Source organism: Enoplosus armatus, chromosome 17 (assembly GCF_043641665.1).
Source record: "Enoplosus armatus isolate fEnoArm2 chromosome 17, fEnoArm2.hap1, whole genome shotgun sequence".
Taxonomy (NCBI): domain Eukaryota; kingdom Metazoa; phylum Chordata; class Actinopteri; order Centrarchiformes; family Enoplosidae; genus Enoplosus; species Enoplosus armatus.
In genome coordinates this window covers 3075854-3146987 of record NC_092196.1, presented here as the reverse complement: position 1 = coordinate 3146987, position 71134 = coordinate 3075854, and the positions used below count along the sequence as shown (strand labels likewise).

At 44.7% G+C, this 71134-nt stretch overlaps 4 protein-coding genes across 4 annotated transcripts; 1 reads left to right on the top strand and 3 right to left on the bottom strand.

The window, feature by feature from the left end:
* Positions 1–1298: 1298 nt before the first annotated feature.
* Positions 1299–2980, bottom strand: LOC139299888 (piggyBac transposable element-derived protein 3-like). The gene is made up of 2 exons (XM_070922834.1): positions 1452–2980; positions 1299–1311 (listed from the first exon to the last, which is right to left on the bottom strand). The coding sequence occupies exons 1-2, from the start codon at positions 2978–2980 to the stop codon at positions 1299–1301; spliced, it is 1542 nt and encodes a 513-aa protein (XP_070778935.1).
* Positions 2981–21153: 18173 nt separating this feature from the next.
* LOC139299884 (leucine-rich repeat-containing protein 4) lies at positions 21154–29668 on the bottom strand. The gene is made up of 7 exons (XM_070922825.1): positions 29634–29668; positions 26379–26394; positions 25695–25922; positions 24730–24875; positions 23598–23766; positions 23341–23503; positions 21154–21446 (listed from the first exon to the last, which is right to left on the bottom strand). The coding sequence occupies exons 1-7, from the start codon at positions 29666–29668 to the stop codon at positions 21154–21156; spliced, it is 1050 nt and encodes a 349-aa protein (XP_070778926.1).
* pex12 (peroxisomal biogenesis factor 12) lies at positions 29105–31526 on the top strand. Its single transcript, XM_070923296.1, has 4 exons — positions 29105–29325; positions 29818–29945; positions 30186–30721; positions 30808–31526. The coding sequence occupies exons 2-4, from the start codon at positions 29823–29825 to the stop codon at positions 31244–31246; spliced, it is 1098 nt and encodes a 365-aa protein (XP_070779397.1). The 5' UTR covers positions 29105–29325; positions 29818–29822; the 3' UTR covers positions 31247–31526.
* A 5915-nt stretch (positions 31527–37441) lies between these two features.
* Positions 37442–64322, bottom strand: hdac5 (histone deacetylase 5). The gene is made up of 28 exons (XM_070923294.1): positions 64166–64322; positions 55589–55666; positions 54760–55019; positions 54438–54582; positions 54223–54328; positions 53105–53238; positions 50730–50861; positions 50422–50531; positions 49311–49426; positions 49061–49173; positions 48748–48861; positions 48456–48649; positions 48255–48373; positions 47929–48124; positions 44548–44659; positions 43165–43298; positions 42619–42739; positions 41686–41735; positions 41453–41560; positions 41299–41354; positions 41072–41159; positions 40323–40442; positions 39877–39974; positions 39342–39460; positions 39088–39221; positions 38385–38466; positions 38085–38262; positions 37442–37540 (listed from the first exon to the last, which is right to left on the bottom strand). The coding sequence occupies exons 1-28, from the start codon at positions 64320–64322 to the stop codon at positions 37501–37503; spliced, it is 3414 nt and encodes a 1137-aa protein (XP_070779395.1). The 3' UTR covers positions 37442–37500.
* Positions 64323–71134: the final 6812 nt, after the last annotated feature.

The following is a 71134-nucleotide window of genomic DNA, read 5'->3' as shown; positions in this document are numbered from 1 at the left end:
ATCCTGCCGGATTTCACCCAGACCGTGAGTAAACAGCGGGCGGCCTTCACCGAGGTGAGAGGGCTGCTTCGGAGCTGTGAGGCAGTCCGTTACGGCCTGAGATACCCTGCGACATTAAGAATAACCACAGCGGATGGTCAAGAGGCAAGTTTCAAGGATCCGAAGCAGGCTAAGGAGTTTGTTGTAAAGAGGGTGATGCACGAGGCTTCATAATGTGCGTGCTTCGGTAAGTGGCCACTGACTGAAGTACCAGTCTAATTAAGCTGGGAGACGAAGACCAGACACATCAAGGACAGTTTTCTTCCCCTTTGAAAAACTCTGGTGTTCTTTTTTCCCACCTGAAGTGATCTTGGTGTCCCTGTTGTCAACAATTGAATATGTACACACTAGTGGAGGAGAGCTAAGGCTTCTATTCTGCTGTAGTTTCACGTTCAGGACTGCTTAATTCCACTACTTGAAAGACTCTGATTTCCTTGCTGTCTACGCACGCTCAAAGAGGAGTGAAACTATGGAGGCAAGTTTGAGTCTCTTATTATGGGGATCCAATTATGTGGGACATCTTTTGTTTTTATTTTACTTCATGGTACTTATTTTTACGACTGTTTAACCTCCTATTTGGAATATTTCGACTTCTGTTTAGGTCTGTTAACATACTATACTATCAGCATACTCAGCTCTAATAGATACACTGTATAAGAATTAACCCTTTAAGGTCCGCACCAAGAAAAAAGCAAAGGCATTTGCATTTTTTATTCACTGAGGATAATATTAACAACAATCAATTGTTTTTTTTTAAATCAGACCCCACAGTTTTTGAGATATAGGCCTCTACCAAACGGTTGAGAAATGCGTTTATAATAAACGTATCATATACTTTAATGTATACAACAAACATTGAGAAAAAGTACATTGTTTTTCAAGAAATGAACAGAATTTGCTTTTGTCATTAGTGTCAACAGCACAAATATTTTTTGCTGGTCGTGCAACAGCACAAATGTTTTTTGCTGGTCGTGCAACAGCACAAATGTTTTTTGGTGGTCATGCAACAGCACATGGTTTTCGACCTGTGGAGAAACTGCACTAATGATTTTGGTCAGGGGTGCAACAGCACTTATTTTGTCTTTTGTTGTTGACCATTGTACGCATTCTATTTCTGGTGGTATGCTGCGAAGCATTCCTGCTTTGCATTCAAACACAGGAATACATGACATTTCTGGCATTTCCATCTCGACACTCCCTTTGTACAGAGGTTGCATCGCCCCCGCTTGTCAGAGTGATGTGGCCAATGTCCAAAGTTGTCATATCGCACATCTGGTTGTGGTTGGGAGGGTCTTGGGGTATTGGATTTTTTCTGAGATGACATCTGTGGTGGAGAGGATGATAATGGTCGGCCAACTTTGGATGCTGGTTTGTTGACTTGTGCCAAAGTGTGTGCAACTGCCAGACGGAACCTTTTGAGAGGCAGTGGGGTTTCGTTCAGGAGGCTGCAGTCCCTCTTGTAGACGAGCCAGGCATTTGAGATGCACAGGTCAAGAATGTATCCAAACAGGGGAAGGTACCATCGCCTGGATTTGGCTGGGGTCTTATACATGTGTACCAGCATGTCAGAGAGATCAGTGCCTCCCATATGCTGATTGTAGGCAGGGATGAGTGATGGGCACGGGACGGCGATCTTTGTGTTGGCATCTTTGCTCCACCGTTTGACAGAGGAAAGAGGTGTGATCCCAGCGGCACTGCTAAGAAGGCTCACACATTTGTTGTCAAACCATTTCACTGCGAGCAGCCCTTCAGCAGACCTGTAGTCAAAAGCTCCACGTCCTTCCTTCATCAGCTCTTTGTCCGTCTTTAAGGTTGCTCCACCCATGCGGTTTGATCGGACAGTGCCAATGCACCTGATGCCCAGGTTCTCGTGCAGGTTTTGGACCAAGTCGAAACTGATAAAGTAGTTGTCACAGAAAACAACTGAAAGTCGTGGCAGTGTTATAGTTTTGCAGAGCGTTGTCACCAGTTTGGCCCCTAGAAGCAGTGCCTCCTCCTGCTCAGTTAGGGCAACATTGAAGAACGTGGACGCCCCCTGATAGAGCAGAAAGTCATGAATGATGCCAGATGAACTGGCCCGGCCCCACTTGTCTGGCTTGTTGGCAATATACTGGCGAAGAGAACCAGCCCTTGTGCCTTTATACGCCACCATGACCTCATCCACACTGTGCTGGTAAGTGGATGGGATCAGAAGACACTGCTGACGAAGCATGTCAAAAAGGGGGCGGATTTTGTAGAACCGGTCTGGAGTGCCATCGCACTGCTGAGTATCATTAAAGTGAATGAATCGGCGTAACAGCTTGAGTCTCCTCCTTGGCATAATATCAGCTATCACGCTGAACCGCAACTCATGGTGCCAGTAGTCATCGATGGCTGGGAAGCTGACAACACCCATGAAGAGTAGCATTGCCAGGAATTTTTCAATCTCTTCAGGACTGGTACTGATTGGATCTCCCAGTTCCTGGGCAGAGTAGAGATTGGTTTGCTCAGTGATATATTTAATCATCTCAACGGTGAAGAGCGTTTGAAAATACTGAAAGGGTGTCTTTACAGCATCAGGGGGGTTAAAACTTGAGTCTAGAACCTGGAATGTCTCAATGTCTTCACGTAGCCACAATCTTCTTCTGCCGTTCTTTGCACCTGGAAGTGATGGGTCAGGTGTGTCCTGTAGCTCATCCAAAGAAACTGTTTTAAGGGAGTTTTTCCCCTTTCTCCTCTTCTTTTTGGATGGTGGTTGTGAGGATGAACTTGTTGAGGCAACCTCCTCCTCATCCATAGACTCAAAAGATGTTTCCCCACTCTCTTCTGCTGGTGAGGGCAGATAATCTGGATCCTCTACAGGGTCATCATCACTCAGATCTGCATCTGAGTCCTGAGGATTTTCTGGCACAAGGGCCAGAAAGGTGCGTGGTCCTGCACCGTAAAATCTTTTGGCCTCCATCTATCATGTGTAAAACAGAAAGAAAACAATTTGTATTACAAACCATGTACTATTACAGTGCTAGTCATATGATAATACACAAACATAGTCAATTTGTTACTATGACATAATAGTAACACCAGAACTGATATTAATTCTACCAATTTATTCTTGATATTTACCATATACAGTACATAATACACATGAAATGTCTCACAAATGGTGAAACATGATATTGATAAAATATTTTTCATCAAGGTTCAATTAAATAACATTAAATTAATCATTTTAACAACAATGAATGGTCAGAACATTTTTATTTCATTGTAAATAGCAAATTTTACCAACATGAGCTAGCTTCTCTACCTTTACCATAAAATGACAATTCAACCGTTTGGTAGAGCATGTTTTTAAAAAATTATTTGACCCTTATAAGACTTATTTTGTTGCATAAAGTTACATAACTCTGTTAAAGAACACTTCTGAGATGATAATATGTCAAAAAAAAACAGTCTTACCTTTGAAAATTCCGCCGAAATCTGTCATCAAAGGAGGAGTGAATTTTCTCTGTGTCACTTCCGATTTGAAGGGACACTGAAAAGGCATACTGCTCAAAGACACAGTGCCATCTAGGGGATTTTTTGAGCATTTTGCAACTACACCAAACGGCAGAGATGGCTCATTCAGGTTGAGTTAAGATCAATGCATTTTTCAATGAGGTATAGTGACTTAAAGTGTGGTCTACCAAATAGTCAAGCAGGACCTTAAAGAGTTAAGAGTTCTACATTTGCTCCCGTGGGGAGCTCACATGGTAAGCAGTTTAGGAGAAGAGGGTGACTGGAAGAGCAGACAGTCTCCATGCGAGAGACAAGCCATGCTGTGTTCATGTTTTTGTTTATAATGTTTAAGATTGTTAGGGTTACATGTTGCCTGATGTTCTTTGAATGTGTGTTTTTTGAACGTGTGTGCACGTACCACCCCCCCCCCCTTTTTTTTTTTTTTCTTCTTCCCTTTTCCTTTGGCTATCACTCTATCAGGGAACCTCCATTGCAGTTTTTTCAGAACCACCAACAACAGGTCACAGAGATGAGGCAGTGGCACTATGTGAAAGGTCAACTTGATGGCGTGTGATAAAGGTACAGGCAGGGCCGACACCATGCTGGTGAGTTGAAATGTAAGGGGATTGAATCAACCGGTTAAGCGAAGCAGGGTATTTTCTCGATTAAACAAATTAAAAGCTGAAGTAGTGTATTTGCAGGAAACTAACCTGTTGAATAAGGACCAAGCAAAACTCCGCAGAGGAGGATTCACACAAGTTTTCCACTCTGATTTCGGTCACAAAAGTAGGGGGGTGGCTATTCTCCTGCATCAAAATGTACTGTTTGAAGAGTCTAACATCATAAAGGACAAAAATGGTCGCTATGTTATCATTCAAGGGAAACTGTTCAATAGGCCGCTGGTGCTGGCAAATATTTATGCCCCCAATTGGGATAATGTTGACTTCTTTAGAAATCTCTTTTCACTTTTACCAGGTCTGGATTCATATGATTTAATATTGGGGGGAGATTTCAACTGTGTTTTGGATCCGAAGCAGGACCGCTCCAGTACAAAGGTCACTTCACTTAGCAAATCGGCAAGATGCATTAATACTTTTCTTCAAGCCTATGGAGTCATTGACCCATGGAGATTCAAGCATCCAACTTCCAAACAGTTCTCTTTCTTCTCCCCAGTACATCAAACCTACTCTAGAATTGATTATTTTTTAATAGACCAAAAATTACTACCTATGATTACTCAAGTAGAATATGACAGTATAGTCATTTCGGACCATTGCCCGGTACTTTTGAAGCTTCGGTTTCCAGAAAACATACTTCCTAAACGTACATGGCGCCTTAACTCAAGATTGCTTGCTGATAAAAAATTTGTCGATTTCAAAAATACACAAATAGACTTATTCCTAGAGACTAGTAAGTCTCCTGAGATAAGCTATTGCACGCTGTGGGAAACCATGAAAGCGTATGTAAGGGGACAAGTGACATCCTACACTGCTGGTGAAAATAAAAAGAAATCCAAAAGTGTGGATTAAAGTGGTGGATCAACTACACTCAGAGAGTGTAGAGAACCTCTACAGAGAGAGAATTTTGCTTCAGACGGAATTCGATTCTCTGACAAATGATAATGCTATAGATCTTTATTTAAAAGCTCATCATAATCTCTATGAATACGGGGAACGCGCCAGTAAACTCTTGAGCCATCAACTTAAACAGTCGGCAACGGCTGGTCTTATATCTGCGATAAAGGATGGGGCAGGTAACATAGTTACAGATCAAAGGGACATTAATGCTCAATTTAAGTCTTTTTACGAAAATTTGTATACCTCAGAAGCAGGTGAAGGGGAGTTGGTAAACAATTTCTTCAGTAAACTGGAAATGCCTTCCTTAGACGAATCAGATAAATCAGAATTGGAAAGGTGTATAACCCAAATGGAGATCAATAGCGCAATTAAAAAAATGAAACCCGGAAAGGCACCCGGCCCTGACGGGTTTCCAATAGAATTCTTTAAAACATTTGGTCCTAAATTAATACCATTACTATCGAAGGTATTCAAAGAGGTCCTGGTTAAAAAAAGTCTTCCCCCAACTATGACACAGGCTTCTATCTCTTTATTGTTAAAGAAGAATAAAGATCCGCTAATCTGTGAGTCCTACCGCCCGGTCAGCCTATTATGTTGCGACTATAAAATTCTAACCAAGGTACTGGCTGGTAGGCTTGAGAAAATTATACCTAAGCTGATTCATCCGGATCAGACGGGTTTTATTGTAGGCAGACAACTATCAAGCAATCTTTGCCGAGTATTCAACATTATATATCAACCTAACAATGCTGAGCCAGAGCTAATACTGTCCTTGGATGCACAAAAAGCGTTTGACAGGATTGAATATAACTATCTGTTTGCCACGCTAGAGAGGTTTGGCTTTGGTCCTACTTTTTGCTCATGGATTAAAATCCTTTATACTGCGCCTCAAGCCTCCGTAAGAACGAACAAGATAATATCGGACTATTTCCCTCTCTCCCGGGGGACAAGACAAGGGTGTCCCTTGAGCCCCCAGATATTTGATATTGCCATCGAGCCCTTGGCAATAATGTTAAGGAAGACCACTAATCTAGTTGGAGTGCGAAGGGCAGGACATTTGCATAAAGTATCACTTAATGCAGACGACCTCATTCTCTTTCTCTCAGACCCATGTACTACTATATCAATTGCTCTTGAGATCATCACCAAGTTTGGGCAAATTTCAGGATATAAGTTAAATTTAACTAAAAGTGTTTTATTCCCCATAAATGACAAGGCACGCCAGATGTCATTCCAGGACTTTCCTTTCTCTGTTAGTAAGGATAGTTTTACCTACCTGGGTGTTTGTGTCACTTACAAGTATAAGGATCTGTTTGACAGCAATTTCAAAACGGTGTTTAACAAGGCCAAACAGGAAATGGAGCGTTGCTCAACCCTCCCACTGTCACTTGCCGGAAGGATCAACTCAGTAAAAATGACTATCATGCCCAGGTTTTTATTTCTGTTCCAAGCAATACCAGTCTTTATCCCTAAATCCTTTTTTAAGGACTTAAATAAACTCATATCTACTTTCATTTGGAATAAAAAAGTACCACGAATACGGAAGGAATATTTGGAAAGACAAAAAGGAGATGGTGGGCTGTCTCTACCCAATTTTTTGTATTATTACTGGGCTGCTAATATCCACAAATTGATGTTCTGGGTCTCTAATGTATCAGATGATGACTCCCCAGTCTGGTGTCGAATGGTACAGTATTCGAGTAATCCGGTTTCGCTTCGCTCTTTAATTTGTTCTCCACTACCCCTTAGTAAACGTTGTTGGACGAACGACCCAATAATTTCTGGCTGCCTGAAGATATGGTCGCAGTTTAGGATTCACTTTAAGCATAAACAAGCTCTTGTCACTTCCCCTATTCTTGCGAACATCAATTTTGCCCCATCTCTCACAGACCCATCTTTTCAAGTGTGGCATAGGAGAGGGATTAAATGTGTGATGGACCTTTTTAAGGAAGGGCACTTCATTTCCTTTGAACAGCTAAAGAAAGACTTCAGCATCCCTCAGTCACATTTCTTTAGATACCTACAGGTGCGGAGTTATGTTAAAACACACTTCTCTTTAACAACCCCTCAGAGTGCATGGATAGATGAGTGTTTGAACATGGACCCAGTTGACAGAGGTCTGGTGTCTGTGTTATATGATAATATCCAGAGGGTTGCCATCATATCACTTAACCGTTTGGCAAGGCTGTGGGAGGAAGAATTAAGAACCACCATTTCAGATGTGGATTGGCAGGCAGCAATTACATTGGTATACTCCTCCTCAATATGTATTCAACATGGGTTGCTGCAATTTAAGGTTCTGCACAGGTTACATTTATCTGCAAGTAAACTAGCCAAACTCTACCCTGGTTTAGACCCAACTTGCATCAGATGCAGGCAGGACCCAGCTAGCCTCAGTCACATGTTTTGGCTTTGCCCGAAACTGTCTCTATTTTGGACAGGTATATTTGATACATTTTCATATATGTGTAATAAAGTTATCAGTCCCAACCCATTGACTGCATTATTTGGGGTTGTCCCTCAGGAGACACCAATAACTAGGCACCAGGCTGAGGCTATAGCATTCTCCACTCTTTTGGCTCGACGTCTAATACTCCTTAGTTGGAAGAAGGTTACACCCCCCTCTCATAGGCGTTGGGTGGAGGAGGTGATGTCCCATCTCAAACTTGAACAACTTAAATACACTGCCAGGGGCACTACTCATAGATATTATAAAGTTTGGCAACCATTTCTATTGTATTTTGAGGATGAACTCCCTTCCCTTAATATAGTGTAGTCTAAGTCCCCCCCCACCCCTCTCTTTTTGATTTGATTTGATTTTATTTGTGTTTATATGTAACTCTGTATATGCAGTCATGTGTGTATGTGCATATATGTGTATGTATAACTTCTTTGTGTATACCGAGTGATTTATCTGTTTTATTCTCCTGATCTTGTATTTATTTATTATTATTATTATTTATTTTTATTTCTTTCCCCTCTGGTATGGGGTATTGAGTACTAGTGTGAGTGGATAATGTGAAAATCAATAAAAATATTTGAATAATAATAATAATAATTGTTTTGTTTAATCAGCATGGCTCTGTTTACTATTTCCACATGCGTGTGCAATGAAGAACTGCTTGCTGCAAGTAAATGCAGAACAGCTTACACGTACTGGCATACATATAGGCTGCTCAACGCAATGAAGACATGCTTACATATCCACTATACGATTATGAGATTTTTCTTTGTGTTGATATAATAGGATTATTGTGTTGCAACTCATGGCGGTTAGTCACTCACAGTGTGGGGGCCTGTTGAGCTGGCTGCTGCACGGAGTTGGGATACAATACAGAAATAACGTTCCCACCTGTATTTTATTGACATGATAAAATCATGTCAAAAGGGGGAATGTTATAATTGGCTATGTTTCGAGCTATCATGTATTCTGATTGTATGTATTCTGTATTTCTCCACTGAACCTATGATCTTGTTTTGTACTTTTCTATTGAGCACAATGTATGTACTTGAAGATAACATGACTGGTTAGAACTGGTTTTCATACCAGGAGATGGCTGAAACTCCTCTATTTTATCAGTTAGATTTACGCCGTACCACCAACATCCACACTGATTTATTTCAGTAAGTCCAACCTCTGTACAGGGCAGGCCCAGCCCCAGAAGATAAATGTGAATCATTTTGGTACATCGGGGCTCCTTCTGACTGAGATCCTGCAAGAGCTATGTCACTCCGAGCCCAGCGCTGCATTTACTTTACCTGTGACCCAAATAAAGTTTACATCTGTGAACTGAACATTGCTCCAGGTTGTTCTTGGGCTTCCAACTAAAGAATCGGGTTAACAGGGGCAATTGCTGTTTTTGTCCTTTGTTTAATTTCCTTTGGATATTCTTGGTTACCTCACTTTGTTTTCTTTGTTTTCTTAATATGAATTTGGTGATCTGTGGTTTTCTTTACTTTGCTTCCTGGGTTGACTGATTTTCCCCCATATTTAAGTTAAGCAGGGGTTGTATGGTGCGAGGATGTATTTGTTTTCTGTTTCTTTCTTTATGAAAACCAAGATCTGTGAGTAGTTTTTTTGGTTGGGAATTTGTAACATTTTGGGGTTTGTTAGTTTCCAGTACAGGTTGGCTGTTTGGTGCCTACAGGTGGTGAGTCACTAGGTGGAGGGTTTCCCCTCTCTGGTTTCTTTTGGTTGCATGCTCTCTCAAATCTCTGTGCCCTGTTTTTGTAATACATTGTTTGGGTATTTATTGCACGATTTAATTTGCGGTGTATTCTAATACGTTCTTTTTTTCTTGCTTTGCAGTGTGTGTGTGTGTGTGACCCTCTCCCCTCCTTGGTGGTGGTGACTCCCCTTCCCCTCACTCCTGTAGGTTTCCCTGACACCCCTGCCTGTACTGGTACTGACCCTTAGTATGGTGGTATGTTTTAGAGGATTTTAACGTATCTTTTCTTTTTGTAATAAACTGTCTTTTTAACTGACCACCCTTTTTGCCTGATTATTAACACCCCAACTAAATTTTGTTGAAATAAAGTCAAAAAATCAATTTTAAACTAGAAACTCATGTCTCTGCTTATCTTATTATAAGAATCTGTACAGTAAATGGTTATTCTCTGGGTGAAATTCCCAGGGTGGCGTTGTCACACTTAAAAATATAAATCAGAGTAAAATAAGGTGTTGCAGGGATGACGTGTTTTTGTAGGCCAACCAGGAAGTTAGCATCACCCAGGTGAGATTGAGCCTGTGTGACATCATTCTGTGCACCGCTACAAGTGCTGTTACACCACTGACTTTTATTCCCATCCGCTGGTGCACAGCTGGACACCGAACTCCCCACTAAAAGTCAACACCGGCGGTGTTCCAAAAGGCCAAAAACTAATTCTGTTTTATGTAACCCAGGATTTCAATGACATCGGCAACACATGCATCAATACAGTGAACTGAAATATGAACTTGAAATAAGAAACCAAAAGCTGTAAAGCTGTGTCAATCACTATTTTTACATCACTATTGAATCAAATGACGCTCCATTGTGTGTAAGGGGGTTGTGAACAACACCTGTGCAAGAACCTTTGACAGACACAATACTCTCACTATGAACAACAGTAAGACGACAGTATGGCGAATACTTAACAATGCTCTACACAAATACAATTATACAGGAAGTATGTATATTTCAAGAATTTATTATTTATTATCATTTTTCCAATTATTATTATTGTTCAAATTGTAATATATATTATATATACAGTGCTTAACAAATGTATGAGACCACCACCCAGTGTAAGGTGTTTGCTGCCCTAAATGGACAGTATTGCTGATGACCAAAATATTCTTTGATGTTTCTGTAATGGTTAATCCACCAGTATGTGCAAGCTCTTGAATCAAAATGATATCTCGAATTTGTTTTAGTGGTTGTATGTTATTCTTGATTAATTTCTGACTTCTCAGAGAATTCCAGTGTGCTGGCTCACATTTGAATTCAGTTTGAATTTCTTCACTCCCGTTCAAAATGGGGAAGCGCAGGGAACTCACTGAGAAAGAAAGAGTCCGAATTAAAGCACTTCATGATGCTGGATGGTCTTTGAGACAAATAGGGCGAGACATTAAGTGTTCTCTCAGCGTGGTCGAGTGTGCCTCGGACTCGATTGCAGAGACCGGTACTTACAAAATGCGTCAAGGAGGAGGCCGAAAACGAAAGCTAACTGAAGCAGATGTCCGGCCCCTCAACATTTGAAGCACTACAGGCAGAAGGGAGACCACTGCTGATCTTCAGTCGGAGATTAATGCTTCTAGATCAGAATCTGAGAAAAGTCTCCAAAATGACCAGAAGCAGACGACTGAAGGAACAAGGCTTAAAGGGAAGAATAGCTGCTAAGAAGCCGTTATTGAGGCCTGCAAACATCCAAAAACGCCTCACAGTAGCCAGGGAGCACAAACACTGGAAGAAGGTACTCTGGACGGACGAGTCCAAGTTCGAACTCTCCGGTCAGCATCGTCGTGTTTATGTCCGCAGAAAAGCTGGAGAAGGTTTTGATGCTGGATGCGTTGCAGCCACAGTGAAACACGGTGGAGATTCCATTATGGTACGGGGTTCCATTTGTGGACACGGCATTGGGAAAATTAGTTCAAATGTTATTTGCCTAATAGATAACAATACAAGTTTTAGTTTGAAACAGGTTTTTGACAGATTTCTAAAATGTTTGTGTTTTGTCGTTTTTCTGACAGGTGGTCTAATACATTAGTTAAGCACTGTATATATATTTGTTGTAGTGTGTGGGAGGAAACCGGAGGACCCGGGGTAAACCCACGCAGACACGGAGAGGATGTGCCAAATACTGAACCTCCGCGCTGCCCTGTGGCCTGTTACGGCCTGTGTGTGTGTGTGTGTGGGGGGGGGGGGGGGGTGTTGTGTGTTTGTGTGTGTGTGTGTGTGTGTGTGTGTGTGTTTCTGTCTCACTCCTGCTGCTGCGTCTTGTATTTGCGGCGGTGTTTGGGAGTGACACACTTCTTGAATCGCCTCCACACAGAAGGCTTCTTCGGCGTCTCCTGGACCGTCTCCTGGAGAGTCTCCTGGAGCGTCTCCTGGACCGTCTCCTGGAGCGTCTCCTGGAGTGTCTCCTGGATTGTCTCCTGGACCGTCTCCTGGACCCTCTCTGGAGCGTCGGCCTGTTCGGGGACCTCAGCGGTCTCCTTCAGGGGGAGGGCCTCCTGGATGAGCGTGCACATTTGCGTCTTCATCTGCTTGGTGAGCGCCTCCACCTTGTCCTCCAGCGCCTCACTGGCCTCTTCCTGGGCCTTCAGCTTGGACGCCAGCTGGAGGCTGGAGCTGGTCGTCTCCTGCAGCTGCCTCTTTAGGTCCTCCAGCTGCTCGGAGGTCGCCTCTTCTCTGCAGGCCTCTTTCTGCTTCATCGCCTCCATCTCCTGCTGAAGGGCTTCTTTTTCTGCTTCCAGCCTCTTAACCAGCTTCAGGTCCATGGAGACTCTCTCCATAAACTGGCGACTGACTATCTCCAGTTCTGTCTTGGGGGCGCAAGACTGAGGTGGACTGTTTTTAGCTGCGCTTTCCAGCTCTTTATAGTCCTTCAGGAGCTCCTCTTTGAGGTGGTCAGTGGTAGTTGACTCATTCAGGGGCTCAGCTGGAAGCGATCCGGAGGACAGACTCATTTTTTTGATGTCTTCTTTGAGCCTCTGTACCTCCTTTTCACGCTCGACTCTCAGGCTAATCTCCTCCCTCAGTTTTCCCTCTATTGCCTGGAGGCTGCTCCTGTCGGCGGTTCTGTTGCGCTCCGCCATCATCCTCATGGCTTTCTCCTGCTTTAGGTAATAGTTGGATACCTGCAGGCGCCTTTTCAGATCTTCCACCTGCATCAGGTGGTTTTGTGGCTGATATCTTGCCCGCTCTGGATTAGTTGGGGCCTGGGGCCGGGACCTCTCTCTTCGGCGGAGAGTCTCGGCTTGCGGCCGGTAAGGGAGGTCCAGCATAGTATGGTTATTTATGTACTCCATCAGTGTCAGGTTCGTGGGACTTGAGGATTCTTCCTGTCTGTTCAATAAAGACTTGCTAGAACCAAGCTCTTGTTTGAAGAGAAGTGTTTTCAGTACTTGTCGAAGTGTCTTTCAAACTGTTTTTGTCACTCGGGTTGTGTCTCCTAAGTGCTTCAAGTGTTTGCGATCAACGGTAGCGACTTCTGACTGGCGCCCCCCTTGTACACAAGCGAGAATTCCGGAACACATCAAAGGCTTGAGTGTCCAACATTCTATTGACAGACGATCTTTTTTCGTACTTTGACATCATAGACTCATCAAAGCCACAGTCTGTGATCCAAATGGGAACAAAATGGCCGCCCCACCCTTCAACATTCAATTGAATGAAAATACTTTTTACTCCATTACATTCATTTTAAATCTTGTTATTTTTCAAATTGTACATTTTTTTTTAAAAATGGTCAGTTCATGGAACATGATTTATTGTTGTATATTATATTGTAAGTTCAACTGAGCTCCACCTTGACAGTTAAATGAACATGACCGTTAACATGCTGCATACATGTAAATGCATCAGTAATAATATAAAACTATATGTGATAAATATAACAATTAAAGTTTTTTTCTGCATATAAGTATGTTTACTTCAGATACTTTAAGTACTGTACTTTTACTTCAGTAAGATGTTGACTTTTACTGAGGAGAGTACTTTTACTGTGATACTTTTACTTCTTCCACAACTAGTTTTCTGATGCTGTTAAACAAGAAAATAGTCTTACATTTTCTCTCATGATCAGTTGGACAACACGCCAACTTTAGCTCTAACTGCAAATAAATCTCAAAACAAAAAGCGATTGGCCCTTTTTCTGTGACACCTCAATTTAAAAGAACAGTTTGAAATTTGAGATATGTGTGTATCTGCTTTCTTTTCAACAGTTAGATGAAAAGTCAATCAATGTCAGTCTCACGTTTGTGTTTGAAATCCGGAGCTGGAGAACACGTCTATAGCTACACTAACACGCTGTGGCTCTTTTGTTTAATCTGCACACGAAAAGAAATGTAAAAACAAGTTGTGGTTTCAGTGCGTGAGTTACATGCGGCAAGAATTTCATCTCACTCGCAGTCAAATCATAAGAAACACTATAATGTAGCTGTACGTTTGATGGTATCCGGCAAGTCAAGCTAGAACCCTTAGAAATATAAATCAGAGTAAAATAAGGTGTTGCAGGGATGACGTGTTTTTGTAGGCCAACCGGGAAGTTAGCATCACCCTGGTTCCCTCAACAAAAAGCCAAGGGGATTTTTCTATTAGATTTTGGATCATCACAGAAAATAAGCTCTGTGGCAAACAAAGGTTTATGATACTTCAGCAAGATAATCTTCACTAATGAACACCACTTCTTCGCCATAAACGAACTACACCATGGTCGCGTTACTTCAACGTCACCGCCGCTGAGCTTCCAATTTGTAAGATAATATAGGTAGATATAGATATATAGAGAGAGTATAAACATAACGAGGCTGTAAAGGCGGACTGTTCAGTGTCCGCGACAACCTCTGTAGTCTCATTTAGCCACTTGTTAGTGTAAGCACTACTTATTGTGTATGTACAAGTACTTATCTTAGGTTCTTTTCAAGGAGGAGTAGAGGAATAAAAATTACCAGGACGCCTGCTTATAATACTCAGAACATACAGCCAGCATTTATTTAACGCAAACAGTACACAAGAATATAACAAATCCTTAAGTCTCTCTTAGCCCTATTAGTTTAACCTCAGTTTGTCAGTCAGTTCAGTCCTCCACTGTCCTTTAAGGTTGAGGAGAAAACAACCAAAAAAACTACTCAGAGCTCTGATAAAATAACAAACTAAATTAAATGAAATCAATGTTCATCTGCCTGGGTAGTGTGTTGCTACTTCACTGCAGTGTAGTGAAATCTCAAGGCTTATCTGTGCGATGATGAAGCGACGTGAAGTGAAACAGTCCTCTCAAGTCCTCTGCAAGTCTGTTGCAAATCCATCGGATGTTGCAGCCATTCCCAAATCTGTAACTAATGTCACTAAAAACTCCAAATTAATGAACCTTTGAGGCTACTTTACATTCACATACTTTACATTACCTGTAAAACTCAGGGACTAACATACCACACAGTAACATGACTCGTCAATTCCTTCTTAGTTTGTCCAAGTTTTAGGCCAAATGTTTTTTTTCCCCCCATTCAACTCATTCAAAGAACCCATTGATTTGAGACGAGGGGAACCGGAAGTGTAAAAATGCTAATTAACGTCCAGGTTTTAGGACTCATTCCTGCAGCACTGTTGTCTCACTGTTGCCATGATTCATCTCAGAGGAGACCGCAGAGCAGCAGAGCCATGGCCACACTAGACGAAGCGGCGGCACTCCGGCCAGCAGAGCTGGACACCATGTTGCGGCCCAAGCTGGGCAGTGGACAGGAGCTGCCAGAGCCATACTGCCCTCCCAGCATGGACACACCCTCACTTGCCAGCAGGACCCCGGAGAAGGTGATGGTATTGGAGGTAGTGCTTGCCCAGGCGCAACTCCCCACATTCTGCCTCACCCACACCTGGTCACCTTTCTTCAGTTCCTCCATTAAGTAGCAGGTGTTAAGGGTTGTGTCACCACCAGACATCTGGGAGGGGGGGGGGGGTTGGGGGGCAGGAGTAGAGGATGGCATTTTTAGGCTAATTTACTCTTTAATTTGTTTTGAGAAAGAACCACCACTCTTTTCACCGCGATTGTCCGATGGTTACATTTGGTCTAATTTATTTGACCTGAGTTTACTTCAGCTTAGTGTGTGTTTAGTTTAGTCTAATGTTTAGCACACTTCAAATTAATTCAGTTTAGTCTTGTGTAGCCCTGTTAAAAATGAGATTGAGACCATAATTATTTAGGAAAATGGCTACTGAGGTAATAAATCAAGTGAGAAGTAGGGCCATTTTCTCATAGACTTCTATACAATTGGACTTCTTTTTCAAACCAGTAGTTTCAAACCCTGCTGGCCATTAGAAAGAATGCGTGTACCTGAGCATGGCAGGCCATCTTCCGGACCCCGTTGACCATGAAGTACCATACGTTGTTGTGGTCTCCGCGGCAGAGCTGGGCAGCAAACACGAACTGGTAGATGCCAGCGACCGGCGCGATGAACACGCCCGTGTCATTGTTGTAGGCGGAGCCCTGGTTCACCAGCACGTGGTTGAAGACGATTGGCTCAAACTGTATGTCTCTCAGCTGGCCCTGGTAGGAGACGTAAAAAAGAACAGCGGCCCCTGGGACGCAGATCCATGTCTCAGTCAAATGTTAAGAGACACTTTGCGAGTAAAATGTTAATTTGAATGGTTCCTATATGCACACACGTGCATACATTCATACATCACACAAATATAGACAGTTACATACACACACACACTACCTACCCTGTTTCTGCCTGGCTGCTGTCTGTGGAGAGAGTCAGGACAGAGTTATGTTGAGTCAGTATAAAGAGCCGAGTTTAAGGTGAAGGGTCAAAGGGACAGTTCACTCACCAATTCCACTGGGCCTGCCACCACCACACTGGTTACACACAACACCCACACTTTAACGAAGACAGAACATATCTGTAACAAAAAGAAAGCAAACACTGTAACCAAAAGACATCCGGACATTAAGGACCAGACGCTACAGACAGACAGACAGACAGACAGGTACCTTGGTGGAGGTCATCTTCCTGCTGAGAGCTGTGCAGCGCTGACACATTCTCACACTCCTGTTGAAGTGTCTCTGTGCCCAGCAGGCAAAGTCCACCTGCGGCTGCTTTGTTACAAAATCTGTTTGAATAACTCATGCCCACCATACACACACACACACACACACACACACACACCTAAAACTGGACATTAGTTGGAGTCTTCGACTGGTTTTGAGACGGTCCTCCCGAGATGACCACCAGCATCGGGCCATTTCAGCAAGTGGGCCAAAATTAAACAAAATGTGTGTACGTTCAAGTGACAAAGCCATTTTTTTAGCAGTGATTTGTAACAGTTTTGGACTAATTATGTTGTCCTGCCAATGGGGGGGGGGGGGGTACATCAGATCAGAAAACACTTAAATGTGTCACCATTTCTTTGTCATATAATTTGGAGGACTTCTTGACAATTATAAAAATGTTTCACAGCACCAAAAGTGAGGCGATATTATATATTATAAATATTATTTTCTATATTATATAAAAGTATATTTTTATGTAACATTTTCCAAAACCGCTGTTAAATACGCAGTGATGCCCCAGCTAAGACTGGTGACGAGAGCTCACGGTTGCTGGTTGTCATAGCAACACAACGTGCTTTCTGGCTCCTGAGTTTCCCCACACGAAATGAGATGATCAGAAAGATTTGTGTCACTGTAATAGAGCTAAAAGAAATGCTGATGCATCTCATCCCTCAACACAGTCGAGACGGCCGACAGAAGGTCTCTGAAAGCTACTTGGCTTACTATTTTCACGAAAAACGGTCAAATGTGGCAGCTATACCAAATAATTTCAAGGGGCGGGGGGGAAAAATGGACTGGGATGCTAAAAAAAACAAAAAAAACATTATGAATGTGTGCCTTGGTTTAAAAAAGCAAACCAGGGAACCTCTGTGTTAAGAGTTCTAAGTAGTTTTCATTGTCACTGGTGGAGTCCGCCTTTCCCGCACAGAGCTCAAATTACGCACCCAAACACACACACACACAAGCAGTTTCAAATATAAAAAAACACTGTTTACAGTACATGAGGAGCACAAGCACAAGCCGCTCCTGTACATTCAGAAACAACGCACCGCAGCCAGTTGTGTGTGGTGCTGTGCTGAGCGGGAGTGCATTGACACTGTTAGGGCCAGTTTCAGGAAGGAAGGCTGGAATTTGACCTCTGATGAAATAAAAACCAGTCTGTGCGCAGACCCGTGACCCAGCACCGGCATTGCTCTCCCATCACACTGTCACAGTTTTTAAAAATAAGGAATGAAATTTGATGCAGCAGAACCGGAGATCATCTCTTGTTTTGCTCCACACATTCGTCTTCCTTGTCAAAACGTAGCCGCTTTACGTTTGCCATTCATCAAATGGGACATTTGCACTGCAACTCTCATCCACCAGGAGAGATCCATCCTCCTCAGCCCCCACCATTTACTTTGTGTCTGAAATATCCTTGCTGTCGGTCAGTGTAAATCTCCATCTAATCCCTGCTGTTCCTGGCTGTTCGGTTCTGTTAGCTGAAAGAGAGACAGCGAGGCAGAATGTGTCTCCCGTTCACGACGAGATCCGTCCTTCCCTTCAGCTTTTGACCGATGCACAGTCAGTGGGGTCGCCACTTTCTGTTTGGATACAGGCTTTCAACATGTCATTTACGGTCCACTTTTGGCGTAATCCTGTTGTGTCCCTGGTCAGATGGCGCGTTAATATCGGTTTGTTTCTCCGTGTCCGGGGGAGGGACTGCTCCGAGACGTGCTAATGTTAGCTTAGCTGTACGGCGAGGCGGTTAGCCACTACCAAAAGAGGAGAAACTTCTGGTAGTCCCAAAGTTTTATTCACATGCTGCGTGTTCTGAGCTGGCCTGCTAATGTTAGCCACCAGCGCTTGAGCTTAATGCTTCCCTCATTGCCCACACGGATGGTGCCGCATGCCGTTCAGTTGATTTAACAGGTTTTTATATCTAATAAACAATATTAAGCAACATTAAAACTTTACCTTGCTAATTAAGCACAATATACTCAAAAAACATTGGGGGGCCGTCTGTCTTCCATAGAACTACAAATAGAGGTCCGTTTTCCAACTCTCTACGCCCACATTCAGGAGTGTTGTTGAGAGTCGGAGGTGTGTGAACCCCGGAGCTGAGGTCGGAACTTCTGGAAAGCTGCGTGCAGTCACGGAGGCTAACGCTGAGCTGGTAGGATAGGCTAGGACGGACAGTAAATCCCTCCAAATTGTAGGTCTGTTAAACCCCAGCGCCTCGTTTGCTATTCCTACACGTGTTGAATACAGAAGACGTGACTTGTGGAGGACTTGGAGTTGTTTAAAAGCACCTTTGACGAAGCTGGGCTGAGTGACGAACGCTAAGCAAAGCTAGCAATGTAGCACGTGACGTTTGCTGCTGTGTAATTAGTAAAGTAATGCAATTACTTGTCAACGACTAGTGTGATGAGAAACTGATTACGGTAACTTGCCCAACACTGGTCTCAGTGGTTCTTTGAAGTTTTTTGTTGGGCTGTGTCCAAAATCGCTCCCTTGGGCTGGACACTCGACAGGAGGCAGCAAATTGAGATTTCGGGACACGTGCGTATCATTTTGCATCATCGCCGACGGGTGTAGAGCCACGCCAACTGTAATTTTTGGCACCCCGTAAAATGTGGTGCATCACGTTGTGGGCGTTGCGGAATCTTCAGAGAGCACACTTCGAGACATTCAAATGAAACGGCGGCAGTAGAGGTGGTGCACTACGCAGTAAACAGGAAGCGGTTTGGGACACAGCCTTGGTTTTTCTCTGATGGGATTCTGACATTTCAAAAAGAATCTTAATCAATATGAGAAGGTGCCAATGAAGGCACACAGCGAGGACAACAGAATGGCAGTCTGGCCTCTGTCTCGGCCTCTTTAATAGCCCCCGACACACACACACACACACACACACACACATTTAATAAATGTATTCCAGTCCAGCAGTAATCATCTTGACATCTGGCCTACGACCTCAATAGGACTGTTTTTCTCTTTCCCTCGATCAGTCCAGCAGTAATCCGGAGACATATGGTCCTCTGACAGTGGACATCAGACAGTCACAGGCGGCTAATAGGACGCTCAGTGAAATTACAAGTTTGCAATCTTATGTTATCAGTGAAGTATTAATACTGGCTGAAAAGACTAGTTTGATAGACTAGTTTCTTAAAATGGGCCAGCGGCTACACAAACCAAAGGCTACGCGCGCGCTGCGTGAAGCGGTCTACGCGCCAGTTACCGCAAGCGTTAGCAGCTAACGCTACTTCTTAACTGGGCCCCACCTCCTCCTGATTAAAAAAAACAAAACAAAACAAAAACACACTGTGCAGGGGATGACAGGCTTTTCCCCACCACCACAAATAGTTAACAGGACGAACGTGTCAATGTTGACAAACACAGAGCATCCATGGATTTGTGTTAGTGAGTGAATGTCCCCTCGCCAAAAGCAACTTAAAGCCTTTTTTCATTATTAAGTTGTACCAATGTAACACTGTTACATTATTTTAAGATACTGGGAAGGTCAAATATTTAATTAAAAAAATACTAAGAACTTTATGACCCCTATGCTTACTTAAAAATAATTTTTGTACAGTCCCTAAAAATGGGCAGACTACACCACATACAGTATCAATCTGTTTATTACAGTTTACCCAGGTAACCATTACAGGTGGATGTATTTAGATGAACTGGAATGGATGGATTAAAACGGGAGGGGGTGGGGGGGGGGTGAAACAGCATACACTGCATTTTATGGATGTGAAGAAAAAAACAACCAAGCTGAGGCCGAATACTGTCACTCCCCTGCTGATTCAATTACACGGGCTCCTACACGGATTAACTAATCGTATTATTAACATTTGAAGCGCTTCATAATCCATCCCCCGCTTATCTCACAGACACCCCCCGCTCGCTCCCTGCAGCCTTTTCATCAGCAGGTCTACCAACCATCGACCACAGCCCAATGGCTGCCAGGGCCTTCTCCTATGCTGCACCCAAACTTTGGAACTGAGGCTTTGGACTTATTGGTTTTTGATGCATTAGAAGCTGAACGTGTGGTGTTTGAAATATGCGAGTGTTTACCAGGCAGGGAGGATCTGATAAAAGACTCTCTCTTGAGTTGCATTATGGGAAATGTAGGAGCCAGTGTTCTTGGAGTTTGACCCATACTAGGGACCATTTAGGACGCATTTGCTGTCTTTCCTTGATCGCAGTTGCTTTTCAGAGGGGATGTTCTGAAAAGCTGCCGGATAAAGAGAGCGGCAACTTTAATTTCAGTTTCATTTTGATATTTGCATTACGGTTGTGCCTTTTCATTCACCAATCCACCAGTGTTTGGATTGGTGAACGAGTAATATTGCAAGCCTCTGGATGCTTTCTGTGCAGGAATTGAATGGCATTGAATAAATAGCTGTTATCATTCTGCACACACATTAAAATACACTTTAATTTATAATAAAGCCCCTATGTGTAGGATTTTAAAATGTCTTTGGCGCCTCCAAGTGGTGGTATCACAGCAGACTGAAAACAACACTGCCTGCATTCATTTTCTCTTGAACTGTTACACTTATCTCCAAAAAAAAAAAAGTCTACACATAGGAGCTTTAAATGTATGGAAAACATACTGTAAAGTGAAAACATGAGCGAAAACTCAAACCACACTTATAGCGTCCTTCAGGTCTTCTAGACATACAGTACATTCTGTTGCCTGTTTGAATATCAGAGGAAAAAAGGGAATTCGTCCATTCAAGAAATCGTCTTTTTTTTTTTGTGGCAGCCATCTTGTACGCTGCATACCTTCTTGGCACCAGAGGAGCGGTGGGCTCTACGTTTGCGTCTGTGACTCGGTGTCCCAGTTCTTCCCAGTGTTCCTCTTCCTGTTCCTCTCCGCCATCACCAAAGCCGCCACCACGGTGACCAGAACGGTGACTGTGATGACGAGCACGGTGGCCGTTTCGGCCACGCAGAGCTGGCTGTCCACCCAGGCCAGCGAGGCCCCGGCAAGCTGCGGCGGGTCCTGGCACGTCACGTTGCGGTAGTCGTCGATGTGGAGGTGGCGAACGTGCAAGATCTTGCTGAAGACGCGATGCAGGTCGCAGTCACAGCTCCACGGGTTGCCTGGGGGAGCAACGGCAAAGGTAAAGGTATCAATGAAGGAGATGACACAAGGCTCAGAGGTGTCGAGTCAAACAGACCCCAGGAAGTTATCTGTTCATTTACTTTTTAATTTGTATATGTATATCTATATGTACATGTATATCTAAAGCATTTCAGTTTAGTTTCAAATCCTCCTACACACGGCCAGGAACAAAAGAAAAAACTTAAATCCTATGAAGTCCCACAAGCACTGAAAGATCTTTCTGGTTTAATTTAACACTCTGAAATGGACCTTCACAAAGAAAACTTGGTATTGAAGTATATTTTGGTGTTTGTCTGCTTACATGTAAAAGGCACGATGTGAGTCAGAATCATTTGAAAGATGGTGCAATTACATAAACGTTAAACACATAGGGTTTCTAACATGTTTGATGCATTTAATTATCATCATTTTTATTTTCTTATTTACGGCAGCGTGTTGCCATGTTGCCAACGTACTTACTTATAACTAAAATTTTCACGACACGTTTTCCTCATTATTACTACATACCATTTGTTGTTATAGCAACATATCATTTTATCCTCTTGCAATACCACGAAACTTCGCTTTAAACCAAGACACTTCATTTTAACGGCATAAACACTTGATAAGTCGGTTTGTTGATATAGCGTGTTGTTAAGGAACTTCCATGTGTTGCAAACAGGAGAAAAAGATCAGGTCGCTGCCTGAAGAGGGGGCATCGTAGTCTACAGTGGTTAAAATTGAAACTGACTGGATGACACGGTTTGATGAAGACAATTGTACTCATATTCCCAACTTCTAGAGGCGGTTGGATATGTTGTTGTGCTCTAAAAAACATAAATGTCCTGTATGGCTTTAGAGAGATACAGTATGCTGTCAGAAACGGTGCTCAGGTCTTCACAGGTGATACTGGGCTTTCATGCTGATGAGAGAGAGGCCGTGAAACTGAATGTGCATTTAAGCTCACCACCATTCCTCCCGCCAGCTGGCCTTCTTTTGCGTGTTTTGCTCGTGCTGGCGGGAGGGTAGGGATGATGTTCACTCCAGAGAACATCTGCCAGCCAGTAGCCAACGCTGACACGCACCGCGGAACGATACTAAAGCAGCCCCACAGCCATAAAGCCACCCGGTCACATGTCTGGATCCATTATGTTCTATGATTGATCGTGGCTCCGGTTTAGGCTTTGGCTAGAAATGTTTTTCTCGTTTTAATGACATATATGAACTTCTTGTTATGGCAGCATGCCAACTTTTAGTAATTTTATTCCAAGATAGGGTTGTTGTTGTTGTTGTAATGAGATGTGTATTAATGGTGAGGTTTCATGATACAACGAGACAAGGTGACTTTTCAAACGGAATAATTTGGTGTGTAGTAATAATGAGAAAACTATTATTGCTATTATACAACACTGAAACCCTTTTTTTTTTGTTTCTCTAGTTATTTACTATGAAAAACGTCCTATGCAATAGCGTGAATAAAGACATCGATAGATGAGCCGTGGATTCGATAAGACGCGTGCATTCCGATGCTGCTTATCGGTTCCTAACTTTTACATATTTGTAAAAGTTGTTCAATGTGCTGCGGTCGCGCCAGAATACAGCTAACGTTAGCATTAGCAACGTAGTAAGACATAGCCTTTATATAGAAGGTGAAGGGGTTACATGCTTTTGCTACACGGTTGAGTCTCCTCCGTTCATGCAAAATGCATTATTGATATCTGGTTATTCTCAGGTGAAAAATATTGGAACCGGAACCAAGATTCGATAAGCACCGGTTTCGATAATGGGAATCGGAATCTGAGTCGATAACGTTGAAACGGTACCCAACCCCACTCTTAACTTGATGAGCAGCAAAGGATGAGCGCGGGTTTTAGTAGCAGTGATGTTGGAAACCTGACAGCTGGATGTGTGTCGCAGTTGTGTGAAGGCTGATGAAGGTTTTAAACTTGAGGTGATGCAGGTTGTTCCCCTCCAGAGCGAGGACCGCCAGGCTGTAGAGAGGAGCCAGAGCGTTGCCGTCTATCAGAGAGATGTTGTTGTTGCTCAGCTGGAGCACCTGGACAGATGGACAGACGGGTAATCAGACAGACAGGCATACGACAGACAACTTGGCATGCACGTAGAGGCATTTTAAGCGGCCGTTTAAACACCTCCAGTCCAGGCAGCATATCCAGGCTCCCCTGCTGCACCACCGTCAGTCTGTTGTTGTGCAAGTAGAGCTGTCTAAGCCTGGAGAGGCCCTTGAACACGCCGGGGCCGACCGACACCAGCCGGTTGTGACTGAGGTCCAGCTTCTCCATGTTGTCCAGGTACTCCAAGCTGACAGAAGGCGGGAGAGACAGAGACGCAACACTCAGTCCACATGTGCTGAATACTGCTGCCTGTAGCCTCATCAATTATCGTCCAACATTCACTCTTTTATCTCTGTTTATGGCCTCTAAAAAGATCTGGCTCTTTAGCATCTAGAGTCTTCACTTGCTATAGTCGCTAACTTTGTCTGTCTTTTGGTGCACAGCAAGTTTTAGAACTTTTGCATTGAAGACAGCCAAAAAACGACACTATGAGAGCGGTGAGAGTGAACCGAAACAGTAAAGTTGAGCGTATGAAAACCAGAACAATGAGCTGGAAGAGGCTATAAAGCTACGTGAAGCCGAAGGGGACTGCGGAGTCCGGTGATAATATCATAAAAAATACTGATTATAGCGGCTTTGAAACTTTACATTTAGCAATGACCTCCGTGTTGCCAGACAAACCAAGTTTCTGGTATCTCACAGTCTTTCTGCTCTCAAGTGAAGGTATCGTGGATCTTGAGATCGACAGGTGCGTCGGTGCAGCGTCAGCAGTAACACAGACTGTTGTGTCGATGGATGAGCTAAGAATGAAGACGAAGCTCTCCATTTACCAGTAATTGTAGCTTACAGCCCTAACCTATGGTCATGAGCTTTGCGTAAATACCAAAAGGACGAGTTGGCTGAGTGTCCTTCGCAGGATGTCTATGCTCACCCGTACGGACAAGGTGAGGAACTCGGGACATCCAAAGTCGACGTAGTAGACTTAACTCCAAAGCTTCACAGTCTTAGTATACAACTGATGATATGTAGTTTTGTTCTACCAACATTAGGGCGAGGGGAAGAAATGAATGTGCGGGCAAAGACTCTCTTCAGCGTGAAAAGAAGGCATGGAATAAACAATACACATCTGTGCTAACAGGAATATGGAGTATGATGGTGGAAGAGAGACGGACTTCCGTTGCACCTCGAGGTCCAACAGACAGACAGGTACCTGTATCCAGATATATGATGTAAGCTGTTGTGCGCCAGTCGCAGCTCTCTGAGAGCCGCCAGACTGGCTGAGAAGTCGACGGGGAGAGATGTTAGCTGGTTCCAACTGAGGTCCAGTTTCTCCAGGAAGGACAAGGAGAAAAATGCCTGTGGAGAGAGAGAGAGAGAGACAGAAAGACAGTGAGATGCATATATTTTACTATTAGCCCTTCTACAGACCCTCTTTTTAACATTCCTCCCTCCCCCTTTCCTCCTTCCTTCACTTCATCTGTTTTCTATTCTTTCAGTTCAACTGCTTTCAGAGTGCGCACTGACACTTCAACAGATTTCTCTTCAACTGAACGTTATACTACTACTTTCCTGTCTTACACTTCTAGTGACACATCAACCCTTGCATGTCAACTGACAACTCAACTGTTTTCAGTGCACAGCGCTTCCACTTCAACTGACATAGCCACTGCTTCTCTGGCTTACACTTGATCTGCCAATTTAACTGCTTTCAGCATCTACACATCAATTAACATTTCAACATCTCTTTAGCATCTCTTACTCTTCAGATGACCGCTCAACTGCATTCAGTGATTACACTTCAACACTTCAACTGTTTTCAGTGCACAGGGCTTCCACTTCAACTGACGTTTCCACTGCTTTTATCTCTTATTCTTAAAATGCCGTTTAACTGCTTTCAGCATTTACACGTCAGCTGACAATCCAACTGTTTTCATTGCTTACACGTCAACTAATATTTCACTTGCTTGCATCTCTAACTCTTCAGCTGCAACTTCAAACCCTTTCAGTACTTCAGTTGACACATTAACTCCTTCAATTGCATCTCTCATACAACATCTCCCAAGCAAAAAAATCATTTTAACCTGTTGACATTCTTTCAAAAGTTTCAAATATTTCCAGTGCAATTTTCAGTTTTTTTTTTTGCCTTTTAAAGTTCCACCATCCCTTCGTTCCTACCTGCGGTTGTATTTCTTGTATCTGGCTGTTGGTCAGCATCAGCACCCGCAGGGACCACAGTCCGGTGAAGGCTCGGGTGCCAATCTCGCTCATGTTGTTTCCCCCCAGCTCGAGCAGCCATGTGCCATGCGGGAGGCCCCTGGGAACATGCTCGAACCCACGGCCACGGCAGTCCACCAGGTCAGCGTGCTCGTAGCAAATGCACGGGTGTGGACACAGCCGCGAGCACTCGGCGGATGGAAAAAGGGATGGGGGAGAACAAAAGGCAAGGAGGACAAAGAGAAGGGCCAGGAAAGGGAGACACATATTTCCCCGGACAGCGAGAGGAGGGAGGGCAGCTTGTTCAGAGGAGTAGCTCAAGTGTGGAAAGTTGAATGGAGCTTGGTCGTTTAATTCTGCCGTTCCCCTCACGAAGCCAAGACGCAACTGGAAACAAGAAAGCAAGCACAGTGCAGAGTTTTCAGTTCACATTCAAATTGAAATCAGCAAAGTCGAGCTTGCATATGAAGGCAAAAGTGTTAGTAAACGGTTTCCTACTTACACATACAGCAGACACGGGGCAACATTCATTTACATACTATTCACTCACCATTTTAGCTCCTAGCTACTAAACGCTCCACTATGTTCACCCGGTAGTGGCTAACTTTGTCTGAGGGCAGTTTGGTAGCGCAACAGTGGGTTTACCAGAGGTTCATCAGAGCTGGAAAACCAAAACAATGAGCTAAAAGAAGCTAAATGCGTGAGGGGAAATGAAGAGTCGGTATTCATTTCCTGTGAGTTCATCACAATTCGAGTCATTGTTAAGGTGCCGTGTTGAATTTTTGACCACTAGTGGCGCTATGGAGCAATGTTTTGATGAGTGGGTCCCAGTTTTAATTTAATAAATTGAATTGGCATGTGTTTCACGAGGAAGGAAACACATTCAACAAGTTCGGTAGACCTCAAGGATACACAGAATGCGTTTTGGTGAGCAACACTGAATGAAAACATTACTTTGTTTGTTCTACATGAGTATAAAAATATTGACTAGTGCACCTTTAAAGTTCCAGTGAGACTATAGTTTTCTTCTGTGGTTTCATGTGGGTCTGTACACTACTTTTATAAACGATTTAGTGAACACGATTTTGGAGAAATGTATCTTGACAATTGAAAACTGAAAAAGGAGATAGAAATGTAAAACCTATTTTTAATTTGAATAAACAAAATAAAACAAAAAAACAAAACACTGACAAAATCTTTGACACCTAAACCACTTTGATTTAGCAAGCATGCAATATTTTGTTTTTTGCCTCTTCACCAAGAGTGACCCTACACATGCTTTCTACAATCAAATGCCAGCATTATAAAATAACTGTTGCCAAGTTTTCATCATTACATAACTGACTTTCAATCTTTCTGTTACACTCCGGTTAATCCTCCCTTTCCCATGCAAATATAATTACACAATCACAGTCATTAAGAGCAGAGAGCAGCAGAAAGGATTACATTCAGTGAGCCTGTCCGATATACGAACATCGACATAGTGTAAAAGCAATACTGATATTCAGTATTTCTTTCTTATTCGCTGGAAAGCAGCCACAGAATGACCAGTTTGTTAAATAATAAATGCTTTTTATAATGTACAGCACACAACGATTTATTTTCTCCTGGTTGATAATACACTCTTCATAAGTGGAGGAAAGCAAAACAGCTTGTGAAAACTATATTATGTATTTTTTACATTTTCAAGACAAATTAAAAAATGCAACTACACAAGAATAAAGAGTTAAGACAACATGTGGACTGAGATCTAAGGTCTGAGCCTCCATCTCCCAAACGCCCAACTCACCCGCTCTGCCGATGAAGAGCCCTGACATCTCCACACTGGATCATCAGCTTCTATATTTCCTCTGACCTCACCGGACGACGAGACAGACAGGGAGATGAAGGACAGAGAGGGGGGGGGGGACAAAGACAGAGCGGTGGTGCTGATGGAGACTCTCGGTCAGCGCAGTCAGCTGTGTCTGTAATCCTCTAATCCCCTCCACTCACCAAATGTTTTCTCTCATCCACTCAGCTTGTCTTGATGTTTTTATCACGTCCCCCCCCCCCCCCCCCTCATTTCCCCCCGTCCGTCTGTTTCCCTGACTTTAATATTACATAAAGGCTGTTAACATCTTGTGAAGAGTTTGCATGTATGTGTGCATTTTTTCCGAGGGGGAGACGGACAGACAGATACACAAAACCACAGCTGATTGACATACAATAATAATAATAATAATAATAATAATAATAACTATTTATTTCATGCTTTACAATAAAAACATATAAACATAAGATATATAACAAGATAAAATCATTTAAATAATTACAACAAATACCATCAGATGAGATAAAAGTGAGTTTTAAGAAGAGACTTTAAAAGAGGACACTGAGTTCTCCGAGTTCCACAGCCGAGGGGCCCGGACTGGTTTAACATTATGAGATAAGGAACCCAAACTAGATGAGAGATCGCTGGGGACAGATGGGGAAATTCTTATTATTTCTGACTTGGAGTCGTTCAGCTGCAGGAGATTTTTTTTACATCCAATTCGTAACTTCAGCGAGGCAAGACACAATAAAGGGTGCTCATCGGCGTAGCAATGAAAATCGTTATTATGTCTACGCGTGATTTGCCCCCAGGGGTCGCATGTCTTAAGTAAATAACAGGGGACCCAGAATGGACCCCTGGGGCACCCCACAAAAGAGAGGCATCTCCAAGCACAACAGAGAAAGACCTGTTAGACAGCTTATAGGGCACAGGGTACTTGACCCTGGGGTCCCAGAACCCAAAAGTCCAAAACACCAGTCTCACTGTGTCTCAGCTGGTTTGTTTGTTTGTATGAGTCGCCAAAGCACGGTTTCCACCGACATAAGGGTCCGGCTGGGTCCCGACTCTGAAAATGTTGCTCCAACTTCTTCAGTGAGAACATTTCCTGCTTTTTCTCCATTTAGAATCATATTAAATTGTCAGTCAGGCAAGAGGGTGCCACCTTGGACACTGAGAACTTGAGATGGGCATTTTCCCCATTTCCTGACCTTTTTACAGACTAAACAATCAATTCATCAACAATGAAAATAGCTGTTAGTTGGAGCCCTTGTCTACATCATGAAACATATTGCTTACTCGCCCTGAAATCACAACATGAACCAAGCTACTTTAATTTCCTCACATTGCACCCAGCAAGCTAAATGATCTGTTTTCTCCCCCCAGCTGAAAGAGCCCGGTGGAGCGGCGTAATCACGACGTGGTCGTCTGCGTCTTGACGTGGAATCTCCGTCTTGACGTGGTCGTCTGCGTCTTGACGTGGAATCTCCGTCTTGACGTGGTCGTCTGCGTCTTGACGTAGTTGAAGCGAAGGAAAGCGTCTGCGTGCGGAAGTGGCGGATGTTGTGGGCAGCGCTCCGTGACGGGAGACAAACGGCAGGGCGACCGGCCACTCAATCTCTTTCTCTCTCTCTCTCTCTCTCTCTCTGTGTTTGTTGCGGTGTCCGGCGACACATGAGGTGTTTTGCAAATGAGCGTGTTGTGTTTGGGGCCCGAAGAGACGCCAGGAGACGCCGGCGACGCAGTCCTGCCAACTTACAGCTAGCTAACGGCTAGCAGAGGGAGGTATGTTGACAAAGTGTGGCCGCATGGCTGCAGCATAAAGAAGCCGTAAACGAGCCCCGCTGCCCGTGTCCTTAATATATTTGACTTCAATTCAAAATCTCTGCCTAACCAGAGGTGCATTTTGTTCTTGGATGTACCTGCAGTTGGGTTTAACTAACGTCAGAGGACCACTTGTGTCCGCTAGCTAAACTACGTGCTATGTTCTGTACCCTCACTGGTTGTCTCACAGACTTGATTAACAAGTAATTCACTTTTTAAAATTAGAGGCTACATTGTTACAACGTGAAATGTGTTGCACTTGAACTCACCTGTGTAGTTTGAGGCCGCCGTGGAGTTGCTTCATGTCGTCGTGTGAACTTTAGCCCTAAGAGTAAAGAAACATCAGCATTTAGGTGTGTTCAGTAAGCTGTGGTCACTGAGTGATAGTCTGGGTTGTTGAGAGACACAAACCTGGAGCTGCTAGCAAACCTTCCTGTGTTGTGGTCTTTGCAGCAGCCATGGCAGAGGCCGGAGCCCATCTGACCTCCACCGCTGCCAACGAGCAGCCGTCGATCTTCGAGGTCCTGGCACAGGAGTCCCTGATGGAGGCGGTCAGGCCAGCACTGAGGCACGCTGTGAAGGTGAGCGTCACTCAGTCGCCAGGGAATTATGCTGCCCCTTTTTCATTCATTCATTCAAGAAAAACACTGTAAAGCTCGTCAGTGTGTCTGTTTTTTTTACTTTGCAGGTTTGTTTTTTTGCTAATACAAATACAAACACTGCAGTATCACTTCAACACAGAACCGAGATCTCAGAGATGAATCGTGCAGCCCTAAATCGTGTTCTACAAATAACAACCCCGGTGCTGGTTACCTTCTCAGGTTCTGGCAGAGTCCAACCCGTCCCGCTTTGGCTTCCTGTGGCGATGCTTCGACGAGCTCTACCTGCTGCTGGACCTCCTCCTCCAAAACCACTTCCTGTCTCACTGCAGCGCCTCCTTCTCCGAGAACTTCTACGGCCTGAAGAGAGTTTCGGGAGGGCGAGGACTTCCAGTTCGCTTGGGGCTGCGCGGGAGGTTGCACTGGCGCTCGCTTCTTCTTCTGTGCCTGGTTCCGTACCTGCGGGCCAAGCTGGAGGCGACGCTGGCGAGGCAGAGGGACGAGGAGGACTTCTCCATCCGGCTGGCGCAGACCAGGAGCCAGAGGCTGTACCGGGCGGCCGTGGCGGCGTACCCGTACGTCAGCTCAGCCTGGCAGGCCTGGGTCTTTGTCCAGCAGCTGCTCTTTGTCTTTGGAGTCGCCGGGACCCATAACCCCCTGCTGTGGCTGGCCAGGGTCAGACTGGCACGACTTAACGCTCAAGATATCAGAGACATGGAGCGGAAGACTAGCAAAACTGGCAACCCGGCTGAGGGGAGGTAAGTCTCTGTGTCAAACAATATGAAAATATTTAGACAAAGATCTTAAATCCGCCACCCACAATGCATTGTTGTTCTGTTCGCAGCCTGGTGCAGAGGGCGTGGGGGCTGATGTCACAAGCAGCGGGGGGCGTAGCCTTGTCCCTCTCCTCCTCCCTCTCCATGGGCGTTTTTTTCCTGCAGTTCCTGGAGTGGTGGTACTCCTCAGACAATCAGAGCGCTGTGAAAGCCCTCACCTCCCTGCCCGCCCCCCCACCCCCCCTCCACCTGCAGCAGGAGCGGAGCGGCCGGGATCCTCCGCCCGTCCCGGCTGATCGCGGCGAACAGACTCAGCCCGGCCCCGGTGGCGGGGGCTGCCCCCTGTGCCGGAGGCTTCGCACCAACGCCACGGTGCTGTCCACCTCCGGCTTCGTCTTCTGTTACCGCTGCATCTACACGTACGTGAAGGCCAACCGCCGCTGCCCGGTCACCGGCTATCCCACCGAGCTGCAGCACCTCATCAAGATCTACTCGCCGGAGAGCTAGACCGCACCAGCCGACCGGTCCAGTGCCGGCATGTGTGGAGTTTCAGACCGCACACCTCTTCAGAAAACAGTGGCCTTGATTTTAAAAAGTGAAACTGTCATTAGTCGGTGATGAGTCGGGCTAGTTTCCCTCTGCAGCTGAGTGCACGTTGTGTATTCCTTTTGTATAAAATAGTCTTTCCAATGTACTTACAGTGTTTGATAAATTATTCTGTGATTTGAGCTGATTGAGATGTGATGCTGGAAATTCTCTAATATTTATAAATTCATTATTAACATGTTTAAAACGGTATTAATTCCTTTTTAACTGCAATCTACTGCACGTACGGTGCCGTAACAGGCCAGAGTGTTAGCAGCTAAGCTAACCAGGGGCAGGTCGGTGAATGGGTGGCTTGATCGTTCCCTCTGTTGGACAAACTGCAGGATATTTAACTTGGACTACTTTAGTCCAGAAATGTTAAAGGACCAGTTGGACCTTTCGGGAAATGTGTTTATTTCCTTTCTTGCTGCGAGTTAGACGAGAAAATTGATACCACACACACACACACACTTATGTTTGTCAGGTAAATATGAAGCTGCAGCCAGCAGCCGGTTAGCCTAGCTTAGCATAAAGACTGGAAACAGGGAAAACAGCCAGCCTGGCTCTGTCCAAAGGAGGTTTTAGAGGCGGGGGTGGGGGTTATGGCTATATGAGTTTCGGGAAATGCCACAGGCAGTCGGTGAATTGCTTTATTGAGTTTCCAGACAAGTTTAACAACAGGCCCACTTAAAAAAACAAAAAACGAAGAAACATAATCAGGATCAACGTCACAACATTACATTGAGAATAATAAAAAAAAAAAAAAAGGGCTTCATTAAAATGTCCACAAACCCCTGAAATGAAACGAGTGTGAAGAATCACAAGAGTCGCCTTCCCTTTTTAAGCTCCTGCAACACAATTCATCAACGAGAAACCAGGACGAGAAGAAAAGAAACGGGCGGAGACTTTGAAAAAGGGACACGTATCATCATCATCATCATCATCAATAATAGTCACAGTAATAGATTGCTCGAATAGCGTGTATTGCACATGTGTACACATATATGCACTTTATATACATGTGAGTCAGCGAGAACTAGACACATGTTGTATTGTCGCGACGAGAAAGAATCTGGATAAAACGACAGCACACACAGAGAATAGTCAGGAATGTGCTTGTGATCAGTTCCAACAAAAGAAAAGAAAAAAAAGAACGGTTCCAATTTTTCAGTCACGAGCCGGACGAGAGAACGGTAACGGCGAAGACGTCTCCCCTCAAAAAAACCCCCCCAAAAAAAACAGAAGGAGGTAAAAGAGAGAGAGAGAAGGTGACAGTCACACTGATACTGAACCTCTTCTGTCCCACCCAAAAGTCCAAAAATACCTCCCCCCCCCCCCACACACACACACCGCATCATAGCAGGACACTACATTTACACCACAGTATCAAACATATCAAGAAATATACAGTATTAACTCATGTAGCAAAATAGTGTGTGTGTGTGTGAAAGTGTGCGTTTAGTTGTGTGTGTGTGTGTGTGTGTGTGGGTGGGTGGTAGCAACAGTAAAGCTGCGTAGCCTCTGGACTGGGGAGGTTCCGTCACCCCGACGACGCAAACCGTCAAGACTCTGTCAGCACTATTAGTTATTGTTGTAAATGTACATGAGAGAAACTCGGGTGGCGCAGGTGGTTCTCTGGGTGCCCCTTGTTTTCATCAGGACTCGGGACCAGAGCCCAGGTGGCCGTGGTGGTGGGGTTTTTTTTTTTTGTTGTCTCAGCACAAACCCACCATGGCAGCCTCTTAAAAGCTTCGGTCCGCAATCTGTGCTTATGTGCGCCCTTCGGTGCGAGACCGAGCTGCAAACCGCCCCGACTTAAAGGATCACTCCGTTTATTACAATTTGGGTCTCGTTTACGTGCTTTTGTCATTTCCATTGATTGCGATGGCAAAAGTACTCGCCGACATCTCGGAACACAACAACAGCACCACCACCACCACAACGGAAGGCGTTCAGACGATGTGCTGTCCGACCATGTCTAAGGGGGAAAAGCATTTATAGCATATAGTTTCCGTCTAGATGTAGCACAAACTTTTACATTTCTGGAAAACAAATGAATGTTTCCATCCACAAGTTTAACCGCATCAGTTAAAACAACGGAAAACATGATGGAAATATGGCATTTATTTTTGTGTCTCGCCCCATCTACACGCAAAGTTGTTGCGTTCCCACATCGACCTGGTGAGTGCGGTGTTCTTATTATTACTTATGGGAAGGATGGCCAAACCCGCCAAAAATATAAGGCCCGAGTTGTAAATAAACCAGAACTGAATGTTGAAAACTATATATTTTAAGCTGCAGTTCCTCTAATGGCCACTAGATGCTGCCCCAGTGACAGGGAAAACACAAAAGTCTTCAACAGACAATCTGAATTCATTACTTGTTGGTGGTCATTTAAAAAAAAAAAGTTGAGAAAATATTAAGGCATTTATGAAGTGGACAGGCTTCTCAGCTGTGGTAGTTGCCGCTTGCCCGTTTGTTTTGTTCCTTCGCGCCCGCGTGAACTCCAGTCGAGCTCAGACACCATCCGACGCTACCGTGTTCGGCGGCTAATTTTGGTCAGTCTTAAGACACCTTGAGTTGCCGAGCCATCCAGCTCCACCACTCAGGAGGCGCCGCTGTTACTGACTACTGGTGTAATGGACAAAATGGCCTTAGTGTTTACATTAGTACAAAAAGACTACACTGAACCGCCTGGAAACACAGCTCAATAAATCAATCAGTCTGTGGATCAAGCAATACCTCTGTCCACTCCACCTGACAGATGACACACACAAACAGCACTCGACCACATGTGTAAAAGCCAGGGGGAGCTCCATGAAGGACGTAAGCTGTGACGCTGTCTGCTGTGTTACCATGGCAATGCTGAAGCTGGACATTGTACTTTTTCTCCCTCTTTGTTATATTGCTTTGAACAGATGAGACTCGGAGGTGGCAGCGTCAGCTACAACACTCGCTGCACCACAGAGGGTCCTGGGAAGCGGACTTTAGTGAGGTTGAAGATGGTGTCTGGCAGAGTCAGCTTACTGAGTGACTCCGTAGTGTTTTCTGAGTTGAGTTTCTGTAGGTAGAGGATAAATAGAATGGTCCAGTTCTGAAGCTTTTGCGTCCACTGGGCATCTTCAACGAGCAGAGAAGTGGCGGTAGCTTACATCTCCAGCCTCTAATGTGCTTCGCATCTCTAAAAAAGTTGAGCTGTGCTTTTAAAACAGGAGCTGGACCAAGTCCTCTCATTCATTTTGAATGTGGCGGTGGTAAAAGTTGAAACAGATTCAAGAGCCCCCACTCCGCCGCACAACCATGCGCTGATCGCCACGACGCCTGAATTGGGTCTGAAAGTAGCCTAAAGCGCTCCAAAAACCACTGGAAAGAAATAAGCACTGAACTGGCGCTCAGAATAAAGAGACCTCGTGAAGACAGCAACCTTACTGTGGTTGGCATGTTTGAGCCATGGCTGTCCACAGTGGATGGGATGTGTACAGAGTTTTGGTTGTATTTTTTCTTTTTTTTTTCTTTTGCTTTTAGCTTGAACCTTTTAACACCACGTTCATCCATTTTAAAGCTTTCCTGAGTTCTGACAAAGGAAGTTGCTAACAAATAGCTAGCGGAAGTTTAACTTCAGTTGGAGAATTGTTCATTTGTCAAGACAGTCGTACACGCATATTTGCCAACTCATATTTTTCTTTCTTTCTTTTGTTTTAATTGGTTGAGTTGAGTTTACGTAACCGGCACCAGAGCAAGTTCATTTTTTTAAAGGTTAGCCAGTTGTTGGCTAATTACGCGGTCCTGAATCGCCACTTCAGTCACTGGATGGTTCGTTAGCCCTGATCCAGGAGCAGCACACCATAGCACACCACCGCGGTCGCCGAGTGGATCATGAAATTTGTTACGGCGAGAATGTTGAAAACATGAACTCACCGGCGGGTAGGCAGTCCTCTTAGCCACTTCACTTTCGGAACAATTACCTTTATGAAAATGGTCGTGAGTGATTTATGACTATCATCATCTAAGCTAAGAAGAACATTAGCTTTGTACCGTTCCCTGACGTCTCTTGGAGGTCCTCCAAGGACTCGCCGCCCTTCAACATTGTCGCTGTAACACATTTTTGGAGCCGCTCAGTGGCTAAAATGTCCGAGTTACAGGACCTGGCACTGTGATATGTTCAGGGCTAAATGAATATCTTAAGACATGGAGGGGCTAGCGAACTCCCTGCTGGACTACAAAAATACATCACTGGACCAACCTATTTACCCAGTCATGACCTTTTGACCTTAATATCCCCTTTTCTGTAGTTGCTGCTGTTTGCCTGTGGAGGGCAGCGCTGCCCGCCTGGTCCTGCCAGAGGAACTGGAGCTCGCTGTTCACCTCCAACAACAACAACAATAACCACTACGACAGCAATATCCAGCCATCCTCAACATCTGTAAACAAACAAACAATGGCCTGATGTCATCAGACCGTGTGCTTACCTCCTGTCAAACTGCCAAACCTTTAAAACATCAAATCTCCAAATAGAATATATTCATAAATCCAATCAGATTGGATAAAACACTGTTTACATATATATATATTTATATAGAATACTATTTTTTTCTTTTTTTATACAAAAAGAGAAAGTATTTTGTGTTTTTATACATATATGTATGTACAGATATAGAAAAGTGACCACACTGAGTCTGCTGTGACGTAACCGTGGGCAACAGGACAGGAGACAGTATTTACACCAAACAGGAAATATTACAATAATAAAAAAAAAAAACAAGAAAAGGAAGGGATGCAGTGGTCGTTGTGGTGTTTCAGAAACATGCCACAATCCCACAGAAGGGGGAGGCGCCCAGGTCACATGAACCCTCAACCGAAATGAGAGAGAGAGAGAGAGAGAGAGAGAGAGAGAGAGAGAGAGAGGCGAGTGACGGAGAGGTGGTGGTCTGAAGTGACGCAGTTCCATCAGTTACACATTTCAAACAACAAATACTGCTAAAACAGGCCTGATCCTGAGACACTTTCACCAGATCCCATAAAAAGTCTGATTGAATATTATTATCAATGTTACATTAATATTCAACAGAGATTTTTACTGGAGATTTCTAGTGTGAAATGATGGCTTTAGAGGCTTTTCTTCTCTCAAAAAAAAACAGTTTGTTTGTCTGTTTGGAATACCTGGCGTGAATATTGTATGTTTTGAAAGAAAATACAATTCTTAGCCGTTTTAATACATTTCTGAATATGTATGAATATCATCTCTCATGGTTCTCTCTCTCTCCAGGTCGCTAAATAGTGAGATAAGAACAAATTAAGGCATCCAGATGAAGAAACAAAGACTTGAAAATTAACTCACTGAAACAACAACAGCATGTGTGTGTGTGTGTGTGTGTGTGTGTGTGTGTGTGTGTGTGTGTGTGTGTGTGTGTGTGTGTGTGTGTGTGTGTGCGTGCATCAATGTGTTTCTTCAGTCCTGATTGGCTGGTTGGTTTGCTGAGGTGCTGCGGCGGTGGTGTTTTGTGGTTTCTGATTGGACGTTTTTTTTGTTGTGTTTTTTTTGTTGTTTTTTTTAATTTAAAAAGGCACCTAGTTCCTCCTCCTCTGCTCATTTTAAAACGAGTTGTCCCTCCTCCGCCAGCCAACCTCTCTGACGGACAGACAGACAGACAAGAAGACAAGTCGTCCCGCTTGGTGTCTGACATTTTGACGAGATTCAAATTCAGGTTTTCCACAGTCAACGTCCCGCTGCAGAAACAGAGGAGTAGGGACAAAGTAGAAAGACAGAAGAGTGACTGGGGGGGTGGACGGGAGAAATTCAGTGGTGCTGTGTTCAGGTGGTAAAGTGTACAGGTCACAAGACGTGTCTCCTTGTTGACCCTCTCCTCCTCTGGTTTCCGTGGAGATGCTAACAAGTCGTCTGCTCCTCCTCGGGCGGATGAACCAATTGAAAAAGAGAAAGGTCTCCATGTTTTTCACAGGCCCCGCCTTCTCCTGCCTCCATAATGTTCTCCTCAGCCGAACGGAGTCCTCCACAACAGCACAATTCCACTCTGTGTGTGTGTGTGTGTGTCTGTGTGTGTGTGTGTGGGTGTACCTACACACACTCTGCGGAGGAAGAGAAAAAGGAAGAGGAAGAGGAGGTGCCAGAAGGAGGTGAATGTGGAGTTTTCGTGCAGTTCTTATTTGAGCTCCTCCTATAATACAGGCTCTTCTTCCATTGGTTCCTCTGTGGACCTGCGGGCAGTTCAAAATCAAACGTCACATTTAAGAGCACAAAATATGTGCATAACAAGTTTACAAGTTTAACACATTGTGACACAACCCTGTGCTAAAATAAATTGTGCTAAATTTAATATTTCATCGAAAGCACTGGCATGGATGTCTTCATATTTACAATAATAGGACACAGTGTCTTAAAGTAAGACTGTGACTTTTGAGAGACGACATAACACATTGTTCCACTTACAAATGAAAGGGATTTTGCTGCTACAGGCTTGATGGCTAATGTTAGCTAATGGTAGCTAACAGGTAAATATTGCTCTATAACGCACACTACCGTGTCAGTTCTTGGCTTAGCATTTTAGCTACGATGTTAGCATATAGCATCTTATTATCGCATTAATTGTCACTTGTAGCCACGTTGGCCGTTGGCTGTTCTCAGCTAACTGCACGTCCCAGGTCTATTTTTGCTGGATTTCTATAGTCATTATCAACTGACATAAAATCTATATTTCATGATGCATTTCATTGGCGTGAAATGGCGTGAGGCTGAGCTGACCTGCTGGTTTCCGTGTTGTCAGGAACGGAGCCCGGCTGCTCGACGTCGACGCTGAGGGAGGCCATGGCGCTGACTGTTTCGGCCTCGTCCTCCGATTGGCCCTGAGCCCCCCGGGGGCCATCCAATAGCGAGTGGCCGCTCGTCTGAGACAAACTCTGGAGACAAGACCAGTGTTTACCTGCAGGGACAGAGAGAAAGAGAGAGGGATACGCATGGGCTGAGGATCATGACATGTTGTAGCTTCTCAGCATTGTGTACATTTACTGTATATCTGTGTGTGTGTGTGTGTGTGTTTCTTACCCTGGATCTCTATTACTCTCTCCAGTGAGGCCCAAGCTTTTGGACACGGCTTCTCCTGAGGCCATTGAAACACAGAGTCACACTGAGAGAGACAGAGAGTGTGTGTTAACGGAAATGCATGACGTCAACTTCTGTATTTCTTGTTCGAGAGGTGAAAATTCATCCGGCAGACACAATGCTCATCACAGAGGACTATTATACTATTATTTTTTATATCAGTTCATGCACAAGTTAAACAAGGTGTTAGCTAGTGAGCTTTTTCCAGGCTAGCCGTTTCCCCCTGTTTCCAGTCTTTATGCTAAGCTAAGCTAACCAAGTCCTGACTCCAGCTTTGTACTTTACACACACACACACACACACACACACACACACACACACACACACACACGTGAGAGTGGTACCAATCTTCTCATCTAACTCTCAAAAAAGAAAGCAAATTAGCGGATTTCCCAAAATGTTGAACTATTCCTTTAACATTCAAATGGACTACAGCGTTGCACTGAGCAGTTACATTGGCTGCTCCTTTGTGGTGATTTGCGGTGACTAACTACAGCTTACTGAAGACGGAAGTACTTGTCTTACTGGTGGTGTAATATTTCCATATTGTTCATAAAGACGGTGGCCAGCACCTCCAGGTTGAGAAAGGCTGGCATGAAATTAAAACATAATAATAATTGTTGATGATATTCGGACTCTCTCTCACCGGGTCTCCCAGGAGCGCCGAGACACAAGCCTCTGATGCGTCACAGATGGCGGTGAGGTCGTGACCGCCCTCCAGCGCCATGACGACGCGCCCGCCCGCCAGACCCATCAGCAGCTGCGTTAGCTGGCCGAAACCTGCCGGAGCACACCGAGCACAGTCACGAAACACTCAGTAAAGCTATTCGGCAATCACGCCAGACGGACAGATCGGTTGTCTCGCTCTGGTCACCGCGGTAACCAGTGCAGCAAACTTACACTTGGCGGAGACATTGTATCCTCCCAGAGGAGACTGATGACCCTCCACAGCGTCGAAGCCTGCAGACACCATGACCACATCTGGACTGAACTGCTGGGCGATGGGCATCACCACAGTCCTACACACACACGCACACACACACACACACACACACGAAATGGACATTTTAAAGCTTGTTATTTCCGTAAGGCGTGTTCATAGTGAACATGAAGCAACTTTCCACCGACCGCATGAAACAGTATTTATTCACCAAAGCACTAAAGTGTACGTTAGCCTGAGGTGCCTAACGCCACGCGCTGTGACCGCGTGTGTTTTCGTGCACATCCATGAAGTCAAATGATTAAAAGAGCAAATATTCTGTGCGAGCTGAAACCTTTTCAACACAAGCATCAGTGTGCACTGCAGAGAGCTGCCACTCACTTGTGTCTCTCTCCGTCCGTAGGCCTCGGTCATAATGTCACCATTTAAATAAATGCTTTTAAAAGATACTCATCCAACAATAATAATAATAATAATAATAATAATAATGTTTACCTGAAGGCAGTGAGGTACTCCACATCGCCCATAGGAGGCTCTACTCCTCCAGTCCACGCTATGTTCACATTAAAGCCGACACCTGCGCCTGAGCCCACCTGCCGAGAGGGAGACAGACCTTATCATCGTGACGTCTTTGGTGGTACGTGTGTGTGTGTGTGTGTGTGTGTAAGGTGGTCATGGGGGTGTAAAATAATGAACAGCCGCTAGAGAACCACCAATATTTGTAGATTCATTTACCCACAAATCACCATGTAGCGAAAGGCCGGAGAGAGCGTGTGAATCACACACAGTCAGTAGTGTTGTAGTTAGGGTCACATGACACTCCTTTAAACTATTTTTGAATTCTCCCCCTCTACTTTGTGTGGGTGCGTGTGTGTGTGTGTGTGTGTGTGTGTGTGTGTGTGTGTGTGTGTGTGTGTGTGTGTGTGTGTGTGCGCGCGTACCTCCTCAGGAGCTCCACTGCCAGGAAAGAAGTTCCCGTCGTCGTAGCGATGGAGGGAGATGTAGAGGACGTTGGGGTCGCTATAGAAGGCCTGCTGGGTGCCGTTGCCGTGGTGAATGTCCTGCAGCGACGGGTCAACCGTGGCATCAGAGAGAAGGTCAACGGGGTGTTATGACACATGAGCTCTCTTAGCCCGCACAAATGTAAGCGTGCGGTGAATAAATGCAGTCGTGCAAACGGGACAATCCAGTCAAAACAAGTATCCCTTTCACGTCTTAAGTACTGTCCTGCCGGCAGGTCAGTCACTACAAACTCATACTTGTGCAGCCGTGGGTTTTTATTAAAGTGGTACACACACGCAGTACGCGTATTTATGAGTGAACCTTTGTCTGTGCATTGTGGTCAAATATCTTTTATTTTGCTTTTTGCTGCAGAAACAACAGAATTTCATTACGCTGCAGGTATGGAGGGTTTTGTCTTGTGCTTATGATACAGTCACATTAGCTACTGTTCTTATGGGAATATGGACAGCACATATCGGTTTAGCAAAATAAAGATGTACGTCAAAAAAATATTGTGAACTTCGGATCGTGATGCAACAGGTGCAGCAGTAAACTAGAGGTGTATTCCATATAATTATCAGTTTGAATGAATAATTAAAAATAAGTAAAAAGTTCAGTTTGTTCCCTGCGACAGGTGACGATGTTGACAGTTTGTGTGTGTGTGTGTGTGTGTGCCAGTGCTACTCACCCAGTCCACAATGAGGATCTTGCCCACTCCAAGTTTCTGTTGCAGCAGCTTGGCAGTGATGGCTACTGAATTAAAGAAACAAAAACCCCTGTTCACACACACACACACACGCCAGACACACACGCACGCACAAAGAAAAAGTGGCACAAACTGTCAGTTAATCATCCTCAAAATGTGATGCAGTGAAATACGTAGTGGCGTGACAATGATCGTGCGGGTGTACTGACATGGCAGTGGATTCCTCGGCATGGTGGCCTGGCGGACGCACCACTGCGAAGCCATTCTGGAACACAAACAAAGAAGTGAAGGGCAGGTCAGGCGCTGTGTTTCCGTTTTTGGCTGCAGAAAAACACTTGTTGGTATTTTCCGTGTGTGCGTTACCTTCAGCTCCCCTGCCGCCACCCTGAAGGCCAGCTCGATGACGGAGCCCACCGCCATGCGGACTGCCGCTGACGAGTGCATCTCGTTCCAAACGGTGTCGCTGTCCACCTGCAGGGGGGGGGGGGGGAGCAGCACAGAGCTCAAACCAGAGCTAAAACACTGATATACACAGACACGATGGACAGACAGGCAAGTAGATAGAGAGAGAGAGAGAGAGAGAGAGAGAGCCTCACCCCTATTCCTCCACAGGGAAGCACAGCGTACATCTTCTGGCTGATTGGACCTGAAACAACCAGTCAGAGGAGAGGTTACACAAGAAGCAGGATTGCAGATGTACCCTTCAATTCATGACTTCAAGCTACGCGGTAGGTCAGCACCCTTTCAGTTCGTACGCCCTTAAGGTTCTTTTTATATTAAATACAACTACATACAATATACAGGGATATACTGTAGGTTTTGTTTGTAATAACAGAGAAATAATTGGGCGGATAAGACACAACATCTAAACAACAACAACAACAACAAAAAAATCTGTATTTGAAGCTGCTCCAAATCAACCACAAAAACATTTTATTTTCCCGAAAAAAATGACTCCAAAATGACTCTGCGGAGTAACGTGTCTGTAGCTTTACAGCGCACGTGACAAACTGAATCATGCAGTCATATATCAGTCACATGAGACACTGTAGAACTTTTACTGTTGATACTTCAAAATACATTTTGCTAATAATACTTCTGTACTTTAGTATCAAGTAGGATTTTGGATGCAGGATTTGTATTTTTAAACTCTAGTATTGGTACTTTTACTTAAGGATAGGATCTGAATACTTCTCCCAGACGTCATCAGCAGCACCATTTTCCTTCTGTGTGTGGAATAATGCAAAACTTGGCCAGACTTTCCAGACTTTAGGTTAATAGAGGTCGGCACTATTTTGTTTTGGGCCGCCAATTAACTCCCCTACTGGAGACTTGGTTTGGGGGGGGGGCGTTAACCCGAGTGCAACTCCCAGTGATCTGCCCTAAACAGGGATTTCTCCAGAGCTCCCTGATTACAGCGGCATGGACACGTCTGAACATACAATTCTGCCCAGTTTTCCAGTGACTTTATCTTAGTCTTAGAGTGCAGAAAAACAGACAGACAGACAGACAGACAGACAGACAGGTACCCAGCAGTTTCTTGTGGTCCAGCTTGTGTCGATTCAGCGGACTGGTTCCATACAGCAGAGTGTGGAACTCTGAATGGACGGACTGGATCTCATCCAGAGACGCTTTACGCCCACGAATCCTCTGCTCACACACACAGACGGAGAGAGAGACTGAGTGAGGAGCTCGCACATTTTAAATTTGCACATAAGAAAAAAAACAAATAGAATGGATATTTGATAATTGCTAGAGTCGACTCACTAAAAACAGAACAAAAAAAGCTTTTGAACACGGAGATGGAAAATGGAAACTTTGGTGTGTGGATGCAGAGAAGATGTGTTTAATGATGGAAAAAGAGCTCATCAGTCAAAGAAGCTGAGCTGCCACGAAGGCTTCTACTCAACTCACTTCCTCTGGAAGGTGAATGTCAGCAGTGTATTGCAGTGCATGCTGGGATGGCCTGCAGTGTGCGCACCAACCGTGACATTACAGCATTGTGGGTGTGGCTCTGCTGTGAGTACAAAGGTCCTGTTTGCAAAGTGCGTGTGTGCGTGTGTGTGTGTGTGTACCTCGCAGCGACCCAGCAGGCCCGTCTCCTGCAGTCTGGACCAGATGCTCTGCACTCTCCCAGCATGCTCTGGGTGGATGTGAGCGTTGCCACACACACACTGATGCTTCAGCATCAGACTGTCATATACAAGCCCTGGAGAGAGTGAGAGAGACAGAGAGTGAATACCGTATACTCTGAGACAAAAGCCGATACTCCAGTAGTAGCTGAGGGCTGTGGCCTGTACTAATAAAACTGTCCCCAGATGGGGGCTGGGTAAAAACATTTAAAAAAATAGAAATAAGTAACAAAAACACATGCAGACATGATAAATGATCATCATTTCTGCAGCCATCAACCCAGTAAAACAACTAATACATGTTAATGGTCCTCCATAGTTTACGTTGTAGTAACACATGAGCACCATAAGATGTCAGTAGCGACGAGTGAAATGTGTGTGAGACATGCAGGACATTGAATTTACCACAATGTGTCTAGTAAACATAACAGATAGATATGAAACACATCTTACATGCTTATTACAAGTATACAGGACTCATCATTTACAGAGGTTTTATATATATTGATATATATATATATATATATATATATATGTATTCTTTGACATCTACGGCTAGACATGCCAAGCAAAGATACCTGTTGCAGCGAAACACACACACACGTTTATTGTTTGATTTACATGATGTAGATGTAAAACCCACTTTTAGACTGAAGACAGGACGTACTCACAAAGGATCTTATCCCTACGAGTCCTCCTCTGTTAGAAGTAAGGACTGACACTGCCCCTTATTTCCTAATAACTCGGTGTGTTAGGAGCTACTTTCGGCCTTAGGATTTTTGGGAATACGACCCTAGTGACCTGGGGTTTACAGCTCTCTCTACGTGATGGCAGCGCCCCACGTTCAAGGACCTTTGTCTCTCTCTGTAAGCTCTCTACTGTCCACTCTCTAATAATGAGGCATAAAATGAAATACTAAAAATACTATCAACCACAAAATAAATCATTATGAAGAATACCAAATGATGACGCTTGTGTTAATAAAAGTGTACTGACAGCAAACAGCAAATGAATGCAGGCAAGCAACAGAGGGAATTTCACATATACATATATATGTATGTATGTATGTATGCATACACACACACACACACACACCAGGATGAGCTACAGTAGACAAAACACTACTCAAGAATGTGTGGTGTTTCAGTCAGTTCACTTAGTTCATCTGAACAGTCAGCCGACAGAGAGTCAGCTCCCTGTTGCTAGGCAACAAGCACGGTGGCTTGTAGTAGGCGGAGAGACGACGCTGATGTCAAACTCTCATCCAATAACAAAACCTGATGACACACAACCCCCCCCCCCCCCCCACCACAAAAAAAAACTGACCGGTAGTGAAGAGGTGTTTGATGGGATTGACAGTGGCTGCAGGGGAGGACTGCGCTCTTCCCAGCGGTCTGTGGGGCAACGAGGACTGGAACACACCCAGCTGCTGCAAGGCCTGATGGGAAAGGGGAGAGAGACAGAGAGGGGGGGGGGGGGGGGAGGGTTATGATTCATAGAAGAAGGATGAATCAGAGATCAGTCCATTCACTGCAATGATGGAGGAGAGAGAGTGTATGTGTGTGTGTGTGTGTGTGTGTGTGTGTGTGTGTGTAAAACAGGACAGCATGCTTTACACCAACAGCCCTCCTGTCTCTCTCTCTGTCATCACACACACTGAAATTACTAGAATTCTAAACATTGTATCATTTCATAAAAATCTGAGCTAAAACTTACGACTGACATCTGATTTTACTGATGATAAAAACTGCTGTTACTATGCTTGTCATGATGATGACAACAACAGTGAGTTTTCATGACACTTGCACTGACTGTCCTGAAATCTCACTGATCACCAACCTCCAGAGTGTGTGTGTGTGTGTGTGTGTGTGTGTGTGTGTGTGTGTACTGCAGACAAACACACACACACACACACATATTCTGTAGTCTCTATATATAGGGTGTTGCTGTGCTCCCTGCTGCGAACTGGGTGACTCATCATGTGTGGGTGGACACCACAACACACACACACACACGCACGCACTTGAAGATATACAGACATACAGGAACACACACAGCGATGAGTCCAGTGGTTGAGTCACCAGTGGGTGATGTCACTGCAGCGTCAACAATTGTGTGTGGGCGTGTGTGTCTCTGCTCAAGTTCGACTGGACACCCAGCGGTGAGTTCACGCCGGGATGGTTTAAAGGAGTTCGTTTTGGGGTGTTGTGTTTGCATATGTCACAAAATGCGGCAAGTGCACGTCACAAAAGTGTTCTGCAATTTAGTATTCAAATCCCACCCTTTTCTGTAAAATGTCAAAGCTTTCTTCTGATGACTCATCCTGTACTTGTGTGTTTATAAAAAAGAAAAAGTACTTGTTGGATCCATTCAACCCTCCCCTCAAATAAAAGGATATTTAAAAGAGTGCTACACTCCTATTACATTGTTGGTCTCATGATGGACAGTTTTTTTTTTTTAAATCATTCATCCAACTCAATGCAGCAGAACCAGGGATATCGTCTTCCCGATTGCCTACATTACCCACAATGCAAACCTGACAGATTCAGGGGTGTTGTGCTAGTAGCGCCTAATGTAGCCTCGAGTGGGCTACAGACGTCTGGTAAGCTCATGTCTTCGCTACTACAACCCCAGATCTTTTGTCATCTTCAGACTTGTAGTCTTCAGCCCCCAACAGATGTCGACTCAAGTGACATCACTTGAGGCAACTTAGCAGACTTCGATCAGCTCCCTCCGCAGCCACAAAAGGCTATAATCAACTTGTTTTTAAGACAATATTAATAAGCTAGCATGATGCACCGTGCACTTACACTGCATCATATACGTCATAGCCGTCTATTTACAGCAGTAATATTCAAAGCAGCGCTAATTGATTCTTTTGGCCACATGGGGCTAGCACGACAAACTGTCAACACAACATTGACATGTTATCACCTTATAACGTTGTTATCCCAAACGTGTAAGCAAACCTATGTACACATCTAACACAAGCGTAGCAACATTAGCATTGACTTATGAGTTGTGCTTCTAGCCAAGTCCATTATTCACTCTCCATCTAGCTCTGAAATATCTGTCTCTTTAGCGGCTAAATGCTCCACTATGTTCACCAGCTTGTCGCTAACTTTGTGCGTCTGCTGTTTGGCGCTGGGCAGGTAGCACACAGTGGTTTTGTGAGAGCATCTGCACTGAAAACAGCCTCCTGCTGCTGCTGCTGGAAATGAGGTTGATAAGCCGGAAATACCAAAACAATTAGCCGAAAGACGCTAAAGCGCTCTGTAGAGCTGAGAGGGTGTTAATTCTCTGTGAGTTTGTCACTACAACCACTCTTACATTACACACAGTCATTTCATTCATTGTTAATATAAAAATAATATAAATATAAATATATCTTAGTGCAGCTTTAAAGTCCAACTGAAATTAAATGGCATGTTCTTTTCTATACAGCGTACATATCTACTCTGCAAATCCTTCGTCCCATGCACTCTTTGGAGAGAAACAAAAATCAATATTCAAAAGGGAGAAATTTGTGTTTTTTGCATTTTTGGCTCCATGATTGGACCCCACATCTGTGCATTAATCAGATCAGAGTGCTGCAGCAGTCATGATTCAAACTGCATGCACATTACCGGTTGGTCAAAGCACCACATTGTTAGGCATCTGACAACTTACGAGCTAGTCCTTCAAGCACACTAGGTCTTGTCCCTGACAGGAAAAACACGATGTGTCAAATTTTGGTCAATTCAAAGCTTGTACTTTTCATTGAGAGCAGATAATAGGCATGTTGTGTAATGAGCTCACCAAAGCTGTGTGTTGTTTCTCTGAAGAAGCAGCACAATGGAGAGAAAAAAAAAAACCCAAAAGAACACCGAAGGGCGATACGCAAACACACTGTGTGAAAACAAGCAGGTGAAAAACACCTGAAGCCATCTCGGGTTTGGACTGAAGTAACAGGCCAACAGTTAGCTGTGATGAGTCAGACAGCTAACACACAACAACTGTCTGCAGCAAACACAGTAAGACAGAAAACAGCAGGAGGGCGGCTGATGATGCATTTGGGTGATTCATCCCTTTGTGGGATCATGTGTTAATTTCAACTGAACTGGATGTTAATCCATTACTTTAAGCTAACTATCTCAACTGTTAATCCATTACTTTAAGCTAACTATTTCAACTACTTATCATTACTTTAAGCTAACTATTCCAACCACTTAGCCAATATGTTTAAACTGTTCCAGCCAACTGATTCATTCATTTCATGTAATTATTTCAACAGTTTATTCATTTCTTTTGGATAATTATTTCAAATGTTTAAACATTACCCATTATCCTTTTATCTAACGATTTAAAGCATTGCTTTTAGCTAACCACTTCAACCACTCTGCTAGCTTGCTAACTAGTTGTCATGCACTATGGCAATGCGTGGCTTGAATGTGTTATAACTGACTCAGGTTGGCGGGAGGTGTGCATTAGCCACCAATTTAACCAATTTGTATTCCTATTTGGATGCTAGTTTTTCTCCTAAACACAAATATGGGGGGGGGGGGGGGGGTGCAAGTACCCCTGGTTGGGAATCACTATCTTAGCATGTAAGCAGACATGAGGAGTGTGTGGGGCTGCAGAGATGCACTGGGACTTTTTAATGTAATAAACAGCAGACTGCAGCACATTCACTCTCTACAGAGAGCAGCACTGCGTTCACACACAAACCTGCGTGTAGCTCCCCCTCTCCTCTTCGTCGCCCTCCCTCAGCTGGATGATGTCATCTTCCTCTTCCTCTTCGTCCAGCTCGCTCTCTGTACTCTCCCCTTTCACATGCATGCACCCATGCTCCTCCTCGTCCTTCACGTGAACACAGAGTAGCTCAGATGGGGGCGTGCTGTCGTCTGACCCCTCCTTCTGAAGCCTGATTGGTCAAAATAACAAGGCAGACTTAAAAACAACAGTCAGGTGTTTATGGCAACATGAGTATATAGATATTGATAAAGATGAATCAATTTGTCTTTGACACTGACTGACTGGTTGAAATGCCACACCTGTGAAGGCTTGCCCCTCCGCCGTCCTCCTGCATGTCATTGGTCTCTGTTAGCTCCTCCTCTGTCTCCTCCGGGTGGGTGGGTGGCGGCCTGGGAAGCTCTGCCCCCTTCGATAGCATCTATACACACCAGGTAACGTTAGTGTGTGATAGTGTGCACATGTGAATGTGTGTGTGTGTGTGTGTGTGTGAACCTGTGTACCTTGTAGTGTTTCTCCAGGAAGTGCTGGTGTTGCTGCTGGACCACCAGCTGCTGCAGGGCCTGTGGGGACTGGGGCAACGGCGCACTCTGGGTCCGAGCCAATGGCCGATGGCGAGGCAGCTTGTTGACCGCCCGCATGCCGCTGGACACGCCTCTCTCTGCCGTAACCAGCGGCGACTGGCTGTACATGGGGACTGAGTGGGTGGAGGTCACAGCAGAAAGACAATGAGTTGGTTACTAATGGGTGAACGTTAGCATGGACTTTAGTGTACTTGTGCATGTGTGTGTGTACCAGCTAGCATAGCAGTCTGTTGTCTGGCCTGCTCCAGCAGTAGTACATGTTGCAATAACGAGGAATGGGCCGAATGAGAGCTGGGGGGTGGTGTTTCCACATCATGCCCCACCCCTACAAAGAAACATTATCAAGTTATTACTAGTTCCAAATAATACATTTCAAAACGAAATTGCCCATGTAGATAAATGACTTTATATCACACTTTTATTTCCATACATATTGAAATAGAGTATATAAAATATATATAATACTTTAATATAATAATTAAACCATAACAACTTATTCAATCATGAACTTTGGTAAAGCTTACCTGCAGGTAGGGAGGAAGTGGAGAGAAACTTCCCTGTTAGAGCCCCGCCCCCTCGCAGCGATTGGATGGCTTGACGCTCTGCCTCTTGCTGGGTCGACAAATTCTTGGGGGGGAAAGGGGGGGCATTACCATGGTTACCACACATACAAGGAAACTCTCCTGAGAGTCATTTCAATATATATGTATATCCTGTAAAAGTGTGTATAAATGGATATGTATAGTATGCATTTGTGTGTTGCCTTCACTCACCGTGATGTGAGTGTTGGCAGGGAGGCCAAGGGAGATATTCGGCAAAGAGGGCGAGGTGTAGAGATTCAGAGGACTCAATGTCCCATCAGCCCCCAGCGTCTGATGGAGAGATCTCAGCTGCAGACAGACAGACACGCAGGCAGACTGGTTAGCTTAGGTGTCCCGCTCTGTGAAATCTTAGCAGTAACTGAGAGGGCAGTCTGATGGTTAGACACTGTAGATTGGTCCTAGTTGCTATGGTAACCATTGTTTTTAACATCTACTGTAAGCACCAACAGTATCGCTCTCTCAAATCAAGTCAGTTCATCCCTCTGAATACTTTTTTTCTAACTTCCACAACTTGTTAACATTTGTTAAATGATCACTCAAATTCAACACGGGTCGGCGCTACTCGCTCTCTGGACACAATTCCACACAGCCATCTTAAGGAAGTATTTGATACAGTTGGGCCCGGTATTTCATCCATAACAAACATCTCCCTAGTGAATGGATACGTCTTCCCATCTTCCTTCAAACGTGCCGTCATTCAACCTTTGATCAAAAAGCAAACCTAGATCCTGACTGTACCGAGTAACTTCCTGCCAATCTCGAAATAGTCACTTTTATCTACGGCCCCTGGAAAAAAAGTCGCCTTCTCACAATTCTCATGCTTAATGAAAATAAAAAACAGAGGTCCTGGTCATCCGTCCCGAAAATCCCAAAAATGTTTTTTGTTTTTTATATTTGGTCTATTGCAAAAATAATACCTATAAAATAAAAAGCAAATATGGACATCCCACCAATCGGACAACAGATGCATAACATTTAGAAAACAAGGATGCAAATTGAGAAAACACAAACAAATACAGACGCAAGTTGCACAGAACACAACGGAAATGAGTTACAAACCCCCCCCCCCAAGATCCTCTGATCAATTTTGTCTGTTTCCGCTCCAGTATTTACCTATTTATAGCTGTTCTGTTTTGATGTATTTTATTATGTAAAGCACTTGTTTTGTAAATGTACCAATAAACTGACTTTTCTTGAACCACAGTAGGTGGCAAGCTCGAGCTGTCTGTCCAGTCGGTGAGTATAACTTTAAATTTAAAAATAAAGTGTTTGTGTGTGTGTACCTCAGTCTGTATGTTGGGGACCGATCCTGTGTTGCCATTGGCGATAGCCGAATTGGAACTGTTGGGACTGCTGGGACCTGAACCGGGAGCGCTACTGCAGAGGGAGGAGACTGGTCGAGAGACACAGACACACACAGAAAAAGAGAGAGAGAGAGGAATTCATATTCAAGTTGATTCATAAAATGTCTAATGTGTTAGTAAAATGATCTATTTAGTGAGTTCACACACTGCTGCTGAGTTTTCCTGTCTATTTTCAACCACGCACTTCTTTCAGACCGATGTGTGTGTGTGTGTGTGTGTGTGTTCACCTGATATCTCTATGGCTCTCTTCTTAAAGGTGCTGATGACGGTTCCATCCTTCCTGCGGAGGAGCGGAGAGCTCCGCCTCTCTGCCACCTTCTGCTTCAACCGCGAACGCACCTTCAGGTTAGGCTCCGAGACTGGACGAGAGACCCAGAGAGAGAGAGAGAGGCGGGAGGGGGGGACGGATTGGATCAACAACCCTTCTTTGTTATATTACACAGTGTTTGTCCCTTTTGTGTCTCTCTTATGTTTCATTGTGAAGTGCAGAGGTTTGTTCGGCAGAGTATTTCATTGGGGTATTTTAAGGTGCCTGGTGATTTGCCAACAGGAGACTATCAGGGCGGATACAGGAGCGCAGGCTGTCTGGTAATCCTACATTACATTTTGGCTGGCTGGGATGAGCAGCTACAGCGGGTGTATTTTAAGGGAGCTTTGGCCTAAAAGTCAAGGTTAAGGGCAAGGAGCAGGAGGAGGGAAAAAGCATCCAGGTTTTATTGGTTTAAGCTGCCCGAACGGTATCCAACATTCCTGAATCCAGGAAAACATGGATGCTTTGTCGCTGCTTACCCTTTGTCTGTGCGGCATCAGTCCCCACAGTCTTGACTTGGACATGGGCACGAAGGGATTTTTGAACTTCATGCTATAAATCCATCCATTTTCGTTATCAAGTGTAAGCCTACAGTATCCCAGGACACATCAGGGGGTATTTACTAAGCATGTAATTACATGAGCCTAACCGCAGTTACATCTGCTTTGCATGAGTGCCGCTAAAGAAGACCTGATGGTGGGCCGTTTTGTCGTGTGTTGTGTGCGTCTGGAAAGCAGTGGGGCACAAAAAGAAAGTGAGTTCTGCCTATGAACTCGGAGTACTGATTGAAAAGAAGACACTTCTGGAACTTCAAGTGTGTATTCATTCTGCAAGACGAAGGCTATTCTGTATGTGAGGAAATATCACTTAATAGTCGGATGCTGTCAGCTCAGCGAGAAGATCAGCGTTTGAATGAGTCATGAGGAAGTGCGGGGGGTTTTCTGGCAAAACTTATGAACTCCTTTGATTAGACACTTCCTGTGAACAGATAAAATATTATCTAATTGGCCGACTTGAGTGTCACTCATATCACACTGGACTGGAGCTGCATAGCTACCTACTCAAGCAGGAGGCCACTGAGGGGAACAGAAAGGTAACATCGCCTGGCTATATAACATCAATAGTATGTGCATCTAGCTAACTTACTAGCTACAGTAGTAATCAAGCTTTACTTTCAAGGTCAAGAGTTAGCATATCATTAACTACTCATCACTATTACATTCGTTTGAGGAGTTACAGGTTATGTTGAGTATACCACTGGGTAGTATTTTCTCACTGTGGAAGCCAGCACTGGGTGCTATCAGAGTTAAGGCTAATGCTAGCAGCGAAACACAACGGTAAGCCGTCATCCTAAAAGCCGTCATTTTCTTTCACTTCAAAAACCGTAAATATACTGTTTGAAACTACAAACATGTATGTCAGCAAAGCCCCCGTCAACCGGGGGTTTTGTCAGAACGAAATAACAAGAATGATGCTTTTTTTTTGGCTTTATGCTTTCAGCATCATCGTCGTCGCCATCTTTTACAGGGTTCTTGTTTCATGACGAGTCCGCTGGGCAGATTAAAAGGCCAGCCGGAGATGGCATTTTAAACCAACCCATGAAGCCAACATAAGCTTGATATGCTAGCTGGCTAACATAAAGTCTGCAAAGGTTGGCGGTCGCCGGCTAGAAATTAGAAGCCTGCTTCTGTATGAAATCAAGGAACACTTGAGTCAAGTGTCCTTTCAAATTTCATATTAATATTTATTTACTTCATATAATGTTTGATCCAATATTATATTCTTTACTGTAATGCGAATGTTAAGAGGGTGAGTTGGGCGACTGGAGTGGAAGCCAAGCGAAATTTCAGTATGTTTCGCTTTTTTGTGATTTCCGGCGTTACCAATGAGTTTTTTTATTCATGAGCAAACTGAAAAGAATCAGTTTCACAGCCTGACTTCTGAACTCACATGTTCACAGAAAAAGCCTTCACATGCTATCAGTTATATCTAAAACAGTGTGTGTGTGTGTGTGTGTGTGTGTGTGTGTGTGTGTGTGTGTGTGTTATCTCTAGGTTTAGGCTACCTCTTCCCCGGTGAGTCAGACTCACACTGACTCACACACACACACACATACACACACATATAATAATATATATAAACACACCACACTCCACCTCCGCGTAGTCCTTCGTCAAAAGTACTTTTACATGGCAAGTGACAAATCACACACACACACACACACACACACACACACACACACACACACACACACACACACACACTCCCTCGGCCTGTATCCGTCTCTCCTACCTGTCTTGCGGAGTGGGAAGTCGTCTTTGCCCTCGTAGTTCCCCAGCAGCGGGGGCAGTTTGTAGGAGGGAGGAGTTCCCGGGGTGTTACTTTGCGGAGGAGAGCCCTGCTCCAGGGAGGTGTGCTGGGCTCCCCTGCAGACACACACACACACAGGAGAAAGCGAGTTAGCTGGCAGGTAAAACACTTTCTCAACATGAAGTGACAAAGTGTTTCAGTAAAGTCATCTGCTGTCAACCTGCTTCAGTGTACTTTCATTTAGGCATTTCCCAGGATGCCTCTCCTGTTATTTCCTGTGACTGTGAATGTGGAAATGTTTTCTCTGGTGCAGAATTAGGATTTGGGAAAAAGCTTGGCAAGGGCCACTGTTGGGACTGTTGAAATGAACATCTGTAGCCCCCTTCAGACATGCAACACATTACATTCGTCTATCTGTTAAAGCGATGGCTTTTTGGTATGCGTGTGTCTGTTACAGCCTTATTCACACCTGTTATGGAGCAGCCGCATGGCGTGTTAGAAGTGTTACAGCAATATTACTTTAACTTAGGAAACCACTCCTACTTTTATATATAAATGGTGTTTGGTTTTTTTTCTTCAAATAATGGCAGGGTTATAATACTTGAGAGATATGTTCGTATTGTGACATTACAGAACTAAAAATGTTGCCTTGCATGTAGGGAACATTAACGGTCAGAGAAGCACAACCATGGATGACGACAACACGTTGCCATTTTCTACTTTTAAATGCGGGCCCTGGTTTAGAAACCCGGTGGAACGCCCTCAGTGAGTGTTGAGGCGGCTGGGTCAGGCTACCAAACTGTTCAAGCCTCACAAGCTAGACCCTGTTCACCACCATCACCGGGCAACGAGGCGGGATCACACTCTCTGATCCGTGACTAAGCGACATTCTCCCATTCATGCAGTACAGTTTCCTGCAACTGTAATCACTAAATGACTGTTCGTACGGGAGATTCAAAACTATGTATTTAAGCACCAACCCCTGAGACCCCCCCCCCCCCCCCCCCACGGGTAATGACGTGGAGTGGACTTTAGTTTGAGACTGAGCCAGTGTGTAAGGTTACAGTGATGTCAGCGGCGGAGCTCTCTGCAATCCTCACCAGCACTTTGGGGAGAAGGAATGGTTCAGTCCTCCGATGCCGGGCTCTTTCTTGCTGAGAAGGAACTCCTGCAGCTTCAGCTTCACCTCCGTACTGGCAATGGCACCTTTGCGAGACACATCGCAGAGAGAGAGAGAGAAGGGGCGGCAGTCAGGACACTTCACCGGAGCAAACATGTGCGCAGCGGGGCAGTAAGCAGCATAGGTATAACCTACTCTCTTTGCCCTTCTCCTTGTTCCTCAGCAGCAGCAGTTGCTGCTCCAGTCGGTGCTTCTCCTGCTCCTCGTGTCTTTGTTGCTCCAGCTTTCTCTTCTGCTCCAGCTCCTGCTGCCGCTTTGCTGCCAACAGCTCCTGTTGTTGCTTACACGCACACGCACACACACACACACACACACGCACACACACACACACACATCCTCCTGAGTGACAAATAAACCAATGGACGAGCTGAATCAAATGAGAGATGAGAGTCAGTAGGAGGGTTTCTGTCCTGCAGACTGGAGGCTCACTAAATGAGTTGAGTACCTGCCTATCTACCTTCAGGTGTTCCTGCAGCTGGACCTCGTGTTGCCTCGTGAGCACTTCATGTTTTTTCTGGAACTCTGCAAACAGCAGCTGTTTCTGGAGTTCCTGCTGCTGTTTGAGGAGCACAAGTTCCTGCTGGAGCTGCTGCTCTCTCTGGGCCGTGTCCACCGCCGAACCTCCGGACAGAGACCCCACCCTGGACTCTGTCCGGAGGTCAACGGGGCCTCCTCCTCCTCCTCCTCCTCCTCCTGGTCCTTCTCCTGTACCCCCACCTGGAAAAGCAGGGCAACTATATTATATATCTCATTGATGTATGTCTCGATTACATTGCTGATTGTGTTGTTCTGGTTTTTAGATGTGTTTTAACATTTTGGACGGCGTGTACCCGCTCTAGCTACAGTGGAGGCTACAGAGATACCACATGGAGGCCAGAAGAACTGTGATTGTAGCCTGCAGCAGAGATGGGGAGTGGGCTGCAGACGTCTGGCAAACTCACTTCCTTCTCATTCCACACCCCCAGATTTTTGTCAATTTCGAATTTATAACCCCCAACCGACGCTGACTCGAGTGACACATCACTCAAGTCAACCTATCAGACTTCACACAGCCCCCTCTGGAGCCACAATGGGCTGCATGCTACGTACTTGACATAAACAGTATTACTCCCCCAACACCTGTAAACGGACGGTGTGTAAAATTGGCAGAGTTCACCTTTAACCCTAAAAACCTCTTTGGCAGTGGAGTGATCCACTTTTAGGAGGCATTCGATCCACTAAATTAATTATTATTTTTTAAGACATGGAACCACCCCTCAAGGACTCTTAGAGGACCCCATACTCACCACCTCCCCCTCGCTGCTCGCTTGCTGCTCCTACTGGGCTCTGCATGCCCGATGGGAGGCTGCTCTTCACCTCCAATACTGCAGGACAGAGAAACACAGAGAGAGAGAGAGAGAGTGATTGATTGGTCTGGAAAATGTTGTCAAGGATACATCAGGCTATTACATCATTCATTGCATACACACACACACACACAGTTCCCATTTCATTCAGATGGGCTGTGATAGTGTTGCAAGAAGCGAGGAACACAGCGTCCTGCCGCCTGAAATAGCCACAGGCCTAGCGTTAGCCTAGCACTGACTTGGAATCACCCTCCTGTTACCTTGGCATTAGCCTAGCCTATATTCAGCGCGGCTAGGCTAAAGGACACTGCAGAATATGTTGACACGTGGCCACACATATACACAGAGGCAACCGATCAGAGAGGCCAGCTGTTATTTATGGCACCACGGCGGAAGTAAAGAAAAAAAGCCAGTGACAAACGCACCGCTGCGTGCTCGTCTGGATTTGTGGCCGCCACCCGGGCTAATCAGCGTGACCGACCAATATTGATTTCCTGCTTCGGGCACCAGCTGACTTTTCACCTTGCGAAATGAAAGCGGTAAGAAGTCATCATCGACATTTCAAATGTGTCAACGCGTAAATGTGGAGCGCTTGGGGAAATTCCCGCTGCGATTGGCTGGTACTGTCTGGTCACCTGGAGGTGTATTTTGGAACTTTGACTATTGCTGCAAAACGTTTTGATTCTGCTGTGTATCAGTATTACAGGACTCTCCACGTGATGGAAATTTCACATACTGACTGGAGGAAAGGTCTCTTCGGCCTGAGGATGTTTAAATTGCATGCTTCGTTCTGTTTTTGATCAATACGCCACTTTTTCGACCTAATCCAAGCGTTAAAAAATAATAATAATAATAATATGATGTTGAAATTTTTCTTTCGGTTTCCTCTCACTGCAAAAATGGAATATGCGTATGAATTCAGCTGGATGGAAAGACTTTCTGCGTGTGGTTGTTTAGGTTTTTAAAGTACTCATGTATAAGCTACGATGCTAAGACTCGGCGGCACCCAGATCGGAAGCTCCTGTCAGCTTAGCTGCTCCAATCAGCTTACACTGATCACTTGTCTGTGTGTGTGTGAGAGTGTGTGAGAGTGTGTGAGAGTGTGAGAGAGTGTGAGAGAGAGGGACACTTTGGACTATTTCTTTAGGTTTAGTGCAGAGAGCCAACAGGTGAACACACTGCCTGACGGGGGGGGGGGGGGGGGGTCTCAGCATCCCATCACCATCAGTGCCTATTCATGTGCCCTTGAGGCAGGGGCACCATCACTCTCCTGGCTTCAGCTGCTATTGGATCGGGCTACTTCCTGGAAGGGGCCACACACCGCACCATGTTGGGACGTCAGTATATTCACCCGTCTGCTGGCCAAGGGAGGGAGGAAATTCAATTAGGCCTCACCTTACTGCACACTCTGACCGGTGACCTCCCTCTCTGGACGAAGGTGCTCCGATTGGTCACCTCCCGTCCTCTGGCACTCCCCCTCTGCTTTTGCGTCACATGGGGTCTCTAAGCTAATCAAACGGCAACATCCACAATAAGGCCAAGCTTATTAGCCCTGCCCTGGAGGATTGGGACTACTGAGAGGAGGAAGGATTTCATCATTTCAAATCGTCACTGCCTTTAGTCACAACCTGACCTCTGACCTCAGACCTTGACACAGGGAAAGACAAGCATGCACTGTGTATCTATAGTGAGGAGCGCGGATGCCTTGCTCATTCTAATCCATTGTTATGGCTCAGGGCAAGCTCTGATTTTATTTCTGACTAAATCTTGTGGAATGAGCAGATTATTTTTCATTCTCACACACACACACACACACGCCAAGAAGTTTCAGATTTGCTGGTTTGTGAGCGTTTAGTTTGCTCAGTCACTGTGGCTGTTGCAAGAAAAAAAGTTGGTAAAAAGCCCAAAAACTGGGAACTGGGGATAAATAAGGCTGTGTGTCTGTGTGTATGTGCGTGTGTGTGTGTGTGCACGCGTGCACACACAGCTACTCGCATCTAAATTACCTAAATAAATATTCTGGCGTTTCACTGTGACGCACGTGTCTCCCCTTCCACTACAACACACACACTGTCCCTGTGTGTGTGTGTGTGTGTGAGAGAGAGAGAGACTGGTCTGTGAGTGTGTGTACAACAGTCCGTTTGGCAAGAGAGCAGCATTCCACAGCAGCCAGCGTCTGACGTCAAACCGAAGACATTTATAGTCTGGTAAACACACACACACACACACACACACACACACACACTCACACACACACACTAACGTTCAGTCTGACAAAGAGGCAACGTTTCAGTCAATCATATCGGTTTCTGACTCGACTGCAGCTCACGGCAGCTACACACAGTAATGAAGCACCAGGACGGACACTGGGAAAAGAATGAAAGGCCAGCCAGTCCTGCTAGAAACCAGCGCAGACTGGTGATGAGACCTCGGTGCCAATGTGACCCCAGCATGCGATCACACTAAAGCCACGCAGAGAGCTCAAAGATCACAACGACGAGCTTCTTCACACAGTTTATGTAAAGGTTATGTATGAAGCACAGTTGGGTTCCACGTTTAGCACTGGTCGGGTCTAGGTGGCCTCTACAAGGCATTCCTCCATAAACTGGCACTGAAACCGTGTCAGAAAATAGCCACAATCACAATTTCTTCAAGTCCAGAGTGACCCTCAAAATTGCTTGTTTTGTCCAGTCCAAAACCTGAAAATGTTCAGTTGACTATCACATGAGACAAAGAGAAGCAGAGGATCTCCCCAACTGAGAAGCTGGAAGTGGATGTCACGTTAACATGCTGATGTTTTAGCAGGTAGTGTTTACCAGGTTCACCATCTTGGTTTAGCATTTTGCATTTGCTAAATGGCACCACACACAACCTGCAGCTGAGGCTGATGGGAACGTCACTAGCTCTACAGGTATGTGGTCATAAACCAAAGCACTGGACACATTTTATTTTGATCCGGTGACAGCGCCGGAGGAAAAGTCAGAGGATCGCCAAAGTTATTACAATTCAATGTGTGTGTCACATTACCCCGCGATCCATCCAACAGTTGTCACAATCACAGATGTCAACCTCATGGTGGCGCCGGAGGAAAGGTCAGGGGATCTCCAACGGTTTTTAAATGATCAAAGAAGTTGCAGGTCATTTTCAGACGAATCTCTTCAGCTCTGCTTTTTTTTTTGCTACCTCACAATGAGCGAAACTGTAGCAAATGCGCGTAAGCGCAACAGCAGCCGCACAAGAACTTTGCCTGAAACCGTCTGACCCTTATATATAATAGCCTGATATATATGAAAAATATCATATTACATCAGAAAATATCCAGACCAAAGAATGCGTGAACAAGACGGGCAACCCGGCTAAGCATTTGATGCCCACACTGAAGCGATTAGTCGATTAATTGACTCGTTGAATGATGGAAAAATAATTGGCAACAATTTTAATCATGCTCCAGTCTTTTCTTTTTTTTCAAGCAAAAAGGTCAAACGCTCACTGGCTGCAGCATCTCAAATGCGAATATTTGCTGGTTGTCTTTGTCGTCCATGATAGGAAAATGAATCTCTGCTGGACAGACCACACAGGCACTTCAACACACAGGCACCTCAAATATGATGGCAAGTTTTTCTATATTTTCTCAATCAATCAAGTTTATTTTATTTGTCACGTGTTACCATATAAGGTGCAATCACAGTGAAATGTAATCCCGCCAGTTCCTTCAATTTGATTCAAGTTAAGAGTTTAAATAGAATAGGAGTAGTAAGAAATATATGAACGCACATACATTTAGGCTAATCGGAAACAATAATAAGCAGATTGGTTGATAATGAGAATCATCAGGTGCAGTTGCTGTATTCAACCAGGGAGATGTCCCAGCCGTCAGAAAAGGCTAAAAATGATAGCCGTACCCACGTCTGGTAAAGATGCTACATAATGCAGCTCATATGAACTCTCATCACGGGTGAAATACTGTCAGACGTCCCAGCTCTTCCTAAAATATTCAGCACAGATGAAACCAGAAATGATCCACAACATCATGTATGAACAGTAGGGTGGCAATTATGTCCTCCACTCATAGATAGGTCTGTAAAACATTAAGATAACTGTGGAAAATGCCAGTCGGACCAACAAACCAAAACCAAAAAATATTCAATTTACCATAATGTAAGAATAAGAAAAGCAACAAATTCTCACATTTCAGAACCTGGAATCATCATTTTTTGGGGGGCATTTTTGCTCACAAATTTCCGATTATCAAAATAGTCGCCCTTTCTATGGCGATCGATTAATCGATTAATCGACTGCTCGTTGCAGCTCTTCAGTTTCTAGAGAATCTTCCACTGGTGAGGTAATTGGATTTGATTGGACCACACAGGAAGCGTTTTATGTGGTCCAGTTAGTTCAGAATAGGTGAACAGGTAACAGACAAAGGGAAGCAGCCCACAAACTCTCTGGAAGGTTTGTAGTGCAGAAACACCGGAGCGATGAGCAAAGCAACAAAGATTTAGAAGAAGAGACTTAACAAAAACAACAATGAGGGGGGGGGGGGGGGGCGCTGGCCAAGATCTGTCACTAATTATGAAGAAAGGTTCATGAGGACACAAAGAAGGAAGAAGGAAGACAGAGGTGTGTAGCAGAAGTCCAGTTTCTACTTCACTTTGCTGCTGCTGCTGCTGCTGGGAGGTATTTCTGGAAACCAATATTCGTCTTTTCTCTTCTCTCTCTCTATCTCTCTCTCCCTGTCTTGTTCGTTCTGCGCTGCTAAAAGAAAATAGGCACTATGACATCAGCCCTGCAAAACACTCTAAAAAAAGCCAGTAGAGAGAGCGAGAGAGAGAGAGAGAGGGAGAAAGAGAAGACAAGAGCAAGCGAGAGAGTGAGGTAAAAATAGTATAATGGCTGTGTGTACTTTAGACAAATTAGAAGCTTAGGGAGAGAGAGAGTCACATGTGTGGCGTTGCTATAGTGATTGAGGGTGGGTCAGAAGTATTATGGGCTGGCAGACTGTAGGTCATCCACAGCGGATGCTGTCTGTTGTGTTACACCAGGCTTGTCTTTGACAACATCTGGTTCCATCAATTACACAGTAAGTATGGCACTTACTTATTAAAGCTGCACTGACAAATACTTTTGTATTAACAATGGGTGCAATGACTATGTGTAATGTGAAGGTAGTCATTCATAGTCATGAACCCACAAAAAAAAAAAAGGACTCTACAGTTTCCCCTCAGCTCTATGGAACGCTTTAGCATCTTCCAGCTCACTGTTTTGGTTTACAGCCTGCAGCTTTAACGTCCCAAGGCTTTCATCAACTTTGTTTCCAGTAGCAGCTGGCGGCTGTTTCCAGCCAAAAAGCCTTGATAAACCAATTATAAGCTACCTGCTCAGCACCACACAGCAGACAGACACAGTTAGCGACTAGCTGGTGAACATAGTGGAGCATTCAGCGGCTAAAGAGCCAGATGGACCAAAAGAGAGCTAAAAAGAGAGTGAATATTGCAATTAGATTTGTTGTTTAGGACAGAAACACAACTTCAAATGAAGGCAACAGTTTGCTAGTTTTAATGGTAAAAACACAGCAGGTGCTAAAGGGTTTAGAGATAGGAATTATAAATCATCTTGCTGGTTTGAGAAGTTTAGTTCACAGATAAGTCGTCACTAGAAATGTAGCTTGGCCATTTTTTAAAAAGTTCCGTGCAAAAAAAAACATTCATGTAAAAGGCATCACCAGTTATAAAGAATAAATGTGATCAAAATTAGTAAAGAGCAAACACAAGGCTTATCTGAGAAAACACGACCTACAGCAGAGGACACATTGCCCCCACAACACCAATACTCAAGTGTCTGTGAGCCTGTTAAGTCTGAACACACACACACCCACAAGCTCACATACACACTGACCTGGGTTCGCCAGCGAGCCAACGCTGTAATTGCAGCCGAAAAGAAGATTAGAGCGAGTGCACGTCATGCTTGCACCAACCAACAGCCTGCTGGCTTCAAGAGGCAGCATCAAGCCACACTCCAAACCCAGCTCATCCCACTTCGGCAGCCACATTGTCCAGCAGACTGAACAACAACCTCCACACGTTGAATACCCATGACAGGCGTTATTGGTGTTTTAGCAGCCACACGTATAACTAAGGGCACTGGATTTCTACTTAAATCTAAAAGTAAAAATGAAAGTAGCGTCCTGGGAGTTCAGCTGAACACTCAAGGCTCTGTAGAGCAAAAGGTTCCCAAACAAAGCTTATCCAAACCCCCTAAACTGACAAGGGTCAGTGTACAGCAATAGATGGAACTCCGCAGGACATCACAAGAGAGTGTGATTATTGGAACAGCGCATTTTCTCCTGAAAAAGTGAAGACAGGGCAAATATCTGTATTTGAATTGATAGAGGAGCGAGTATTCCAGGAATAACAACCATGTTGACGGGATATTCTGAGCCTTATTACTGTCCCAAAAATAATGAAAGTCACTGTTTCCTATTAACCACCTCATTTGGCAGCGCCACATCTTCATAATGAACCTAAAATATTTTTACACTATTTTTTTTTTTTTTTCACAAAATAAAACATCTGCTGCATCCGAGACACCAAGGCATCATTATCAATGTACGGCAAACGGATAACGTTACTGTAGCTAGTAATCCTAGCAGCTAGCTAAGTTAGGTAACGTCAACGTTAGCTAACGCCGTTAGCCGTCAGTCTCCTTACTGATGTCGACGGACATATCCGGCTGCTTGTCTTGAAAAAACAATGTATAATGTATGTAAGGATATATCTAGCTAGCTAACTAGGCTAATTATTATTGCGTTAGCTAATATTTGCACTGCAGCTTCATGGTCTTCTCCCAGTTTTTTTATTGAATTATTTTCATATAACCTTTTTTTTGACAGGTAATCCCGTTGAGACACTTTCTCAAGAGACCTCTCAGAGACCTGGTCAAGACAACGAGTGTTTTGTCAGGACCCAGTGAGGGTAAACATAGACTATATCTTTTCATCCTTATCCCACTATCGATAGCCTTAGAGGCCTATACGATATAGAACGTTAGATATACGTACTTTAACCCCAGATTCTATGAGTGTCGGCGCAGCCCTCTCAGCTCTGGGCCTCACTGGTTCCTTTAATAGCTGAAGAAAAAGCTGTTTTTGGGAGCTGGTTGTCCAGTCTCAGTCCAATTTATACACAAGGTGAGACCCACAACAGGTGGACTAAAGTTTTTTCAGTGCTATGCAATTCATATCTATACAACCAATGTGTTTATGATTCAATTGTTTACTAGAGCACACAGTTCCAGATTAATGCATTTAGCTTTAAAGTGTACAAAATGTTCTTTCAGGGGGGAGCATGCCCCCTGACCACCCTAGAGGGTTTGAGGTCCACCCACCACAGTCTCACAAAATCCTTTGGGAAACACTAAGTGCAACATGAAAGAAGTTAATATTAATGGACTTTGTCACAATTATTCTTACTTCTGTTTGGGGGGATGATCATGCGCCAAGCTTTGACACTGCAGTTCTTATAATTTAGGGGCTGGTGGATGTAAACTGAAAGTATAACACTGCCATGGATTCACTGAGTTATCTGTGAGCTACAACCTGAGTTTTGCTTATTCTTTTAGCCTATATTTGTTTACATTTTGGTGAAATGGCACCATTAAAAGTATGCCGAATTAGCTATAAGCAGTTCCTTTTTGCAATGTACCCATGGGTCTACAGACAACTATCACTGAATCATTTTAATACTGGAAAAAAACATAAAAACACGATGATTCTCGGGCAAGTTCTGGAGTTCTTTTTTTTCTGTGATTTCCAAGAAAACATATGGATGTTTATTTGCAATGGACATCGAAGATAATGACATCCTTGGAGAGTGTGCAGTCACACTGAATCTAAAAATATGTGTATCATGTCTGTGCATTCAGATTTGACTGAGTTATGACTCTGAGAAGGAGTGCGAGTTTTGACGCAAATTGCAGCAGTCAGGCACTAAGGGTTTTAAAGTACCTTAAATTGCCTCCGTGAGGTGCGTGTCACAGCCTCTGCTGCAGCTCCAACTGCTGACCGTGTTAAGAAGCAGGCTGAACTACAATAACTAACTTCCCGTTGTTTTTAGAATGCTGTCATGCACTTGTTGTCTATCCCTAAGAACCCCCCCCCCCCCCCTTCTTCAACTGTCCCGTGCCCACCTGGGGGAGGCACACCTCACAGTTTGAAAACCTCTGACCTAAACCAACTGTCCATCATTATATCCTATTCAATCAAAAAAACACACAAACACCTCCTTTTTTTTTTTTTTAACCCTATAAGCTTCCCTGGTAACACGACAATACAGCTCAACATAACAGGAAACGGTTAGCACGAACCCTCCTTACAAATACACAAAGTAATCACCAGACATTATAAATAATACTTTTTACATTTGGATCAAAACCTTTAGTCTGATGCCCCATCAAACCTCCAGCGCACAGCAGCCCCCCCCCCTCCTCCTCCCCATCTCTCCTTTCCCAGAGATGACTCACCAGCGGTGGGCATGGCAGTGCTGGAGCCCCTGTTGCCACTCAGGAGCTCCAGAGGCTGGTGGTGGCTGTCTGTGCTGGCAGAGGAAAAACAGGACTCAGTCTCATAGATGGTCTGCAACATGGCGCACAATCCTGACACCGTGGGATGCAACAGCATGCCAAGACAAGAGGCAGCGCTCTATTATGTCCCAAAAAAAAAAAAACCCACCAGTCAGTTCCTCTTCGGAGATACCGGCATGGCTTGGTTTAGGATTCAAGTAGCCCAGGACGGAGGGGGAAACAAACACTGTAATATGATTTCAAAAATATTGAATCATTGACTAACGCGTTCTGGGATGGAATAATTGGTTGCTGAAAACTTCCAAATGTTTTCTGTGCTTCTATTGTATCTTTGAATTGATTGAAAAATGACTGTGAATTCCATTAAAAAAAAAAAAAAAAAAATCCAGAGAAAACTCCGAAAACTCCTCTGTGCTTTTATTGTATAATCCAGCAAAAGATATCCAGTTCAGGCTGCGGCCTCAGTTTGATTTTCGCAGGTAGCCCCTGCCTCTCGGTGTTCCTGGAGCTCCCGCTGTCTCTTGCTGTTCAGTCTGTGCTGTGGTGACCAGTCACCGACACTTGGGACAAAATCCTCTTTTCTAATGTAGCCTCAGCTGCAGGTTCCAGAACCCCCCCCCCCCCCCTGCTCGGCACGAGGAATGAATCAAAATGTCAATTTAGGAAAATACAGGCTTTTGTCGTGACCTGAAATGTGACTTTGCGGTCAGTTTGTCTGGTCCAGATCGCCCTGGAGTCCTGATCTATGCAGAACACTTTGCTGGTCCCTGAGACAGTGACAGCGGCTTGTTCGTTGCAGATGGAAGAAAAAAAAAAGTTTGTTTCCTCCGGTGCACTGAGCCCTCTGTGATTCTTTACCAACCAAACTGAACACGCAGAAAAAAACAAAAAAACAACAAGACCAGGAGGCAATCAATGAGAACTCGCTCCCCCTGTGAAACTATGCATCTCCGTAAGCTGAGAAGTGATGGAGGAGATCGGTTGGAGAGTGGAGCTGTTGCTGCTGCTGCTGCTGCTGCTGCTGCAGCCTCTTCACCGCCTCCTGCAGCCAACAACACAACAAAATAACGGAGACGAGGAGAAGCCGAATTCCCCTGCTCGGGTGCATCAAAGGATCCTCATGCTGTTCTCCTCCTGGCCGACTAGAGAGAGAGAGGAGGAGGAGGAGGAGGAGGAGGAGGAGGAGGAGGAAGAAGAGAGGCGAGGACGTAAATAGCTTAGGGAGAGCGCTCCCCGAGGTTCCATGCTTCCAAAATTAGAACGAAGCGCTGAGAGAATGACAGAGAGAGGGAAATGGAAGGAAGGAGGGAGAGGGACGGCGGTATGATAAAAAAAAAAAAAAAGAAAGAAAAAAAAAGAAAAAGAAAAAGAGAGAGGAAACGTGGGGAGAGGAAGGCTGGGCTGGAGAAGACGAGCGGTGAGTTACAATCCTCCCAGAAAAATTAACAGCTAGAGATCGCACGCCGTCCTCTTATCCCTCGCTTGAAAACACACACACACACACACACACACAAAAAGAAGGAGGGGGTGGTAGTGGTGGCTGCAGAGTGGAGCTCTGTGCGGCGACCAGAAACAGCTGCTGGTCAGACCAATAATATTCACTGTCTGAGAGGCATTGCCGTGTATGTGTGTGTGTGTGATGCTGCTGAATGAACGAGAGAGAGAGCGAGAGAGAGAGAGAGAGAGAGAGAGAGAGAGAGAGAGAGAGAGAGAGAGGCTGAAAGTGGATCACTGGGTGGAAAGGAAGTTAGACAGATGAAGAGAAACGGAGGCTTATTTCATTTTCGCCAGCGTCACAACACACAGAAGGAGAACGAGGAGGAACAAGGACGCTCCTTCAACGTCCGTCCCTCCTCCTCCTCCGTTCACTCCTTTTTTTTTTTCGTCTTGCTGCACGTTTGTGTTGTTAGACTGGCTGACTTTTTTTTTTTTTTAAAGATTAAAAGAGCAGGCAGGGGAGAGAAGAGAGCAGAGGAGAAGCATTTACTAACACAGGAGATGGGGGGGTTGATGGAGGGACTATAGCTGAAAATAGCCTGCCAGCGAGGAGGAGGAGCTAGAGATAAAAATAGACAGAGAGAGAGAGAGAGAGAGAGAGAGAGAGAGAGAGAGAGAGAGAGAGAGAGAGAGAGAGAGAGAAGTAAGCCTACAGCTCTGGGTGGAGGGGGTTGAGGGGGAGGCGTTCAGCACTGTCATGTTCCTGCACTGCACTGCCCACAGATCACCTGTCAATCAACGCAGTGTGGGTGGGACTGTGACCTCTGATTTTGTGTTGATGCTCATGTGTTGATGCTCATCCACGACAGGATGCAACTTGTGGCCCGTGCTGGTGTCCCACTTTTTGCCTTGCTTGCCTTGCGGCGCTACGGATGGCAAAGGTCAGCCTCTCGGGTCAGTGGAAATATCTCAACAACTCTCGGACTCTAGCGCCACCGGGTCAAAGTTTTTCACTTATCCAGTGAAACGTGTCGACATCTACTCGACGGATTGCCACCAAATTTTGCCCAGACATTCATGGCCCCCAGTGGATGAATCTCCTGACTTTGGTGGTCTTTCTTAGCGTTCCATATTGACCAAACGCCTGCAAAACTGATGACATTCCCGTTAGAAATTACAATGCAGAAATGCCAAACTAGCTTTGAGGTCATTTGGAAACAGTGTCTACATTAAATATTTTGTCCACCAGAGAGCACCGACAAGTCTGTTCATGTATATATAAAAAATTATATATATATATATATATACACTTCTACGGTACACATACTATATATACTATATATACACTCAATGTCAGCTCTCGGACAGCTTTCAATACTATATTCTACGGACGTATTTTGGTTGGTACCAAAAAGTAATGAGGTTTGATACCCAGACCTATATATTGCAAGTCTAATGGAAATTCAAAAGAGAGCCTAAACAACCAAGCAGTAACGTCTGTTATTGATCAATCATCAATGGATTGAATACCCGACAGATCAAGGGACATCACACACATTCAGACAGAAACCCTGTAAATCCAACGTTGCCATGAAGCAGCCACTGCTCATTAACTGGCAACACTGTCAGCAACGGCCTAATACATCCAGAGACGCTGACGGGATCTTAAAAGAGTAGGTCGCCATGCTTCCTTGCAGAAGCAAACAATATAATACGGGGGAAATAGATACCAATCTCAAGACTGTACGGTAAATATGAAGCTACAGCCAGCAGCCGGTGAGCTTAGCATAAAGACTAAGACTACAAGAGGATACTGGGCCCGGCCAAGAAATCCTCCAATAACATAACCCCCCCACCCCAGTACATACCACAATGCATTCAGATCTTCGAACACCTAAGTTCAAATTTGACAAAAAGTGGTTTTCATCCAGCAGTGTAGACATTATTAATTGAAGCTGCCGGCTGCTATTTATAGCGTTTGTTTGTTCCATTCAGCAGCTCAGCGCTAAGTGAAGCTTCACTTTAAGGAGCAGGCTCCAGTGTTTTAACCGAGAGTAATGGGGATGTCACTGACTGCTGCATGGATTACCAAAAAAAAAAGAAAGAAAAAAAAAGACAAGGGATGAGAATGAATGAATCAGGCTTTATGTGACTGATTTGAATACAATAAAAAAAAAAAAAACAGCCTTTGAATGAGCCCAGCAGAGATCCAGTGTGATCCAGCTCATTTTAATAAGGCAGGCGACTCCTCTGTGCTCATCGGCCTCTCAGTTCTGGGCTAATTGTCGCTGCCGTGAAGACAGCTCCCTTTCCAGGAACGATAACATTCCATTGAATCATTTTATCAACACCCTCGTCCCACCTCCTCCTCGCCACCTTCATTGCCCCTCATCATCCTCACCTCCCGTGTAAACAGCTCTGCGTGTCCTCGAGCGGATTCAGGGCTGCCTCGTGTGACTCACAAGGAGAGGGACTAAATACATGGAAAGAGGAGAAAGACGTAAAATACTGAAAACTAACTTGTAATGTCCTGCGTTGTTTTACGTTGACTTGAGCTGCTGCATTGCTTCTCTGTTATCCAGGGCGACAATGGTTTATTAAAAGACGCGTTCGGCCGTCTTGACATTGTCATTTCAAATCACTCTGGGAGCAAGAGAGACAGAGAGCGATGCAACTGACCAGGCAACATGTCTGACATCTTAATCGTCTCACATACTAAACACATCTGTTAAAGGTGTGTGTGTGTGTGTGTGTGTGTGTGTGTGTGTGTGTGTGTGTGTCTACTGCAGTAGCTCAGCGGATGACTCATCTCTGCGTTTCTATTTGAGGCGCATCAACCCCTGGAGTCACACTGCTGTCTGTGTGTCTGTGTGTGTGCGTTATGTACTATATCTGTATCCATGACAACCAAATTACAGTCAGTCAGTCAACCATTCACTCAGTCCGGGACGAAGGTGTCAAATATTACCTGAGGAGGCCTCACAGGTGCCTTGACTGTGCGCTGCCCGATGTGCACACAAGAACACACTGAATAATACCTACATTATGTGTTGGGAAACAATACGGAGCAATGTCTGCGTACGCTCAGAGAACCTGTCACACCAGTTGATCCGTTTTAAATGTTTCCACTGACACTCAGTATCACAGATTCAGATCAGACAGCAGTCAACAAAAGCACACCCGTGGCTCAGCTGGGACACGCCTCCATGTTTTAGGACTGCTCAGATGGTCTTTTTGTGTGCGTTAGCAGGCTAAAATGCTAAACCGAGACGGTTAGAACGCTATGCCCGCTTTGCATCAGCATGTAAGCATGTTTTTGGCATTTAGCTCGAAGCACCACTGTGGCTATGTACAGCCTCACAGAGCAGCTAGCGCGTCTGTACTCACTTTTTTTCTGTTTTCGTGCCTGTTTTTTTTTTGGGTTTTGTTACTGCAACCACATTTCTAATTTATTTTATTGTAATTGGAAACAAAAAAAAAACCCACTACTGAGTTTCTATTATACAAAAAAATGAATGAGTGAACAAAGGGAGTGATTTCGAACACAGCCGGTGCCGTCGTGCTGATGTTCAGCAGCTGTAACGTTCGCCATGTTTGACGCCGCATTTTAGCGCGTTGGCATGCTACGATTTGCTAATCAGCAGCTAAGGCTGGTGGGAAAGTCATTCTTTTTGCATGCAGGTGGTCATTAAACCAAAGCACTGGACAAATGAAGCAATCAAGGAGGAGGATCACCAAAGTTATTGTTACAATTCATCCTGTGGGGACCATGAATGGGGTGCCAAATGTCATGGCAATCCATCCAATTGTTGTTGATATAATATGTATATAATACATCAGGGGGTGGGGGGGGGGCAGACTTCCCGATCATGATCACAAACATATCCTATTGTTCGACATTGCTGTGGACATAATAACCGACCAGAAGGAAAAAATATACATTAAACAGAACAGGGTTCAGAGCTCTTCACGTGAAACGGTTTGGTACGTGACCACTCAACCATATCATTATCGTCATAAACACACACACACACACACACACACACACAGTATGGTGACATGACCGGTCATGTTATTGAGCTCAGTCAGGAGAGTAAGCTGCAAAGTGCTGCCAGAAAAGCGCCAAACATTTCAGTCCTCCTCGCGCTGTTTACCCCCGGTCGGTAAACCGAACCGCTGGCTCAATAAGGTTCCCTTTATGTAATTGACTGAGCTGACAAGTGCAACAACAAACCACACGACTGAGTAATCCGACCCCCGAGAGAGGGGGGAAAAAGGCCATGTGGATTCAGGTGGGAGGTCGAAACTTTGACACAGTAAATACAGAGATCATGTAAAACAATTGGTATTGTGATTAGTTCATTTTCAAGCTTATAGGAGAACAACGAGACTAAACAGAGGGAAAAATATAGACATTTGACAGCCCAGGGATTCAAACAAGCAATGTCCAGTCACAAGCCAGTCCCCAATGTCTTAGCGACCACCACCAGCTCACCGGTCAGACACCGTTTCATTGGTTAAACCAGTATGAGACCCCTCTCACTCCGGTTCCACCAGCGTTGAGCACACCAAAAAGACGATGGACAGGGGCTTACCTGAGGCGTGTGATGAATTCATGAATCTGGACTCCCCTCCCCAATCCTTTCACAGAGTGTACGCGTGTGTTAAAGCGGGTCCTCGGAGTCGGCCATGTGTCGGAGGACGGGCGACGGACGGGCAGACGAAATCTCTCCTCAACGTCGGCTTTCCTGCAACAGAAGAAGAATTCGGCGTTTCAGCTCTTGCCATTCACCCGTTTGGTGACTGTCCCCTGAACAGCAATTGTCCAGTCATGGTTTGGCAGCCGTAGCCAGGCTTTTGTGCAAATCTGCCACCATTGTCGGTGTAAACTACATATGTGCCATGTGTGAAAGGTTTAGCTCAACTTTTTTTTATTCCTACAAGGGGAGATAATGGGGGAAAGGTTTATAAAGCCAGTGCGAGAGCTGCCACTAAAAATCTGTTGCCTGGTGGCTGCTCCTCAGTGCCGTATCGCTGTATTCTGCCATCGCACAAGGAAATGATGGGGGAAGAAATGTCCTCTATGAATGACCACTGTGGACTCAGATAGCTTCCTGTAGTCCGTAAAAGGGCTTTTGGTTTGGGATGATGAGATCACGTCCAAAGTCCAGCCTCTTGAACAAATCTCGCTAGCTTGTCCGTCTCCAGATGAAGACGTCTGGACGTGTCACAGCCGAGAAGCACAGGCGGAACTATTAAAAAAGACCTGCAAGCTTCAGGGCTGACTTAATCGCAGCTTTGCGGCGCGGCAGTCGGAAGTTCTTGCTTGTGTTTGACAGGTCGAAATGTCCGCTGTCTTCAGTTTCACATTTATAATCCTGGTCGTGACTTATCTTGAGTCGTTTGAGTGCGAGTCATTTTTCATTTGTACAGCAGTAACTGATCAGAGACATGCGGTTCACCTTCTTGATA

What these genes read in the sequence shown, in the direction of transcription:
- LOC139299888 (XM_070922834.1), bottom strand. Translation starts at nt 2,980, where the DNA reads ATGGAGGCCAAAAGATTTTACGGTGCAGGACCACGCACCTTTCTGGCC.
- LOC139299884 (XM_070922825.1), bottom strand. Translation starts at nt 29,668, where the DNA reads ATGAAGCAACTCCACGGCGGCCTCAAACTACACAG. An exon ending in CATCATATATCTGGATACAG is followed by an intron (nt 23,767 to 24,729) that starts GTACCTGTCTGT and finishes GCCTTCTGTCAG; the next exon opens with CTTGGAGTACCTGGACAACA. An exon ending in GACACACATCCAGCTGTCAG is followed by an intron (nt 21,447 to 23,340) that starts GTTTCCAACATC and finishes TTGCTCCCCCAG; the next exon opens with GCAACCCGTGGAGCTGTGAC.
- pex12 (XM_070923296.1), top strand. Translation starts at nt 29,823, where the DNA reads ATGGCAGAGGCCGGAGCCCATCTGACCTCCACCGCTGCCAACGAGCAG. An exon ending in CACTGAGGCACGCTGTGAAG is followed by an intron (nt 29,946 to 30,185) that starts GTGAGCGTCACT and finishes TTACCTTCTCAG; the next exon opens with GTTCTGGCAGAGTCCAACCC. An exon ending in GGCAACCCGGCTGAGGGGAG is followed by an intron (nt 30,722 to 30,807) that starts GTAAGTCTCTGT and finishes TTCTGTTCGCAG; the next exon opens with CCTGGTGCAGAGGGCGTGGG.
- hdac5 (XM_070923294.1), bottom strand. Translation starts at nt 64,322, where the DNA reads ATGCTGTTGCATCCCACGGTGTCAGGATTGTGCGCCATGTTGCAGACC. An exon ending in TCCTTCTCCCCAAAGTGCTG is followed by an intron (nt 53,239 to 54,222) that starts GTGAGGATTGCA and finishes GTGTGTCTGCAG; the next exon opens with GGGAGCCCAGCACACCTCCC. An exon ending in TGGCGGCAGGGGAGCTGAAG is followed by an intron (nt 41,355 to 41,452) that starts GTAACGCACACA and finishes TTTGTGTTCCAG; the next exon opens with AATGGCTTCGCAGTGGTGCG.